Source organism: Schistocerca americana, chromosome 8, assembly GCF_021461395.2.
Source record: "Schistocerca americana isolate TAMUIC-IGC-003095 chromosome 8, iqSchAmer2.1, whole genome shotgun sequence".
Classification (NCBI taxonomy): Eukaryota; Metazoa; Arthropoda; class Insecta; order Orthoptera; family Acrididae; genus Schistocerca; species Schistocerca americana.
Genome location: NC_060126.1, coordinates 301,358,309 through 301,430,397, shown reverse-complemented (window position 1 = coordinate 301,430,397; position 72,089 = coordinate 301,358,309). Strand labels below are relative to the sequence as shown.

The following is a 72,089-nucleotide window of genomic DNA, read 5'->3' as shown; positions in this document are numbered from 1 at the left end:
GAACAGCACTATCAGTTATAAGACATGAAGGAGAACAAGCACCTGATACGGTCATGAAGTGTATTAACGAGTATGGATATGGAGCACCGCCTAGTTTTTTGTATTTGTTTTCGTTTCTCACATTTCTATTCGTAAGTATCTAATTGTAATGTTTAAGAAAAGTAATATGTCTTTCTGGTTTGTTAGACTTCCAGTCATTGGCTGACCCTTCAACAGCGTGACGTGGGACAAAGTAAATGAAAAAATTTCCGTATTGGGTCTTTATTCTGTGGAGAAACGTCAAGATATTCTCCTGTAGCGATAAGACTCTCAACTTCGTACGAAATATCGGATTATATTTGTTAAACTGAATGTCTCTTTCTTTTTGTTCTCCATCAGGTCAGGCAGTCCGTTCGCGGGGAGCTGATAAATGGCGCTTACGCCGTGGGGAGAGCAGTTCTGTTGAAGATATCCACCATGAAGAGCGTGGACAGGCTCATACGAATGAAAGCACGCTACATCCTACAGTACATGAAGTTACCAATCGCCACGTACGCCAATCCCGACTACGAGGTCTCCTCTCAAATCCTGTCGACACCCGCCGTGAACGTTCTACTCCTTCTGAAAGCCATAACGGCCAATGAGTATCCGAAAGAAGTGATCGCGATAAGAGACCGGCTGGAGCACTACATCCTGAAGGGCTACATCGATACTGAGTTCATCATCAAGGGCTTCAATCGCTTCGATCACGTCCGGCCAGTAAACATCCTCCTAGCTGTCCTGACACGAATCGAAGTCCGTATCCCAAATCTGCCGCGAGAAATAATGAACTGCGTGAGGTACCTAAAACAGGTCCTCATCTACAAAAAGTACTTGAGTAATCTTAATCCAATGGTACCCTTGTATTTTGTAGATGTCGAGGCTATTATCAACGGGTTTTCAGGACCTCTCGTGCCACGCCATGTGGCAGAAACAGTCAAGGTAATAATCGAATCGGTTTCATACGAATCACTTCCGTGGGCCACAGTAATCCAGACGATGACTGTACAAGACTGCAGTCTGCCCAGATTGTGTTTATTGAATGTGTTTAGGAAGATTATAACGGTAGGCCACGTGAAAGACAAGAGTCTTGAAACTACCATCATTAAGCTAGTACAAATGTTGGACTACGAAGGAAATCCCCTTCCGGAATGCCTATTAAGCAGTACAATCGTTGGTAAGGAGACCGGGAAAACAAGGGTGTCTAAGAAACAGAAACATATGGCAGGAGAAGAGAAACAAGATGTCTTAGACCTTCAAAAGATATCCGTTAGTTCCTGTAGTGGTCCGGTACACGAAGAAATAATGAAGTATGCCAACCGTTCAAGAGATGAACTTATTTCACATTTCTCCAAGGCGGAACAACCCGAGCTGTTGTATTTCCCTTCGAAGACTGTACCTGTGAAAGCAAAGTACATTTTTCCGGGACCTAATGTGAAAATCATCTTCACTCCGGTCCCAGAAGAGGTTGAGAAGGAAACTGTTGTCGATATTAAGTCAGTTCACACGATTATACCGCAAACGAAGGTTGGGACGATCGAGGACACAGTTCTTCGACCGATCCGTCTTCTCTTGTCCCATCCGAAATTGTACGAATTCCTCGGCCCCGATTTCAACCCGAGGATATACAAGACCAAAGGTATTCTTCTGAGGGCAATTCTGAAGAAGGCCCTCACCATAGAATTTGTGCAGTTCGATAAGGTCCTGTACTCAACAATTACGAAATACCTTCAGTTCTTAGAATGTCAAAGTTCACTAAATGCCATCGTTGACGAAAGAGTTCCGTTCCCGAAAATGTCAGTGAATTTCCTGGAACAAGCTCCAGACTACAACAATTTGTTATCTCTGATACCCCCGGTGCAGGTGGGGACACCAGAGTACAACAAGATAAAGGTCATAGTGGAGCTATTGTCGAATACGCACCTGCTGCAATTGCTGGGCCCGGGATTTGTCTTGACCAACTACCGCACAAAAGGGAAACTTTTGATAGAGATACTACATCGCACAACTTTTTTGAGTCATATACGCGCTGATTCTGTGAGAATGACGGTAATAAAAAGCTTCATAGAACACGTAGAGGACTCACTCCTGCCGAGAAATATCGTTCTGAAGGCCCCCTTTCCGGAGTTGAGCGTCGTCTTTGAGAACGAACCAGCACCTCAACTACACATCGAGGGAGTGCTGCCAGTGACTCTTCCTGGAACGGCAATCCACGTGCGTCTCCGCCCTCTGCGCAAGTTCCTCTCTAGGACGGATATCAAAGCCATCCTTTCAGGCCTCAAGCTGAATGCCTTTCGGAAGAAGGGAGAATTGCTGCGCGCTGTCATCTATCACTGCCTGACCCTGAAGCAGGTCCGAAGCGATGTCCAACTGCAGTCACTCGTCAAAGAATACTGGGCGTTCCTTTCGAGGACGGGCAAAACAAAAGAAACGACCAGCACTAGGGTCAAAATAAACTACAGAACGATGCTCTACGCCCTACCGCCACCCCAGAGCGATACCGAAAGGACAATGATATATATCATAAAGGATTACATGTCCCGTCCGGAATTCCAGTCCAAGGTCGTTGGAATTGTCAACTACAGAGTGCATCGCACTCGCGGCACAGTGCTCAAGCTGATCTTTGAGAAACTGACGGTGTCGCAGACCAAACTGGCCAACGAAACAGTGTTCAAGTGCTTCAAGTATTACAAGACGAAGGTGCATATGCACGGCTACGGGGCTCAGGCGCTTGACCTGATAGTGCACCGCGAGGCGAGCAATAGGTTCCGGTTCGAAGTGTACTCGCTGTTCCGCGCAGTCGACCACGCGAGGCTGTCCCCGACAGCAAAGGAGGCGGTCACCGGGCTGATCAGGTTCTTGACGTCCAACTTCAAGCCGTCCACCCACCTGCCCGACTTCAAATACTCCAGCTACCGCACAAAGGGCACATTCCTGCAGGGCTTGCTGAAGACGCTGCTAGTTCAGAGCACAGTCAGACCACAGGTCAAAGCCGACATCGTCTACGTATTTCCGTACATCACCACCACCGGGCCGGGAGCCGAAAACATATACGTCGAACGGAAGGACGCTGGACCGGACGCGCACTTCATTTACCTCTGAGAGGTGTGGCCTGCAGTAAGAAGTCTTAATTTTCGCTGACAGGACGTTGAGACAATGACCCGTATCACACAAGGCTATTTCGTGTAATATACTGTGACCGTTTTAATGTGTTCCGTTTAATAACGGCTGCATTTTGAAAATATGTTTATACATAACTGCAAGAACCGACAAATGGGGAAAGAGGAGGAAATTTGGGACAACTGAGTGGATTTTATTGTTAATGATAAGATTGTGTTCTTAAAATCATGGAATTTGTTCCAACACATTCATCCATATGTCAACCGTATGCTAAGTTATGATTTTGAATTACTAATTCTTATACGACACAACATCCATTCTGACGTTTGTATTGTGCCATTTTATTTGAACATGGCGTAAAAAGTGACGCATCAAAAGATGTTAAATAACGAAATGTAAAATGTTTAATGTTCTCCTTTACCTTGTCCCTTTTATAATTTTACACTACTGACCATTAAAATTGCTACACCAAGAAGAAATGCAGATCATAAATGGGTATTTCACGCAATTTGGGTGCATAGATCCTGAGAAATCAGTACCCAGAACAACCACCTCTGGCCGTAATAACGGCCTTGATACGCCGGGGCAATGAGTCAAACAGAGCTTGGCTGGCGTGTGCAGGTACAGCTGCCCATGCAAGTTCAACACGATACCACAATTCATCAAGAGTAGTGACTGGCGTATTGTGACCAGCCAGTTGCTCGGCCACCATTGACCAGACGTTTTCAATTGGTGAGAGATCTGGAAAATGTGCTGGCCAGGGCAGCAGTCGAACATTTTGTGTATCTAGAAAGGCCCGTACAGGACCTGCAACATGCGGTCGTCCATTATCCCGCTGAAATGTAGGGTTTCGCAGGGATCGAATGAAGGGTAAAGCCACAGGTCGTAACACAACTGAAATGGAGCGTCCACTGTTCAAAGTGCTGTCAATGCGAACAAGAGGTGACCGAGACGTGTAACCAATGGCTCCCCATGCCATCACGCCGGGTGATACGCCAGTATGGCGATGACGATACATGCTTCCAATTTGCGTTCACCGCGATGTCGCCAAACACGGATACGACCATCATGATGCTGTAAACAGAACCTGAATTCATCCGAAAAATGGTTTTGCCATTCGTGCACCCAGGTTCGTCGTTGAGTACACCATCGCAGGCACTCCTGTTTGTGATGCAGCGTCAAGGTGACCTCAGCCATGGTCTCCGAGCTGAAAGTCCATGCTGCTGCAAACGCCATCGAACTGTTCGTGCAGATGGTTGTTGTCTTGCAAACGTCCACATCTGTTGACTCAGGGATCGAGACGTGGCTACACGATCCGTTACAGCCATGCGGATAAGATGCCTGTCATCTCGACTGTTAGTGATACGAGGCCGTTGGGAACCAACACAGCGTTCTGTATTATCCTCCTGAACCCATCGATTCCATATTATGCTAACGGTCATTGGATCTCGACCAACGCGAGCAGCAATGTCGCGATACGATAAACCGCAATCGCGATAGGCTACAATCCGATCTTTATCAGAGTCGGAAACGTGATTGTACGCATTTCTCCTCCTTACGCGGGGCATCACAACAACATTTCACCAGGCAACGCCGGTCAACTGCTGTTTGTGTATGAGAAACCGGTTGGAAACTTTCCTCATGTCAGCACGTTGTAGGTGTCGACACCGGCGCCAACATTGTGTGAATGCTCTGGAAAGCTAATCTTTTGCATTTCAAAGCATCTTCTTCCTGTTGGTTAAATTTCGCGACTGTAGCACGTCATCTTCGTGGTGTAGCAATTTTAATGGCCAGTAGTGTATTTTGGCGTGCTAAGCGATTGAAATTCGACTTATTCTAAAAATGGAACATACCAGTATACATTTCAGCAGACGCAGGTCTTGGTTTCCATATTGGTGAAGGCTACGACATTTTTCGATCGTAACTACCTAGACCACGGGCTGCCCTATAGATCAATCTGTCGTCACAACCAAGATTTCAGGAGGGGTGAGGGCAATAACTATAGAAATAAGCGAAATGCATTTTGATAATTTAAATTCAGTGACACGTTATTGAGAATTTTTTAACTATGTATTTTGGGGCGGCTCCAGCTTCAGAGCCTTTAATTATGAGCAACGCCTACTCCATACAAATAAAGCTTTAAATCCAGTGTTGTACAAGTTCAATTGAAACCTGAGAAATTCAGTCTTTATTTAGGCATGTACGACATACATGATTATACGGACTGTCCTAACCTCTGCACCCTGAATGGCTCGAATACGAGCGGGATTCGAGACTTATACGTCCTTTTCAAATTCAAACAAACTTGTTTTTTATAATCAGTATCCATATCTACGTCTGACTCTGTATTTGCATCTACATCTACGAGTGATTACCTTTACTGTTCCACTGGCAAGCAGAATGAGGGAAAAAACGACTCCCTATATAACTTCCTTTTTCTCTTACCTTATCTTCGTGGCCATTATGCGAAATGTACGTTGGTGGCAGTAAAGCTGTTCTGCAGTCAGCTTCAAATACTGGTTCTCTAAATATTCTCTATAGCGTTCCGCAGAAAGGTATCATCTGTTCAAGATTTGGTCAAGACTACATCCGATTTAAATTGAGACGATGAAAATTAAAATTTCCTCTCTATTATTTGTACGTTTTGTCTTAAGAGGACCTGCTTTGTTCTTCACAATCTTTTTCTGTTTTCCAGGCTTCAGATTGTCTCGGTATTCGATATACTTCAATAAATTTCAGCACGTATCTGCGTGACGTACCAGTCAAAACCTTTGAGTGTTGATTTTCTCCTTTTGTCTCCTTACTTACGTTACTAAATTAGTAACCCTGTATTAAAATAAAAAATAAAGATTCAATGCTGTGGGGTATATGACGCAGTCAGGGACTGTTCCCCATATTACTCCACCGTACAGTGGTTGCCTAAGTATGTTACAAAACGTAATTATCAAATGTACTGTGTTAAATAATCGATTTCTGGATGTAGTAACGTATGGACATTATTCCTACACCGGGGTGCGTAACTTGAAGTCGAAAGTAGCTTTCGAATGATTCGTCATTACCAAGTAACATAGATCGATGAAACTTGGCCATACACAGAGAGAGCAGCTCAGTGTAGTACAGAAGGTAACCGAAAGAAATATGCAGTGACACCAACAGAAATGGCACTTTTATTCAAAGACAAAATTTACACTGAAGGCACGATCATTCATTATGGCCCCCTGGACATTAGTAACGGCGGGACACGGTTCTGCCGGCCGCTGTGGCCGAGCGGTTCCTGGCGCTTCAATCCGTAACCGCGCGACTGCTACGGTCGCAGGTTCGAATCCTGCCTCGGACGTGGATGTGTGTGATGTCCTTAGGTTAGTTAGGTTTAAGTAGTAGAACTTAGGTTCTAGGGGACTGATGACCACAGCAGTTAAGTCCCATAGTGCTCAGAGTCATGTGAACCATTTTTAAGAAAAAGGCGAGAGGCGTCCGAGAAAAATAAATTAAGTTGCAGTGCGAAAAGGCCGTTGTATTTACTAGAAAAGTATTTCTGTGCTTGCTTCACAGGATGAACACGCAAACAAACTTGTTATAAGCTGGAGAGTATCATGTCAAACGTCTGAGTAAGACCTTCTCTATAAAAGACATCATATTTACGCCAGTGACTGTAACTCTTTCTTTATTTTACGATTGCAGTTTCGGCCTTAGGCCACTGATGTTGTGACTATTACTGTAATCTGCCGCTGCAAATTAGTGCATCTATGACTAGTGATGGCCCAACGAACATGAATGTCTAAAGACTATGTTGCTTTATGACATATGGATATGTGTGCTCGCACTGTGTAACAGCGTCACCAGTGTATTTAATAGTAATGTGTCAGCCCATGTTAGGGGCCCGGAATCTCTCCCTCCTCCTCCACCAACATTTCCCTGGCGCCCCCATCTCTCTCCTTACTCCCAGACGGGATTCTGTTCTTATCTCCTCCCCCAGCCCAACCCTCCATACTGACATCCTCTCCCGCCTCCCCATCACCCGTTTTGGTCCTCACGCCTCCCTCACCCCTGCTCCCTCCCCATCTCCTACCCGCCAACCCCAACCCCCGCGTCGCCCGCCGACCCTCACCGCCGTGATCACTCGGCTTAGCCCGTCGATCACGGAGGAGGAGGTGCTGGCGGAGCTGGAGGCCCATCCCACCCTGGAGGTGCGGGCAGTCCGCCGCATTTTCAACGCGACCGGCCCCACCCGCCTTATGCGGGTCTTCTCTGAGGACACCCCCTCCATTGACCGTCTCCTGAAGGAGGGTGCCCTCCTCTTCAATCAACGGTACAAGGTCGACCCCTCCCGTTCCCCCCCTCAATCCCTGCGCTGCCAGAGATGTCTGCGCTACAATGCACATCCAACAGCAGAGTGCCGCGAGGCCCCCACCTGCCCGCATTGTCGGCAAGTGCACTTCCTCCGGCAGTGCCCCAACCTCCAATCCCCTCCCTCCTGTAATACCTGCAGCCTCCCCCACCCCACCTACTTCCAAAAGTGTAAAGCCCGACCCCCTCCCACCACTCCTGAACTCACCGTACCTGTCCGTCCCCTGGACGCCCCCACCCCTCCTGGCAATTCCTTTCATCCCCCCCCCCCCACTGCTGAGGACATCATCAGGTTCCTCACCATTGTCCTCCAAAACGTCCATCCCTTTCAGCGCCCCCACACCTTACAACAGATCTCCCTCGCCGCCCGTTCCATATTCCACCTTAAAATGTACGCCACCTTTTCCAATAACCAGGCCCATTTCACCTTCTCCCGCCTTGACACCCTCGTATAAGTCCTTATCATGGCGCAACAGCATCGTATCCTTTTCAACAATATCCGCTCCCTTCCCGCCAACAAGAACCTCTTCCTGCACACCCTTGCTACCCACCGCGTGGATGCCTTCCTCCTCAATGAAACCTTCCTCCAACCCCACCACTCCATCCACACCTCCCCCTATCTCCTCCACCGCTCCGATAATCCCCTCCCAGTTGCGCGTGGCGGAGTTGCCATTGGCCACCACCGCCAGATCCCCGTTCGGCTCCAGCCTCTCCTTCCCGACCCCACCGAACACTTGATCCTTAGTCTCTTCTTCCCCGGCCTTACCATTACCTGTGCCACCATCTATGTCCGCCCCAACGCCCCTCTTCCTTTCGACTTCCTCTCCCACATCGACCGTACCTTCTCCTCCTATGTGATCGCCGCCGACCTCAACATCCATAGTCGCTCCGCTGCCCAGTTACGGCGGTGGCATCGGTTCCTCTCCTCCCTTCAAGGCGACCTCATCCCCATCCCCCAGCACGCCCGTCCCGAATCCAACTCCACTCCCGATGTTATCCTCTCCTCCCCCAACCTCCTTGGTCGCATTACGGTGGATGTCCTGGAGCCTCTTGGTAGCGACCATCTCCCTGTCCTCCTCACCGTTTCAGACGGCCGTCGCCCCCGCCCCGACCCTCGTCATGACCCTCCCCCTAAGTACATCCATGACTATTCCCGCGCCAACTGGAATGCCTACCGGGATACCCTCTCCACTCAGGTCGATAGCCACCCTCTCGCCTACCGCCGTCCCGATGATGTCACCCATGCCGCCTCCTTTCTCCAGCAGACCTTGTCTGAGGCCGTGGAGGCCCACGTCCCTACTGTTGCCATCCACCCCCACCGTCCTACCTTACCACCACAGGCCGTCCTCCTCCTCCGTGAATCCCGTCGTCTCTACCGTGCCTTCCTCCGCACGCGTGACCCGGACACCCTACGACGCCACCGGCAACTACAGCGACACATTCGACATTTGCTCGCGGCCAAGAAACGCCGGGACTGGCGACAGACATGCACCCGTTTAAATGCTACCCTCCCTATAAACTCGTCCAAGTTCTGGACCGCCTTCCGTCGCCTTACCGGAACTAAACCGTCCCCCTACTATCCTCTTCTCCACGATGATCACCCCTTCCCTGACGCCCTTAGTAAGGCCAATCACTTTGCCTCCTACCTGTCCGATGTGTTTTCCATCCCTGATGATCCCCAGTTCGATTACTCCCTCTTCCCAGATATCCGCGATCGAACTGACACCTCTGTCCCTCCCCTCGCTCCTGGTTTCCAGTACTTGGACAACATTCCACACATGGACCTTAATGCCCCCATCACCACACAGGATCTCATCAATACACTCCGCACCAAACGCAACACTGTTCCTGGTCACGATCGTGTCACCTACCGTCACCTTCGTGAAGCTCCTGTCTCTTTTCTCTCCACCCTGGCCAGGCTCTACAATGTAGTCCTGTCCACCGGTTACTACCCCGACCTGTGGAAAACCTCCCGTATCCTCATGTTCCTCAAACCTGGCAAACCGCCGTCCGCCGCCTCCTCCTACCGTCCCATCAGCCTTACCTCGGTCTTCAGCAAGGTCCTGGAATCTATCCTCACCCGCCGCATCCACCAGCATCTCCGCCAGCACCGCCTCCTCCCCGTTACCCAGTGTGGCTTTCGGCCGTCCTTCTCTTCCGACGATCTTCTCCTTCACCTCACTCATCTCCTTTCCGAACAGCTCAATTCCCGTCGCTCCGCAATCTTTTTCTCTCTTGACCTCGAACGCGCATATGACCGCGTATGGCATTCCGGTCTCCTCTTCAAGCTCCAAACCTTCGCCCTTCCCATTAACTACGTTCGTCTGATCGGTTCCTTTCTCTCCCGCCGTCCTTCCCATGTCACCATCCATAATACCGATTCCTACACCTTTTTCCCCTCCGCCGGTGTGCCCCAAGGCTCCGTCCTCTCCCCCCTTCTGTACTTGTTGTACACGGCGGATATGCCGCCGCCGTCACCCCCCGTCCACCTTCTCCAGTTTGCCGATGACACCGCCTTCCTTGCCCTTGCCCCCACCCTGCAACGCTCCCAACACCTTCTCCAATCCCATCTTGACCGGTTCACCGCTTGGTGCAACCAGTGGTTGCTCAAGGTCAATCCTTCCAAAACCCAGGCGATCATTGTAGGCAAAACCACTCCCTCCTTCCGCCTCCTTGATTTCTATCTCACCGTTTATGGCCGTCCCATCGCTCTCACCCCCACCCTTAAGTACCTTGGCGTCACCCTCGACCGTCGCCTCTCCTGGACTCCCCATCTCCAGACAATCCAAGCCAAGGCACGTTCCCGACTCCGTCTCCTCAAGCTCCTTTCCGGCCGGACGTGGGGTCTGGACCCCTCCACCATCCTCCACACCTATAAGTCCCTTATCCGCCCTATCCTCTGTTATGCCCATCCAGCCTGGATCTCCGCCCCCCCTTCCTTTTATAAATCCCTCCAAATCCTTGAACGCCATGCTCTCCGCCTTGCCTATCGCATCCGTCTCCCTTCCCCCACGCGGATCCTGTATGACCTTATCCCCTTCCCCCACCTCCTCCTCTTCCTCGAAAGGATACGAATCCTATACACCTCCCGTAAACTCGATCCACCTCACCCGCTCGTCTCCCCGATCCTCTCCCACCCCCGCCCACTGCCGCGCCTGTACTCCCATGTCCCACCCGGTCTCCATCTCTCCACCCTCCTTACCCTCATTCAAGGTGGCTTCCGCCTGCTCCCCCTCCCTGATGATGTCCTCCTCCCCTGCATCTACCCCTCCTATCAACTTTGATCCTCCCCCCCCCTCCTGTGTCCTTTCCTTCAGGCACCCTCCCTCCCCCCCCTTTTCCCTTCCCTTCTCTTTCCTTTCCCCCCTCCCTCCTACCCTCTCCTCTGAGCTTCACTCCCCCTTCCTCCCTCCCCCTCTCTCCTTTGCCCATGGCATCTCTGCTCTCCCCTCTCCCATTTCCCCTTCCTCCTCCTCCACCTCCTCTCTTGGCAGGTCCCCGGACTCGTACACGCTGAGTGGACATTCGCGCGCCGGAGATCATCGCCATCAGTGTCTCGTGAGTGCCGTCGTGTTTCGTGTTCAGTGTTCCCGTCATACTCCATCGTTCACCTGTGCCATCGCCATCTTCAGTGTTAGTGCGTCGTGACAACAGTTTGTAGTGAATTTTCGTCAAGTGTGAACGGCTCCGTGATTGTCTTTATGTGTCTACTGTTTTATTACCCACCGTTATGTCACATTTGTGTATTCTTTCTGTTCTATCTTTATCTCCTCTACGGCTGAAGAGCGGCGTACCATGCTGTTGACAGCCTGCCTGTTTGTACGGGTTTGAAAATAACAATAAAGACAAAAAAAAAAAAAAGCCCATGTTAGGTTGACATGGCCTAACAGCCATAACATCTTCACTAGATAATGACCTAAGGTCGAAATTTGCAATTGTGAAATAAAGAAAGTGTAAGAGTCATAGGCGTAAATTAGATGTCTTTTATAAAGTTCTACATGACAGTGAATCCCAGGTAAAAAGAGTTAAAACCTTCTCGGTTTGCAAGCCGCGTCAGTTCACAGATAATACTCGTGCGACCATGGGTAAACACAAAATAGGACACCGGGTTGGCCTTGTATATCGAGCGAAAGCAAAGACGGATGCTAGACGCGTGTGAGAAGGCGCAAGCAACTGTTTCAGACGTGGCGTAAGCCGATCGCACCACCTGACGTCACTCGGTGCCGCGGCGGTATCCGCAGCTGCTTCTATGAGCTGCCCAAGTAGCCTCCTCCCACATGCGCCACTTCTGTCGTCGCTTGGAGATTGCGGACACTGCTTCGCGTCTGTACAAGCGGATCACCGTGCAATCAATGATTTTTAGTGTTCCGTGTCTCGGCTTGTAACAACGGAACCCTTGCCGGATCACTTTGTAGTCCCTCTATCTGTCTCTGTCTCTCTCTCTCTCTCTCTCTCTCTCTCTCTCTCTCTTTCTCTCTCTCTGTCCGAGGGTTAGGAACCCTTTTCCTGAGGAACGACAGAACGTATTGAGTTCAAAGTTACCTTACTTATCAAAGTATATGGCAACTTCGCGGAGTAAAAATTTTAAGCTCCTAAGATAATTCAGTCAAAATATACGCCCATTTATGTCCAATATTTTCATATTCGAAAACTCACACTTCGAAACGCAGAGTCTATTCCCGTTGACCTAGAATCATGAAATTTGACAGGTGGCAAGATTTCTCGGGAAAAAGGTAGGAAAACATATGAAAATTGTTAATTTGTAATTATATAAGATACTGCTATTCAAACCACATATTTTGATATTCGAAAAGTCACTCATCGAATGGTAGAGTGTACGTCTCGGTGATATAGAGCCATGAAATTTGCCAGGTCGCAAGTTTTCTCAGTAAAACTATGGAAAAAGCCTAAACATTGTTAATTTATAAATATATCGCAGGAAAAAAATATTTCTTTTGTCATTTGTTATCCGACATCATACCTTAAATTAGGTGTTCTCGAAACTCTTGGAACCCATGGCACTGGTATCTTGCCAGTAAAAGTCTCGATAACAGGCAAAATTCATCGATATCCTGGATTCCAGGAATGGATAGACTGTCTGTATACATAAGCAAGCTCGAACTGAACCATCAGTGTGCGAATTCTATTCGCACCTGGCCAATCTTCTACTGGTGATGACAGTGGCGGAGACAGGTCTGAGTAGCTTGCGTGTTGTATTCTAAGTGACGCGGATTGTAGACGGAAAAGATTTTACTCTGGCCTGCAGGCGCGACAGATCCCACCACTGAAGTATTAAGACTTTGTTGAACACAGTCTGTAGAAATGTTAAGGCTCGTAATAGAGGGCCACTGAAGTAACGAAGCTACCTGAGACAAACATTTCTGGAGATGTGGGAGGCGGGCGGTGGGAGAAGGGAGGGGTTGAAGTGGAGGGCTGATGAACTGTAAGGTGGCGTTAATAATTTATGCGGAAGTAGACAGTGCTGAAAATATAATGCTCAATTTTGGTACGTTGGATAGAACAACAATGATTTTTTTGGTTACAAAATAATCCTTGATGTAACAAACTGGCAGGATAATAAGGTTGTATGTCCGGAAATAAACTTCAGAGTAAAACTGTGTATAAAATCGAGACTTTTGTGTTGAATTTGGTGTAGGACGAATAGTGAACTATTACAAAATTTGTTCTTCTCAGAAAAGAAATATGGATAGCTAAGCTATATGATATTTTGGCAGCTATGTATTGTCTTCGATAGTTTTTTCAACAGCAGTTGTGACGTATATCGATTTCCGTGTCCAGTGAATCCAATACCTCATTAGAAAAGCCCTATGTAAGTTACAAGTAACTAACTAATATCTTGAGAAAAAAAGTTGGCACACGATCATGTGGAAGAAGCATAAAATAACGGCTCTCATAGCAGTGGAATCCGATGAGAAGAAGTGTTATATTTATTTAAATAAACTTACAGGGGTGGAGCAGGGTGACGCCGTCAACAACTGCCTATATTTCTGAAGATGATCACCATAACATTTTCGGAGCAAAAGTGCGGGAAGTAAGCGGTGAGCAAGTGAAATTAAAACCTCGGTTTGCAGAGCAATTCATGAAACATAACACACACACACACACACACACACACACACACACACACAAACAGAAGCTGGCGCGTGCGCGCGCATTGTAAACACTATCGTTACCACGCAACAAAAGGGCATCGACGCCGGAAGTTACCGATAGTGGAAATTACCTGACAACGATTGAGATGGGTTTAACACTTGCCCTCTGCTCCCTGTCTTCCATTCCTTTATATGTTGGTCAGGAGGCATATTGACGGTACGTGCGGACGCGCTGTTTACAAGAAGTCTGCTGTATCTAGAAGCTGATGGTTATCACCATCCGGCTCAACGCGAAGAGGTACTTCGAGAGTTTATCAGCTAAGTTAGCACATCACGAGGTTGTCTTCCGTCAGAATGGATGTAGTGAAAGACATATCAGACGTGCATTGCGCTATCGACTAACCGTGCACTTCGTGCGTAATGACTGTATCGAGTTGGCACGAAGGTCTGCGGCCTCTCTGTATTACGTAGGGATCATCTGCAACACGAGTGGTTGTATTTTGTAGAAACATTACGTGAAATGTCTTTTCCGACGCCCATCAAGATTAGGGACTTTCTAGGTTCTGTTAAGGATGATCGTGGTTTCCGTAAGGCGGACGTCTGTTGTATTTCTTTCCATTTGTGGGTTGTCATATATTGATCAGACTATTAGGACCGTGGAGGACTGAAGTACAGAGCATAAGCATCACACACGCTTACAGCGCCCGAGCAAATCGGCTGTTGCATAACATTGTCTTGACGCTGGTCATCCTATGAAATGTAACTCGCAATATCTGCCATGCACTTTCAGCGCTGACAGGTGTGGCCGAGCGATTTTAGGCGCTTCAGTCTGGAACCGCGCGACCGCTACGGTCGCAGGTTCGAATCCTCCTCGGGCATGGATGTGTGTGATGTCCTTAGGTTAGTTAGGTTTAAGTAGTTCTAAGTTCTAGGGCACTGATGACCTCAAATGTTAAGTCCCATAGAGCTCAGAGTCATTTGAACCATTAGCATCTTCAGCTATTGGGATGGTGTTCTTAAGGAAGCAGTTGAGATTAAATTAGCAACTATCACTGTAAGTAGAAATGAGGGTTTTAGCTTACATTCTGTATTGAATGCTGATATTTTCCTTATCAAAAACAGAGGGCCGAAGTTAATGCTACCCTACCCGTTGTTTAGTGATTTTCAGTATCAATAACTCCTGGCGTCGGTCATTTTTGGTAGTGTAGTGGCGCTAATGTTTAACACATGTGTTTTTATGTTTGAGTGTGTGTTTTATCTTTCAGGAACTGTTCTGGAAAGCTTACTTGCTGCTGATTTGCCTTAAAATTGACAGAGTGGTCACCTCTCGAAAAATCCGCGGTTGTCACAGACGTCACCCAGCTGAATTTCCGTAAGTTATTTGAACACTGTACACTTCCGGAGGAACCGAAGTGTCATTTCTAAATGGCAGCGGTCGCTGATCTTAAGACACAAGAACTGCTGGATACATCCGTTGGGAATGGTGAGTGACGAAAAAGTGAAGTACTAAGAGAGCTTTAAGTTCGCCTGAGGGTAAGAGTTCAGCCTTATAGAAATGGCGAGAGAGACCTGGAAGGGCGGGAGGAGTACAAAGTTAGGATGGGTATTTGCTGATATGAGAGAGACACCCTGAAAAGTTTAGAATGCCGTGGTTCTGAAAACAAATGAAATTTGTATGTATTTGGCAGCTACTTTTGAATGTTTCGTGTGCTACTTGGCGTGTGCTCCAATAGTATGTTAATTATCGTCACTTAAAGATTTCGTGTGCACCGGAAACTGAATTTGACTAGGAAACATCCACGGGCTATGGTTTTCTACCATAGTAAATCGTCACTAATACGTAAAAAAAGTAAAGATCGGCTTGTTAATAAATTTTATGAAGAAAACCCTTAGAAGGTAACAATTTATGATAAGTGCAGCGAATTTGAAAGTATCGGTTTTTTCTTAAAGATAAATTTCAAGAGGAGGCGTAAGAACTGCTGTCACTAATGAAAATATTTCCACAGTTCGGGCAATGTTTGAAGAAGATCGACGGATATCTTATGAATTTATTCGGGAGACTATGACATTGGTACGAGTCAAATCCATAACATTTTACACCAACGGTAGACGTGAGAAAACTTTTTTTTTAATGAATGCCACACATACTGGCTACCGTGAAAAAACACAATGCACTGATTGGCACCGAAAAAATTTGGAAAATTCCAGAGGTGGCATTTTAAATCTCTGTTTGGAATCTCATTACTTGGATTTGTTGTCATGTTCGCGGAAAGAAAAGTCCATGGGCTTCATGGTCTACAGAACAGAATCTAAACCTATATCAAATGCCCGACGAATTTGTAGTGCTGAAAATAAGGTAGTTGCTACTTTTTTCTTTTTTTCCTAAAACATCCAGTATTGGTGCTATAGATTCAGAAGATAGATGCACTCTTACTGCAGACTGGTGCACAAATATCTGTTTACCGAAAATTTCCGAAAAAGGTCATGAAGAACGCCCGCAATTTTACTCATGACGATGAATCGTCGAATACAGAGAAACTAACCACTAAATATTTCGATGTCCTGAAGGTCAGCATCACATTACGGCCCTCACCTAGCAGTGTGGTTTCTTTTTGTTTCCAAAAATTGTAGATAAGAATATTTTTGAAAAGAAGGCAGTAAAGTCAATTATTTTTTTAAATTAATACTGGTTTGGTTTCTCTAAAGATGACTATATATGAAGATGGTATCTGTTCTTTCGGACATGTCCGAAAGAACAGATACCATCTTCATATATAGCCTATAGTTAAGGCTCACCCGTCATTTGACCATCTTCTTCTGTGTGGATGCACAAACGGTGGCCGAACTCTTACGGGAATCGGTAGTAAAGCCGCGAGTAATGAGTGTAATGGGCAGGGGCACTATGAATATAGTGCGGGACAATAAGTTGCGAATGTGGGTCTCACGGGAGGCGTGCCAGAGATAAGTCCCTGCAGGCGCTCTTTCCTCTGTGTCCTCGGTGGCTCAGATGGATAGAGCGTCTGCCATGTAACCAGGAGATCACGGGTTCTAGTCCCGGTAGGGGCAGACATTTTCAACTGTCCCCGTTGACTTATATCAACGCCTGTATGCGGCTAAGAGTATTCATTTCATTGTAAATTCTCTGAAGATATTCATTGTCACCCTCGTAATAGTCAAACTTATTAAAAATCAGTGGAAATCAATAGCAACCCACAAAATGGGACACTTCCGCAGGACTAGCACAATGTGAGCCGGAAGTGGGAGGGAATGCTAGGACACTATTCCGGGTCTCCCATGTTAGGACATTCCTACTTGAGCGACGGGATACAATAGCGAGCATTTATGACGTTAGCAGTAGCGGCTTGAGACAGTTAATAGCCACTGAATTCTGAAGCTCTCGTTATCTGGCTGCAAAATAATCATGATTCTCGTAATGCATCGGTGCGAAGAAGCCTCTGATGCACACTGTTAGGGCATGTTAATGTGACCACTTGTCAAAAGCCTTAATAACCAACTTTCGCAGCGTGGACTGTTGCAAGACGTCCAGGAAGAGAGACAATGACGTTATTGAAGGTACCGAACCCATCCGGAGCCACGCCAGCTCCTGCGACGTGGCCAGGTGTTCTAGCCTTCTCGGCTGAGGATACAGGGCACGAACAGCCCGGTCGAGGTGGTCCCATAAATTCTCGATTGGATTTAAATCCGGGCAGTTTGGTGGCCACGAGAGTACGGTGAACTCATCTTGGTGCTCTTCGAACCGCTCACGTATACTGCGAGTTGTGTGACACGTTGCATTGTTCTGCTGGTAGACGACATCGTGCCGTGGAAAAAACAAATCGCATGTTCCCATGGTCCCCTGGGATAGTTGCATATCTGTGTCGATCTACTGTGCCTCCCAGAGTGACATCATCCAGTGGAAGCCACATAAACATTTCACAGACCATAGCGATTCCTCCTCCGGCTGAACGCTTCCCACAATTGTTGCAAGGTGTTTGTTATCAGACGTTTCAGGCCGTGCATGACGACGGCTATCTGTCCGATGGAGAATAAAATGTAAGTCATCTAAAAAGGCTGTACAAAGACTGAAGGGAAATCTGAAGTTGGCGAGAATGTTTCACGTCGGTAGTTTCAGATTTTCGCCTCTATGCAATTCGGTAACAGAAGGTAAACATATTTTCTTATTCCATTTTTGATGATGGCATTCAGTTTTCTTGTGCTGCAGTCTTCTTCTGAAATTCATGTTTTTCCAAATATGAGGACATATTCCAAGATACGACACGGTCATTTGCGTAAGAACCAATATTAGGCTGAAATTTAAAAGTGTTGCAATCTAGAAAATTTTGTCTGTACTGCCTGTTACGTTAGTACTCTATTACACACCAATAATCAGTGAGTAATATCACGTTAAAAAGAAGTGTGTAGAAAATTCACTTTGGAAACGGAAGTTACTGTAAACTTACCCAAAATTCCATTTTGAAGGCATAGAAAATTATTAAGACATTAAGACATTGCAGGTGTCACATTCCACGTGGTAAAAGCCATTCTCCTTTGTCAAGGCTCAAGACTGTGCAAGATCGACGAGGTATGGCCTAATTGAGTACATGTTACGTAAACAGTTCTAAAAACATTCAGCATTTTTCTCTCCGTACAATTCAGTGACTGAAAAACTATGAGTATTATCCAAATACCCTCAGTATATTACATAACATTTATATGTGTAAATCGCGAAATATTTACAAGTGCTGCACAAAACACAACCTCAAGTCTAAAACCATCAAAAACTGTAGAAAAAGGCGCTCATCATTAATTGCTATCTCCAGTGTGGATCCCTTCATGTGATACAAAACCAGCTACTAGACTGAAGTACCAGCCAGCAGATATCACGTGTTCCTAGGTGATCTATCCACTCGGTACAACACTTTCCCTGCATAGGTAAATGAATTAATGTGATGGGTACTGTGAAAGTAGTCTATGAGAGTTGTGTTTAATAAGAAAATAAAATGGAGCTGAACTGACATTATTAACGAACGGAAAACAGCATAAGCAGGAACGACACAATAGAAGTCAGTGGTACGTGATAATGCATGAGAAGTCCTAGTATACATTACGACAGATCAGCGTCATTCTCATTCAGATATATTCAACGCGTCTTTGAAGCAGGTTAAACATATCGGGAGGGATCACAATGAATATTCTCAATAGGTAATGAGGTCATCTTTAACATACAAGTAAAGAATTCACAAAACGTAAGAAGTCTTTGTCAATTAAACGGCCCCTTAATTCAGATAATAGATAATAATGATGGACATGAGGGAATTATTACAGACACGATTAGCATAATGTGAGCAGCGCATCTGGGGCGGATGCTATGGAACAAGGAATATTGAAATAATCAGCGCAAGTATTGAGAGACTAACACACTATGATGCTACAGGTGCTAAAGAATTGCAGTTAAATTCAATAGATTATGAGTAGCGAGAACAAAGACACGTTGCCAGCCATGAAAGGTAGTGACAAAAACGTATTACCCTAAAAGTAGAATGAGAGAGAAATATATACGCATTTTGGTCCTCATTCTACACATAAATTCTCATATTACAACATGGAACACAGAGTTTCTTGGAGGCCACAATTTAACGGACACGTAAAAGGTATTACGCACCATAGAACGATAGACATTTGTTCCCGTTGTATCAACATGTTCTGCATGTGCCTACAAGGGTTATTTCGTAGATTTCCAGCCAGCGGTGAGTCGTTTGGTAAAATACGTAAAAGGCCTTGATATCCGTCTATAGCTGTTGTCTTCTTTGTGTTGGAGAGATGTGTTTAAATGTTGACATTTAGTAGTTTAGTAATCTTTGTGTATGTACTATCACGTTTTAAATAAATAATAAATCCTCCGCTAGCTCGTCGCCACAGGAAAAAGAGTAACATCCATTGTGACTCACTTCTTGCGATAGACGCTCGAAAATACTAAATGATAGCTGCTATGAAACGAGACTGACACCACCATTTCAATTCGTTGATGTGCCGGGGAAAATAGGAAAGAATATTGCTCGGAATTACATTTCGATTATTGCACAAGCATTCTCTTTGTTATGTAGCAATTATTTCAAACATCCATAGTTTGGAACCGTTCTTCGTAAAAGGCAAACGCTCTATTTTGTAAAGTATACAGTGCGATAAAAAAAGATTGAGTCTCTGTAAGTGAAATGCAATTGGAAAACAGATGAACTTCAAAGAAAGTTTAAGTCGAACTACACGTAATTCACATTCGGAAACGTTAAAAATAAGCCAACGGTTCTCTCTGTAATTGTTGTGGACATTGCGTTATGCGCTATCAAGGAGTTGCGAGGTTTAATGCATGCACCGCGTAGTGATCTGGGTTATTATTATGATATCATGACCGACATGTGAGGATGTAAATAGGTAAACAGCGGATAGTCTGAGATTCTGTAACATATGTTAAAAGATTGAAAATCGGACTAATCAGTGTTCCAAAAGCACATTGCGTGTTGGGCAAACTTGTGATACAAGCGATCACAACAAACATGAAGAAACATGAAAAATTGGAGAAAAGCCATGTAGCACACATCAGCATTGGGGTATTATAAATGCACCAATAAGAATTCTGGATTTTAAAAAAATACTAGTATAAGCCCAGCACAAACTGAGAGCTAGCCTCAACGTTCTTTTATCTCAAGAATACACAATCCGTCCCAAAATTTGTAAGACATTCCATTCCTGACTGATAAGCAAAGCCAGCACTGTTACTACAGTGCCCCAGCTTCAACTAATGACTATAAACAACAGATGTACATTCGATAAGGCACTTGTGAGCGGGCAGTGTTACGTAATGGACATGCGGCCATAATGTGTCAGAAATCGAAATGGAGTAACTTCACTAAGTTAGATGTTCATGACAGTCTCCAGAATGTTTTGAAGAAGAGAAAAATGTATGTTAAGTTTGTCCTGCATGCTTTTACCCCCGAGGAAACGACGACGTGTGGTCAACTGCCACGACTTGACAAACTCAATATGTCAGTGGTTCTTTTTCTTGAGAAAAACCTACAACGAATCAAACAACAAACAGCAGAAATTGACGTGTAGGGTCAACACTTTGACCACATAACTGACTCTCAAGACAATGTGACGTGCGAGTTGAATGACTCCCAAGGAAGGAGTGTTTTGATTGTTTTACATAGTTTTCACGCGTGTGGGGAGAGACAGTGAGGTACACATGAAACATTAAAACCACCATGTTATGTTTGCTTTACTTTTTGTTGTTCCAGTCTTGAAACTTTTGGACTGAAGGGGAAAGTGCCAAGAAACCAAAATAACTATACAAAGACGCCATTATAACACTACCGGCTACTATTAAAATGGTAATACACCGATAAGGTTACTCCTATGAAAGGATTTTCAATTTGTGTCCGTGATAGTGTGTAATGGTAAGGTATCAGTCTAAGTTGGTTTCCCTAAACATCTCTACTAAAGGAAGCAGTAGCGAGATAAACTGTAACAGAACAAAGGTTTTATAAATAATGCAATTACGTAAAACGAATCGGTGGTTAGCGTACCTAGGCGAAGTTGTACCCAGTACTATCAAGGTTCGTAAAGGGAGTTAACTATTGAGGTTGACGTTACTTGATACTGCACTTCTGTTTTGCTAGTAGGATACAAGACAGTAGCACTTTTAGTAAGTGATTTACCAATGATTTGACTTGAACTACATTGGAGAAGTATTAATACGTTCAAGCAACAGCCGGCTGTCAATAAGATTTCTCATCTATACATTACAGTAGGAAGATAATGATAATTATTGGTAGATGACGCAAATGATTATTAACGGAGAAACGCTACGGACTTGGACAAGAACTTCCTTTCTCAGTTTATTTATAGATGGTTACTACTATTAAAATAGTTATGAAGTAATTGTATCTTCTGTAGTGGTTACTAGTTACATTCTCAAGGAATGAATAATTGTAGCCAGTTGTTTATTGTTGATGGCTGTTATCGTAATGTGACCTTCAAATCTGGCTCAACTTTTAGCATGGGGAAAGAGGGACTAATTTATGGGGAGATTCAGATCGTGGCTGAACACTTTAGTCACACACACTGTGGAAAACACTTAACTATATAACACATGAAACTGTGAACACTATTATTTCAATTAGCAAATCTTTGAACTGATAACTTTAAATGTACTCTTAGTAACGGTACTCTGGTGAAACTTGAACTATCTATTTACGAAAACTACGTGGAATATTTCAAAACGTATGCTCACTAAATAACTATGTATTTTACAACCCCACAAAGTTTATTAACTTTTGTTAAAGAAGATAATTGCTTTTCAGTTCAGTAAAATAGGATACTCTCATCCATCGTAGCACTTAGTACAAACTTCCTGAATTACGATGAATGAAACCGAAGTTGTGAAAACGATGCCACTGCCATCTAACGAGCAACTGCCGTAGGTCGCGAGTGCAGCAGGGCGTTGTGTTACCAGAAAGAGTGTTAACATTCTCATCTGGCTAGACAATGTAGTCGCAGAACGTTTAATCGAGAACGGAAACGCTGCAATATCCCATTCCACCCAACAAAAGGCAGGTGTCTCTGCCTTTTAACCTAGCATTCATTTCTCAATGAGGTGGAAATTCGCCAGAAACGAAACTTGTCTCGGATTCCACGTTAATCTGCAGCTGCCCTTTTTCCCGACCAAATAACTGGTGAGGGACAAGCTACTCGTCTAACTGACATCTTATTCATTGAGATAGTTACATAGCAACTGCCTAGCGAAAAAAACACGAGAGTCCAAACTTGCGTTTTTCTATTATTTACGGGATGCAGCTATACTTTTTTTATTTTATATGAGGAAAGTTTTACAGCAGCGGAGCAAGTGACTCAACTGTAGGCTTTCTGCTGCCTTCGGAATGCGAACGCAATTTTCTACATGCTGGGGCGGAATGAATTACTGTTTGGACACTTTCAAATTAAACTATAGACTGGTAAACGAATTTCCGCTAGCGAGAAAGAGAGTTAGGCCTTCTAAAGACCATAAAGACATGGGCACTCTCTTCTTGATTGGAATTCATAAATGTCTTGTGTAAGAACACACAAGATTTCAAAATACTTCTACAGATGGTCCTGGGACGCGTTTTGAAACACGACCACAATTGCAGACTGCCACTGTCTGCTTCCCTCGCAATCCGCACTCTTAATTCACTGCAGATTCTTCGAACAACAGATACTGTGTCGAAATAAATATGGGCAATTACGGAAAGGCAACCGACTCACCATCAGGCTGAGACTTACATTGAAATACTGAAATACACTCCTGTATAATGGAAAACGAAGACACTGACGCAATTGAATAAGACTCGCCATTCTTGCACTGGAGACAACGAGAGGGTGGTGCACGCGATGATCAAACGTGCCGCGCTGCCGACACACCGGGAACCGAGTTATCGGACGTGGAATGTTGCTGCTAGATGCACAGCGGTCGGTCACTGCCAGAGCCAGTGGCATCCAGTTTTGCTGTGGCATAGGGAGCTCCGTCTGTGTCTGCAACACTGTTAGCATGCCGCGACACCGTCCCCGTGAACCCTTTGTGCAACTGACGAAGTTTGAGAGAGGATGTGTAGTGGGCCTGAGGGAGGGCGGGAGGACGTACCGCGGAACTGCGCGACACGTGGGGCGTCAGGACTCCACAGTGCATCGATGTTGTCGCGAGTGGGCAGCAGAAGGTGCAAACGCCTGTCGACGTGGACCCGGGCACCGGCGACCCACAGATGCACGCCAAGATCGTCGCATCCTACGAAGTGCCGTACTGGACCGTACTGTCACTTCACAACTTAGGGACGCCGTTGATCCAGGGGTATCAGCGAGAACCGTTGACAACCGTCTCCATATAGTAGGCCTACAGTCCCGCGTACCACTGGGGCATCTTCCGCTCGCGCCGCAGCATCGTTCAGCCCGCCTCCAGTGGTTCCGCAACACACCTTTACGGAGGGACAAATGGAGAAGTGTCGTCTTCAGTGATGAGAGTCGCTTCTGAATCGGTGCCAATGATGGTCACACGTGTGCAGCATCGTGCAGGTGAGCGCCTAAATCAGGTGTGTATACGACAGAGACACAAAGGGCCAATAGCCGGCATAGTGGTGTAAGGAGCAATTTCCTACACTTGCCGTACTCCTCTGATCATGGTCGAGGGAACATTGAACAATGCACGGTTCATTCAGACGGTCATCCAACCCATCATACTACAGGTCATGGATTGGCAAGGTGATGTTCTTACCCAACAGGACAATGCACGTCCACACGTATTCCGTGCCACCGAACGTGATCTTGAAGGTGTACGTCAACTACCCCGGCCAGTACGATCCCCGGATCTGCCCACGTCCACCTCCCCCCCCCCCCCCACCCACTGGGGGTCTGCATGTATGTCAGCCGAGGCACCAGGTGGAAATTACAAGGCAAGCCATTCCGGAAGACTACATTCGGCTTCTGTGCGATCGTCTCCATGGGAAATGGCAGCCTGCACTGCTGCACAGGGAGGGTATACACGGTACTAGCGCTGATATTACGCACGCTCCGTTGACTGTGCTCACGTGCTTATGGCTCTGTCTGTGTGATCGTGTGTTGCCTACGTCCTCAAGAATGTGACAATGAAATTTCCTCCTGCTGGGGTGACGAATTCATGGTATTCGTTTTTCATTTTCCAGGAGTACACATTTAACCAATGGTTTCCCTGCAATCGTATGAGAACAGCTGAATATCGAAAAAAGATGCGAATCCCAAGTATGTTGTGTTTTATTTTTTATGCTTCAAGTAAGACGAGTTTCGAAAAAGTACTTCAGCAACTTTGCTTCGTTTGCATGTTGGTATAATACGTTTATTCAGCAGTGCTGCAGATGATTCATACTTCAACTTTTTGCTTTCCTTGAATAAATCTGTATGTGTGTACCTGATTTTTTATATGACAGGTGAAAAAGTACCCAGCAAAGAGTCGAGGACTAATAATTGTGGCAATGAGTCTTAACAGTACACCATACTACGTACTAATCTTCAGAAGGGGACTGCTGTAAAACGAGCTACAGATGTACATCATGGGTGTCGTTTCTTATTTTTTCTTGTATTTGTGCCACGTCAGCCAGCCTTCGCCACATATAGAATAGCTTACACACACACACACACACACACACATACACACACACACACACACACACACACACACACACGCATGATTCGCATGCAATTCGGTCTTTACACTGGTTTTGGGGAGGCTTACCAAAGACTGCCTTTTATTGGCAGGACACATCGAAAATGTAACAGATCTACTAAGGAGAGTGCCTACACGATGCTTATCCGTCCTCTTTTAGAATACCGCTGCGCGGTGTGGGATGATTACCACATAGGAGAGACGTAGTATATCCAAAAAGTCCAAAGAAGGGCAGCACGTTTTGTACTATCGCGAAATATGGGAGAGAGAGTCAATGAAATGATACAGGATTTGAGGTGGACATCATTAAATGAAAGGCGTTTTTCGTCGCGACTTGAGTGTTCTCACCAAGTTCCAATCATTAACTTTCTCCTCCGAACGCGAAAATATTTTGTTGACACCGCAGGTCGAATCTCTAGTAAAATATAAAATATTGTAAACAAACGTCAAGAACATTTACGCAATTTATCGACTTCGGAGTCGCCACCAGCAACTCTTCTTGCCTACTGTCGTATGGTCTTTGGTGGTGAAGGGCATGTTTCTAATGGTCTGGGGTTCACCGCTGTTACAAAGTGGGTATCGGTGCTTATCCCGGTTGTGTAGAAACTACGAGCGTCTGACTCGAAGTGTTCTAATTCTGTGTAGCATTGACCATGTTTCGCGTGGCGAGTAAAACCCGGTACACATCTTATTGGTTTTAGTTGTACAGTCCATTCTTGAGACCATGCGCCAGTATAGTTGACCTGCCACAGCGACCTTTGCTGTTAATGTTGGTGGTCGTCTAGAGCGGATAGTTTCCTTCATCGACATCTTCATGTGTTCGTAGATTTTTATTGTCGATTGCCTTTTTCACTTGTTCGTGAGAGAATTTATACGTTGTAGTTCAGGGCACGGAATGTGTCTTAGTATTGGCCGCCACGTCGCAGGTGTTGATTTAATAATACCAGCTGTCATTCTCCCATGAAACTGTCCCAATAACGGGTAAAATCTACGTCGGTGTAGATCTCAATAAAAAAACGTATCCTCAATGCGATTATTCTAAGCACCAACCAAACGTGTAATGAAACAGAAGTATACGAGCATGATGAATTCGTTTTCGCGCATCGAACGGACTATGCATTAATAGCACTTATATCGACCGTAAGTCGCACCATAAATACACCTGGGGTACAACAATATTGGGATCGGTGTTCCGACTTGATGCAAAAAACTTTTGTTGTTTATTTATTTATCTCCCAATCTAGTTTCAGTGACAAATGTAGCTATCATCAGTGAGTTCTTTAATTCTAAAATATGAAGAAATAACATAATTTGAAAACATTGCAAACCATTATTACATAATTGCTGTTTGTGTTATAAATATTGTTTTCTGTGAATACTTTCATAATACCTTATTTGTTATACGTTATAACTGCCCACGTCGTGTTGTGCCGACTCCACTGTAGCTTGAATGGATTTTTGAGTTTGTTTTATACGCCAGACTTCTAATTTCACCGCACAAGTCTCCAGGGTTGAGCAGTTATTGCCCGATGACGACAGGCAACACAGTTTGTTAAAGCGGAGTTCGCCGTTATTAATTATGTTTTTACATTTAATTTTATTACTCGTACAGAGACTCAACGTTCCTTTGTTAACAGCGCGTCGTCAAAATAAGTATGAAATGCTAATGTCTTTTCAATACATAATGTCGACTATTGAGTTAAAGTTCGTACCTGTTTTGCCCTTTTAGGGAAGAGAAACCTTATGCGCTTCTGCTTATATAGTCTCAGTATCAAATGTTCATTAATTTCAATTTACTTCCTATCTCAGTTCCGTATTTAACACAAATTATACATCAATGTCATTTCAGAGATATTACGTCGGTTCCACACTAATGGAATAACACGTAATTGCCATTTAACATCACTTTGATTAATAATCCTTTTTCTTATGACGTAAATGTTAATGAATGATCACTATCAAGGAGCAAAGAGGGATTGATCCTAATCATGAGATAATAGCTTTTAATGAGTCCGCAATCGTTAAATAAATAAAAAGTCACGTTCAAGGATGATATGCGAACAACTTTCGTTACGTCCGTTTTCACGTATCTGTAAAACTAATCCTGTCGCCCACAATCCAAATTAACACTGACGTTAACTCCTTTTGTCAGAACATCGAATCGTAACTATTATGTGAAAGTTTATTCCAGTCTCCGAATTAATTCCTTTCAGATACGCGCACGACCGAACAGCAGAACGGAACACAACCGACTTGTTTTAACATGCGAACAACGCAATGACGTTACATTACGACAATGTCCGCCTAATAAACATCTCTTTATCTTCTCTACTCTGCTTAATTAAATTGTTCGTAATTACAATTTATTCAGCTATTTAACGAAAACATCTAACAGAAAATAAAATAAATTTATCCCAACGTAAAATATCCGTTATAACGTCACAACATGGTTTTAAGACTGACGTCATCACTTGCGGCATATTTTCTGTGTTTTTCTGGTGCCATTTTTCTCGTACATCTCGTCACCTGCACTGCGTGAGCGGCTGCTAGTAAACAAATACAAAAACTTGAATTTATGTATGTCAGCGTAACACAATTGGAATTATGTTCGTTGGACGGCTTGAAATTACTTTTATACACAGAAAAACATAACTTTCGCACTTCGTTCGTAATTCAAAACATTACAACATTTTGCTGCTCGCTCGTGACGAGGGGAATTGTACTGCGAGCTGCCCAACGAACGCGAGTACGCGACAAACTGCGTAACAACCTACTTCAAAACAAAACTGTGTCCACAACACTGCCGCAAACCCGATTGTATTATGCTGATATACTTAAGTTCTGGTTTTTGTACTTTTTTCTAACAGCCGCTCACACAGTTGCAGATGACAAGATGTATGCTAAGAAGAACGGCAACAGGAAACATAGAAAATATGCTGCAAATCGTGCTGCGATGTAAACTAAATAAAGTAATATAAAAGTATTCACAGAAAACAATATTTGGAAAACAAACGGTACATACGTAACAATGGCTTACAATGCTTTATAACAATGCTATTTCTGTATGTTTCAGAATTAAAGAACCCAATGATGAAGGCGGTATTTGTCGAAAATAGATAGTGGAATAACTAAATAAATAACAACAGTGATTTGCATCAAGGCGGATCCACAATTCCCATATTGTTATTTTTGTATGCAAGCACGGACCTGTGGAAGAGTTCCAAGATAAAATAATTCTACACCTGGGGTAATAAGAGCGGCCAGGGCTCGGTTATTGACGACATTATTACCAACAGAGCCGCTCATTGAAGTGAAATAGTAGATGGGAGAACGTAGCATCGGCTAATGGTGGTGTATAAATTGAACTTCAGACTTAGACAGAAAGCCATAAAGAATTATGAGCCTGACGGAAGCTAGGATTAAAATGTAAGTAATGAAGATGAGAGTACTAGGAGGCTGTATCAAAATAGATTAAAGGAGAAAATCCTTTGTGACCCATGTCTAGACGAACTAGATCTGGAAACTAGATGGACTACACTTAAATTGAATATACAGGAGGCAATGCGATAAGCTTTAGGTATGAGAAGAGTAAATGTGATAGAAGGTCCAGAACACCATTGCTCAACCATGATGTTACAGAATTAGGTATTTAGAAAAAGAAGGCATTCCTAAGATGTAAAGCCAGTCGATGTCAGTGCAACTGCACGGAATATAAAATCATTCGGAATTGGGTGAACTCGGATGTTCGAAAAATAAAAAAAAGAATATTCGGTGTGATATACAAAAGGTATAGAACGAGATTAGATTAGATTAATACTAGTTCCATGGATCATGAGTACGATATTTCGTAATGATGTGGAACGAGCTAAATTTTCCAATATGACATAATTAAGTTAATTTAAAAACATAATTAATTTAATATAACAACATTTTTATTTTATGTTTTTTTTATAATTTTTTGTTTGGTTTTATTTCTCTTTTTTTTAAATTTGTATCTAAAAATTCCTCTATGGAGTAGAAGGCGTTGTCATTCATAAATTCTTTTAATTTCTTCTTAAATACTTGTTGGTTATCTGTCAGACTTTTGATACTATTTGGTAAGTGACCAAAGACCTTAGTGGCAGTATAATTCACCCCTCTCTGTGCCAAAGTTAGATTCAATCTTGAATAGTGAAGATCATCCTTTCTCTTAGTATTGTAGTTATGAACACTGCTATTACTTTTGAATTGGGTTTGGCTGTTAATAACAAATTTCATAAGAGAGTATATATACTGAGAATCTACTGTGAATATCCCTAGATCCTTAAATAAATGTCTGCAGGATGACCTTGGGTGGACTGCAGAGCTTTATGGAAAACAGTTTTTGATGTTGCTGACCAACAGATGTATAATAATTTTTAAATAAACACACCGCCATTTGACAGAATTGTTGTTTATTTAATTATGACCCAGGTTTCCGCCGTTTATGCCATTTTCAAGTGACTGAGTTTATGTCATTAACACATACTGCAGAACATCATGCTCCTTAATGTCCTACAATATATGTTAATGATAAACTCAGTCACTTGAAAGTGGCATAAAATGCTTCGTCGTAATTAAATAAACAACAATGCATTCAAATGGCGGTGTTTTCATTTAAAATCCTTTATGGGACATAAACGTAGTATAGAGGATGCTACAAAAGCAAAAGAAGGATATTAATGAACATATTCAGATACAGAATGTAAAAAAAATATAGTGCTAAAATTGTTTTAAAGTATAGTATAAGGACGTAGCAGACGTGGAAATTCGAACTAGACATCAGTGCACAGAAAATGACATCCAAATAGTCCCCTCAATTGATGAAATATGCATTACAGTAAAAAGACTTACAAATAGAAAATTTCCCGGGCCACATGCATGTATAATCAATTAATAAAATATGAGGGGCAGGTATTGTATCAACAGTTTAGTATTTTATTTAACTGTGTTATGAAGGAAGGTAGTACCAAGAGAATAAACAAAAGTATTACAATACGAGTGTACGAAAAGGAACATAAACAAAAATTTGGCCTTTGCAGGAGAATTACTCTGCTTGATACTACAGCAAACCTGTTAATAGCGGCAACCAGAAACATACAGAAAACAAAATTACATTGAAATAGCAAAAGAACAGCAAGGATTCATGAAAACAGGAGCACTATAGATGCTATTTTCACTCTGAGACAGACTATGCAGAAATCCATAGAGTTTGATAAACTGGCCTACTTGAGTTTTGTTGATTTGTGAAAAGCCTTTGATAGGATAAGAAAAATGATATAATTTAAAACTGAATCGACGAAAGAGTGCCATAGGTTAAATTAGACTAGGAGACTACTAAGCCCAATTATGTTCAGCTTAATAATGGGCCATATCATTGATGCCATAAGAAAGACACCACAATATAAAATAGAAAATAAAGTGGTAAATATTAGATGTTATGCTTATGGTGCTGTACTGATAGCAAATAATGAGGATAACCTAACTTTTTTACTTCACCAATTCAATAAAACAATTAAGCAATGAAATCTGTAAATGGCATCTCTAAAATCTGAGAGTCTGTTAATATCTAAAACACCAGTAAGATGTAAATCAGAAATAGATGGTGTGTCAAATGAAGAAGTTATGGCCTTTGATAATCTATGTACTACTATCACCAACCACATAGAACCAGGAAACTCAGGAATCACAAAATTTTTCTTATGATTGCTAAAGTGCGACAGTATTTAGTACAAGCAATACAACGTAGGAACGAATGTAAGAATTTTATAGGCTTTATTAACTACTTCATTAAAAATGTCACGTTCACAATCAATGAAAGTCTTAAAATATTAAAAGGAATCCGCAAATCGTTATTAACACGTTATAGAACTTCCGGTTGACGTAAAGTACTTCAGAAATATACTGTAGGCACGGAATTTATCAAGCAAATTTTCCAACTTCTGCATTTTCTAAATCGTTAAAATAATTGATTGATAGATGACAACATACAAAAAATTTGAATATTTGTAGCTTGGTTTACGTCAGCGCATTACTACCTACGTTCAACTGAAAACGCATAGGTCAACTGATTTTTTTCTTATGGGAGCCCTCCAGTGATGAAGTGAATGTTTGTGTGCCGAATTCTTTGTTCTCAGTGTATACCTGTCATCATCTTTGTATAATATCACCAACGCTTTAGGTACGTAAAAATAATAATTTACAATGTATTCTGCTACAGTGATATACTAACGTACAAATCTGCAAGGGTGAGATGTCGGTCATGTTTTGTTACCCACAGACGAATCGCTCATGAACTTTTGTGGCAGTCAGCTATACGAAAACTGTTGATCACTACAAAGTTCAAAAATGCGACCAAGAAGTTGAATGCATGTTGCTGAGCACGCGTCTTCGTGTGTATGTATTAATAATGAGAGAGAGATAAAGAAATGAAAACCAGGGCGGAGAGATAGGAATGGAGCGACCGTTGAGGTACATGGCACAATACGTCCACATTATTGCACATAATTTCTCGAGAGAAATGAGCCCTGCGATGCCATTTCTCGTTTCGCCGCGGCGGAATAAACCGTAATGGTCTCCCGACGGAGCGTTCGTGCACCCAGGGCTGCCAACAAAAGCGCTAGAAGTCACCGAGCGCAGCCAAACGGCTTAAACGAGCTCCGGAATTAAATGACGCGAAAAAAGGTTATATCTCTGATACTGTATGCATGAATGGAGCCCGGAGACTGTTCATTATGCGACAACGGAGCCGAAACTTAATTATTCTCTCCGAGAACGGAAGACAATCTGATTACGCTCTCAAAGGAGGAAGGCGAGCTTTAATCTCGACTATCGGTGCGAAAGGAAAGCTAGTAGGATGTATCATTATACGCGCAGTGACTGGCAGTTTCCTTACTCGCTGTCTCCCGAGTCAGGAAAATATATTTCCGCCGCTCAGCTTGAAACAGCTACAAGCGTATTAGTGACTATGGTACAAAGACTGCATTACAAAAATACATACAAATCACAGAAAACGTTCAGTTTCACAATGTCGACCAGTATGCCTTTTACGGCACACACGCACACACACACACACACACACACACACACACACACACACACAAACACACATGGAGATAAGAATATCAGTAGTGTGTGTTAACAAAACACGGCACTGTAAAATGTATTCTAAAAACTTAGATTCAATGGTACCACAACAAATATGCCTTACTGACATAATATTCAGGTTTGGCATGATGTGATCATATTACCAGGATTATACACCTATGGCTAAATCATCTTGAACAAAAAATTTCAGTAATATGTATTAAATGTAGTCCTGCAGTCATGCAGAGAAATGTTCGTTGAGGAATCAGATGTGTTCACTTGTGCAGACACAGACACTCAAGCGCACGCGCACACACACACACACACACACACACACACACACACACACACACACACCTAGACGGGACGGGAACGTCAGAATTGCTTTTTAAGGTGAAATGAAGAGGAAGACGAAAAATAAGAACCATGACGCAATGGTACTATATGAAAGAAGTGTCACTCGCATATCATACAGGCTTTGCACTGTTATGTGAAAACAATCCCAAGATCACCAATGAACCAGTAGTTTTTGACATTAATTTCAGTAATCATCTATAACCTTGTATAATGTAGTCCGTAGTGAGGGAATTGCCCTGGGTATGTCTGCCCCCTGTAGCTGAGTGGCCAGCGCGACAGAATGTCAATCCTAAGGGCCCGTGTCCGATTCCCAGATAGGTCGGAGATTTTCTCCGCTCAGGGACTTGGTGTTGTGTTTCCCTAATGATCATCGTTTCATCCCCATCGACGCGCAAGTACCCGAAGTAGCGTCAAATCGAAAGACTTGTACACGGTGAACGGCCTACCCGATGGGAGCCCCTGTCACACGACATTTACGTTTATCGACCTAATGGAAGAGAACATCTGCCTGACTACTGAGAGACGGCAAACTAACGAGCTTAATGATGCTATGTGCTGTTTATGACTCTGTGGTCAAACCGCCTCCTATTGATGCCGTTTCATCACTCACGCTAACTGACAATTTGCTTTCACGTTAAGCATTTACGGCACTGATCCCACCAGCTGGGTCTCTCGCTGCACAGCCAGAGATGTGTTACAAAGCGATGAGGATATGAGATGCAGACACGAAGTCGACAATCTCGCTCTTTGTCCGTCTGCTATTGAGGTTGGTGTTACTGACAGTAGGAACACGACTTTGGAGATAATTTGTGTAGTTGCAGTCACTACTTGCTCCTCCTTTCTTGTAGCAACTTAGAAGTGGATGTGATTGAAGTTGGAAGGATTCGACGATTCATCCAGGCTGCAGCAATCTGAAGGTGTTGAAATTAAGTCAACTGCACGATCCGCATAGACGTTTTCTCTGTAACGTTTAGTAATCTAAAGAAAACGCGAAACAAAGGAGCACTTATAAAACCCGTCAACTGCATTTCTCAAACTGACTGTGGCAATTCGATTTTATAGCAGCGGGATTTGGAGCGAGGTTCGGACTTGGAAGTCTGCAGGCTCGGGCTCAATTTTACAAAGAATTTGTTCAATTTAAAATATTCTTCTTCACCACAGAGAAATGATGACAAACTGGAACTTAGCCCAATACAGTTCTTGTAGGCAGTTCAACAGGAGAATAACATCATGAAGAGCGTATAACGCAATGGAAGCCAAATTCAAATAGATTTCTCCCCAGCAGATAAACTCGGACCACACATGGTTACACTTGACGGCCTCTGGCCAAAGTCAGAGAAATATATCTGTTATCTGCTATTAACAGCAGAACCACAAGACAAACAGATTACTTAATTAAAGCTACCTACATTAGCACTCAAATAATTCTAGATCTACGGCCACTCCCATCGCAATATTTCATTATACATTTTTCTGTACAACATAAGACAAATATTAGAGCAGTGCCACGGGATAAAATAACAAGACAATTTTGAATATAATGGTATCAACAAAATCAGTCACCCTCACAGCGTAATAATAACCAGATCACCTTCTCTGGTACGGCACATAAAAATTATATCACACTCACAGCGATCAAATAACAAAATAAATATAGCTATCACTTAGAGAGAACATCTGCATGCCCACAGTGCTGCCCTATACAAACTTTGTATCCCGCCAGGAAGGCGGCGCGTTGGTCTGCTCCTGAAATCTGACAAAGAGGTCGAATGAAGGAAGCGAGTGGGAGCAGGAGAGATAAGGTACGTCGGTACTGCCAGTAGAGTAAAAGTGATTTTACTGTAGTGTAAACATATGAAAACATATTACATAACTTAAGGTGATGAGCACGTAGGTGTGCAGCCAAAGTCCAGACAAGAAAGTCTGAATAGCAAGCTAAACTAAAGCGATGGTTCTCGGCCGTCCGTTCTTCATGAACTGGGCAGAAAGTAGAGCGGCGCCCCTAGAGCTACACAGCGTCGGCTAGAGGGCGCTGTGGTCGGCGAAGATCTTCCGCTCTCGTAGTGCCCACCTACGCTGTGGCCTCGGAACTATCGATACTACACAAACATAACTACCTCTCTGTGCCCACGGACCTTCCAAGTGTCATATTACCGATCACTCAATGTACTCAATGTATAGGAAGTACTCTTCGCTGTGAAATACGTTGCAGTCTCGACAGCAAGAAACCTTTATTTTTGTGGTTACTGACCATCTTCAGACCTCATAGTGAAATATGAACACAGAATGGATTAATATGGATGTGTATAAATAGCAGTAGCATTTAAAATACATCTCACGTAACAAGTAATAAAAGAAGAAATTATGCCCATGTTGGTACGCGGTAACAGTGAAAGGAACAGGCGCTACGAACTCCGCGAACGTCGGCTACTAACGAGAACAATGCTGCTTGTAACCTGTGCCTTCCTATCGGCGAACTGGACTGCGATATAATTGACCGTGACCGGCGTGCCTATTGAAATTTTACAGTGAGTAAGGCTATCTTTACCGAAGGAAAATAATACCAATTGGTAGGAGGAAAATGGACAACAGACCCTTCTGAAGGAAGAATCTATACTAAACCTAATCTAAATACTACAATTTTGAAATGGGTTGAATACAGTGCAATCGCTCAGAAAGCACACAGCGAGGAAAAGGGTACGGAGTGATATTTACTACAAAAATAGTAATTAATTAAAAAGGGGATAATTAAATGGTCGACAGCCCACTAGCGCAATGAATGTCCAGAACCTTAAGGAAGGTAAGGGCTAAAAAATTGAAGCAAATCATCTCTGGTCTGGCAAAAGGAGGTTGTCACGCTTTTCCACAACGCAGCAGTCCACGAGAAAATTAATGAATCAGAAAGCACTGGGTTTGCAGTTACTTATTCTGAAATACTAAATTTTGAAGGTAAAGTTAAATGAAATACATGTTTTGTAAATGAACCGCCTTTTCCTGCTGGCAATTAATTTATTTTCCCCAGACGCGTTTCGCCTTTTTCTTGCTTTAAGGCATCATCAGCGGGATCTATAACGACGCGGTTTTGTTATTTTTAGATTACCAAACTGTTCACGTCGAGATTTTGTATTTAAAAACAATTACTTACAAATTTTTGTGATTTGCGTTTCCTCCCATCTGGTCTGGAGGCCGCACTACCACTTTGTAACCGACATAAAATTACATTTTGAATTCCGATCTTTTTCACACTGTTCACCATGTTTCTCTGTCTCTTTCATGGTGTACTATTTATCTTTTGCCACTCCATACCACTATTTCTTCGGACACTGTGCTTTTAACAACGTAAATATTGCAAGTTCAGTGCGTTTTTGCTCCTGTTGGGTGTGTTTACCTACTCGTTGCCAACCTAACGAAGTATGTGTCTATTCATGAAGTTTATATCACAGATGATTGTGAGAGAGAGAATGAGCTGAAGAAAGTGTACATGTGTTATTTGTGTGTATTGGGGGCTTTGGGTGGTTTGGGTTGTAGGGTGTTGCATATGACTGTCCTAGTTGTTAGCGTGTGGCTGACAGCTTTGGTAACAACTGATTTGACTTCTTAACTGTTCACTTGTCATAGGGATTTTTAGTGCCGATTCAAACATTGAATGGAAATATACGTGTTTGTGTTGGATTGGGTGATACGAACTTTCACGAATACTTATGTCCAATGTAGTTCATAATATTCAAGTTTTAAGATGCAAGCGTCATGTGTGTTACAGGCGATCATGTTCTCTCAAAAGCATTATCATAAAAACAGATATATATATTCCTTCACTACGTGGGTACTGCGATTCTTAACTTGTTTATTAAGGCCCATGTTTGAGAGGCTTATCTGAAGGTCCAGATGATCTTCTACTTAAGAGTGACAGCATCTGTCACCGGAGGTGTTAGCTTCGCCGCAAACCTGATGCCACGACTTACTCCTCCAGGAATTGAGACGATATTACTCATCGCCCAAAGTTCAAATACCACGTAAACAAGCACTTACCATTCAAATTCTAGATACATGACTTTAGGTACAGATCGTAGTGTACTTAGGAATTACACTATCCATCACTTATTGTCGAGGTTTCGTGACGTTTGTCATCTGATTAATGAAACTTACAGAACCTACCACTTAAAGGTTGTTCATTAAACGTTACAAAGCAAGATCTAAATGGCTACGTTCGTTTGGATTACTATTAAACAATAAATAAGGTACGTACTGTCTGATATGTAAACTAATACCCGTAGCATCTAGATAGATACGTTCTGTCGTATGATCACTTGTCTACATATGCTAAACTGAGATCACTCTACAGAGCTTTTGCTGTCAGCTCCTGCTTCTGTCAAATAGTGCGTTAATACTATTTGGTATTCATGTTAAGGTAATTTTAAGGTTGTAAAGCGTTAATGGCTGTTACAGACTATCGGTTCTTACACCTCTTTTGAAGGTTTCTTACACTTCTGTTGCCTTTGTCGATCTGTATGCATAATAAATTCGTCTGTAATTAACAAATAATATAATGGTCTTAAAGTTATGCTCTGTTACAGTCCTTTAAACTGAGTTTTTTCTTAGTGTTCAGTTGAGATAAACACCTTCTTTTTTTTTTTAATCTCCGTGACACTGATGTCGAAATACCACACTATAAGAGGCTATGCATTTATGTTGGTGTTTAGGGAAAGGACGCCGTGTTATTTCTATATTCCTGTTATTGTCATCTTCGACTAGAGCAAAGAACATTTGTAACCTCTTAGGTATTCACACTTTATATGTGTGTCAACTTCTGTCTTTGATGGTCACATAGTGTTTGTACCTGTGATAGTTATAGCATGTCAATTATTAGGTGTGGATTTATCACCAAGTTGACATTGCCGTAACTGTGCCAACGTAAAGAGCGTTTAAGAGTGACTCTTGTGACAATTACGTATGTTCTTGATTTGGTTGTGTTATGTTTGACGAAAATATATTTTTCACCCACTGGTGTACACTGTATAAGTTTATGGTTTTAAGTGACCTTCCTTATTCGCCGATTTTCTATGATGATCGTCTATATTATACATACGTCTTTTGTACCTTACAGTTTTCTCCTGTGATGATGCTTGTAATATCCGAAACCGGTAGAGAATTAACATACAATTGTACAGATGATGACACAAATATGATTTTTCGCAATAGTCAGTAATTTGTAAAATGAGCCCATGAATGCACAGACACCGGCGAGAATCACACTCTACCCAAATCCTACTCTACAACTGGTAGAGGAGTCCAATTGCTCTGTCCGCCTCAGTCTAAGATTCTGGCTTGAATACTGAACAGTCCAGGGCTCCCTGCTCCCATCTTACACTGTCCTCCCATCCGACCTCGGAGCGGCGTCAGCAGCACCACAAACGCCGCCTACAGCGACCCCTTTTTTAACACGACAGCAGGGTTAGCGCGACAGACTGGGTCGGACAGGAAACAATATGTGCCAAGAATTGCAAACTCATGGCACAATTAATTGCTTTTTCTACCTTCCACTATCGTACCCGATCAAATAAGGAAGATGAGATAGATAAAACTCCATTCGAAATTCCTAAAAAAGAGTGTGGTATGGGCAATCAAACGATTATTTTAATCAGTATGTAGGATCTACGAGACTGGAAGCATCCCAGAGGACATGCGAAAGAATATCATGCACACAATCCCTATGAGGGCAAAGGCTGGTAAACTACTGCACAGTCAATTTGTGAGCACGCTAATCCAAGTGTCTGACACGATTAATTTATAGTAGAAAGTAAAATGAAGCTGACAATTTCTTTGATGAACCTCAGTTGCCTTTAGGAAAGATAATGCACCAAGAAGTCTGTGCTGACGTTGTGCTTGACAAGTAATTCAACACTTATGAAAAATGAAGGCACTTTAACAGGTTTTATTGATCTATAAAAAGGGTCGAATAATAGAAGATAGTATAAATACATGAAATCTTCAGAAGCTTAAGGATAACCTATAGGGCCTTACGAATAATATACTATATATTAAGGACAGTACGTCCTCTATTTCGTAGCGTCTGATCTCACGTCGTGCGTCTGTTCGCTGCCACATAATTTTCGTATACAGCATGGTCGTTCACGCCTACCAAACCGTATGTTGCGAGGCTATGGCCGACGTTAAAAGGTTAGCTCATTGAGATCGTACTTAAATATCCAACTGTTGGCTGTGAATGCAGGTTTATCGCATAAGATCTAGAATGGTTAACTTATCGTGTATGATGATTGGGTATGGAAGACCAAAAAGCAGTCTTCTAAAGGTAGAGCAACGCCACAGGTTATACACAGCTGTGCAGTTACTCCTTACTTTTTTGAGGAGCGCTCAGCTAACCTATTTTCGTTACTATTTTTTCTTCTCATGTGGCGTCATATGCATCGGGAAATGAGACAAAGTTCTTGCCAGAAGTCTCACAGGGGCATTACTTGACAATAAGAAAATTAAAGCACAAGGTAGGCCTTTCAGATGAAGCGACCCGGCAACTGTCTTAAGCCTTTTATAGGGAAAAACAAATATGGACCGCCATATGGGGAACCATGTGCAAAGTATCTCGAAGTCGGTGTAGCTGGCTCTGAGCACTATGGGACTTAACAGCTATGGTCATCAGTCCCCTAGAACTTAGAACTACTTAAACATCCATGCCCGAGGCAGGATTCGAAACTGCGACCGTAGCGGTCGCGCGGTTCCTGACTGTAGCGTCTAGAACCGCTCGGCCACTCCGGCCGGCTCCTGATTGCAGCTTAATATGCTAATCTGGTGAGTCGTCCCCTTGCGCTGCCATTCGTAAACATCATTCCAGTCGGTGTTATCTAAAAAGATAATGATCGCCCACATACCACTGTTGTAACTCAATATGCTCTACAGAATGTCGACATGTTGCCTTGGCCTGCTAGATCACCAGACCTGTCTCCAATCGAGCAAATATGGGACATCATTGGGCGAAAACTCCAGCGTCACCTGCAAACAACATTAACTGCTCCTGTATTGACCAACCAAGTGCAACAGCCACAGAGCTCTATCCCACAAACTAACATCCGGCATCTGTGCATCGCAACGCATGCACATTTCCATGCTTGCGTTCAACATTCTGGCGGTTACATCAGTTACTGACGTACGAGCATTTCCATTTGCAATGCTTTATCTCGCAATTACATTAACCTGTGACCTTGCTATGTTAATCACTTTAATACACTGATATCCAAAATTAAAGCAACAAACGGAAATTTTGCAAGATTACTTTTATTTTTCCACGAAACAGTATAAACAATTGATAGTAAAGAAGAAACGATGCAAAGAATTCAGAACGTAAACAACTCCAACATGCATAACGATAGACAAAAATGTTCTTCGTTTTTTCCAACTTAACGGATTTGCACTCACCTTCCAACAACTAGTTAATATTAGAAGGAAGGTCACCGTTGGCCGTAATATTGATAGTTTATTGGCAGCAAAATCGATTTTCAATCACATAGTGATCATTTTCAATGCTGTTGTGTACAAATGAAACTCATAGGCACTGGAATCAAGTTATTATCAGTAACAAAAGCTAAGAAACGATCACAATATCGTTTAATTTGTACACCAGAGGACTGAAGATGATCACTATGTGATTGAAAATCGATTTTGCTATCAATAAACCATCAATATTACGGCCAACGCTTACCTTCCTTCTAATTTCACGTACATGGTCGTTGTGCACACAGCACTCCATGGAGTCGCCAATCAACTAGTTAATATGCTCAGCATGAGGTTTGACCACCTCTGGCGACAATACGGGCCTGACAACGACTGGGCTAGCTGGTGTGTGATGTCATAAGTCTCATGTTGATGCAATGACGCCCAATCTTCCTGCAGAGTTGCATGCAGTCTAGGAGACTAGTTGGTGGATGCTGACGTGATGGAAGCCATCTCCCTAGTGCATCCCAGACATGCTCTATGGGATTCCAATCGGAAGAGTGAGCCGGCCACGTCGTGGGTGCAGTATCTTCCGTATCCAAGGAAACATCAGCCACGTGTGCTCTATAAGGTCGAGCATTCTCGTCCATCAACACGAAGTCTGGGCCCACAGCACATCGCATCAATCACAAGTGAGGTTCCAAGATTACGAAACAATACCTGACAGCAGTTAAATGTTGCTGATTCACCCGTAAAATTTCACGAATATGGGTTCGAGTGGTAAACATAATACCTGCCCACACCATTAGGGATCGTCCTCTGTATCAGTCACTTTCCACAATGTTTGCATCCAGAAATGGTGTTCCACGTTGTATACGTATGCAAATCAATCGACAATCGCTCTCCGGACTAAATCGGAACTCATCTCTGAAAACAGCATTGGCGCACTGCTCGACCACCTACGTAGTATGTTGATTATATGTAAGTAGGCTGTTTAGGTTTTTATGTTGGTAACGCCACGTAGTGCTCTGTATGAAAATCACTGACTGTGCTGTGTGCAGTCTGTGACTGGTTGGACTCACTGTTCCAGACACTAATTCATTATTGTTGCAATTAATGCAACAAATGAAACATCCCCTTAGGAAAATTTATAAACGACAGAGTTGGAAAACGTCTACGTTATTTAATTTTCTAACAGCTGAGCAAAACTGAATGTACTCAGACATTTCTCTCTTTACCTATTCTGATCATCAATAAACTGAAACACAATATTTTTTTTTAGCGCAATGCAATCTGGCTTTCAATAATCCCTACAAAAGAATGGCCCTGAGTAACAATAACATGTACCTTTCACGAATCACTTCCCTCACAAAAATCTTCGTTACTCGAACTACTGTAATACAGCGAGCGCCAATACTGCCAGCTAAATGAATGATTCTAACTACTAAAGGCACTAACTACTGATAGACATAGTTAGCAAATGAAAGATTTTGATAGAGAACAATGTATTTACCTTAATAGTGTTCAAAAGTCATATATATCATTTCATGACATCCAGTCTTAAAAATTTCCTTTTTCTGACGGAAACACGTCCAGATCGTCAGCACTCAAGCCTCTGCCATCTCTCTCCCCACATCCACTACTGCTGGCGGCTCACCTACAAATGCGCAACGCTACTCGCTGTTCACATCCAACTGCCCAACACTACACTAGCGAATAAACCAACAGGGAGTCCAACCAGCCACAGACTGCACACGCACAATCAGTGATTACCATACAAAGGGCTACGTGGTGTTAGCAACATAAAAACCTAAACAGCCTACTTACACTCTACTGTGGACGTTCCCTTCTACAAGACGCGTCAGAGGTGGACATACACCAGGTCTCCGACAGTAAGGGCCACTCTGCCGAAGCCTTCTGCTACCATTGGCATCGATACAACATGTCGAGTGGTTCCTGCAAGCTCGCATGCCAGTTGCCGTGCAGTGCTAACGCTGGTACAGTCCTTCCCATACAGTCAAATGAGGATCCTCTTCTCTCTTCTGAAGTCACACGTAGTCTGCCCTACCCTGGTCTTCGGGATACAGTTTCGGTCTCTATAAACTGTCGCCAAATCGAGAAACAACAGAACGATTCACGCTATGCCGGTGGGGCACATCACTTTGAGACTGTCCCGCTTCCGTTCTTTCTATGGCACTCCACCGCAGGGAGTTTGGTAGGCATCTTCTCTGTGCCATACTGCACCGTCTGTGACTGAGTACACAGCGATTTTGGATGTTGGACCACCCGGCAAACACTGCCTCGTTTCATAGATGCCCTGACGTTATACTTGGCATACTTGTCCGTTGTCCCAAATGCCATCTTCCGTGCAGAACAAGATCGTACGGACATCTGGTTAACAGTACGTGTGATTACATAATGAATTAGGCGCAGGACTGGGAAATAATGGTTTGATGCTTTTATTTTGGGTGTGCATTACGTGGACAAATGTGTTCCCTAAATTTCATTAATCTCCATGAATTACTTCTTGATGTTGACATTTCTCTTCGCCAGTGTATGTACGTAGAGGCGAAGGTTAATATTAGAGAGGAACACCTAGAGGACGGCAGGCACCAGCTGATTGACGCTTTACTTGAAAAGTGCTGCGTTGCTTCCACACGAGAGAATAGCGCCTCGCCGCCGGGCTATTCCGGACGTGCTGACCACACGGCTGCTAGCTGCTGCTCCCGGCTGGTGAGATGTGTACTCCGCGATACGCAAGGGCCAATTACAAGAGGCCTCGGCCGGCCGGCGCTGCTTGTGGAACAATGTTGGGCCGGCCGTGAGATACGGCGCCTTCTTCGCTGCCGCCATTGTCTCCGGCGCGCGCTCCCCACACTCCGCCATCCACCGCCGGCCCCTTTGTCTCGCGGCGCGCTGCAGCGCGCTGCATTATGTTCGGCGCCCCGGCAGGGCCAGCTTGTCCGAACGCGCGATTTATCTGGTGCCATTATTGCGCTAACAAGTCTCGCAGGATGCCTGGCCGGTGCTGTTTTTCTGCTTTTTCTTCTGCGGAGGAGGAGAGACCCATCCTCCAGTTGCGCTACCGAATGGCTACGCCTCGGGCTACGGTCTTCTGGAACCGCTTGCAACGTAGCTGTTCGACGCTTTCCACACTGACCAAAATGGAAATTGTTACACCACGATCGCTTTGACGGAACGCTACCAAGCTGGCACTCCAGTATTTCCATATCTTTGGGATGTGTTGATTAACATTTCAGCTTTCTATGGGCTTATTTTCAGTATTTTCACAACAGAAGAATATCCTACAAATTAAGAAATGTATCAATATTAACTGGAGCCAACGGCCTTGCCGCAGTGGTAACACCGGTTCCCGTCACATCACCGAAGTTAAGCGCTGTCGGGCTTGGCTAGCACTTGGATGGGTGACCTTCCGGTCTGCCGAGCGCTGTTGGCAAGCGGGGTGCACTCAGCCCTTGTGAGGCAAACCGAGGAGCTGCTTGATTGAGAAGTAGCGGCTCCTGTCTCGTAAACTGATACACGGCCGGGAGAGCGGTGTGCTGACCCCATTCCCCTCTATATCCGCTTCCAGTGAAGCCTGTTGTCTGAGGATGACACGGCGTCCAGCTCCTATTGTCATTCCGCGTTCAATGTATGTTAACTCCCGTCACGCAGTCATAATCGAGTTGGGATGCTTTTCTCATGAATCACATGAGTACAAATGACACTTCCGCTTGTTCATTGACCTCTTATGCCTAGTGTACGCGAGACTACCGCCGTCTGTGCATGTGCATATCGCTGTCCCATGGCTTCAGACCTCAGTGTAAGATGACTGTTTGACGTATCGTCCCTTACTAAAACTTACCATGTACCGTAGAATGTGTTGAATAGAAGTAACGTAGTGTGTTATCACGAAACTTACAAAAATGTTCTATGCTGTCGTGTCGGAAGACAAGTGGCAATATCATTAAAAGGTATTTTTCTCTAGGTAGATAATGAACCAAGCCAACAGGGAAATTAGGAATTTCAAAGTAGACGGCACCATCAGTTGATGTTTTGGTCACCATGATGAACATTGGATGCCGAATTTGCTTACTTCGGACTTCATTTGTAACTACCAATCTAAATTGAGTTTTTTTTCTTAATTTACGAGTAAGTACCTCGTCCGCAAATTTTCAGCCTCGTTTCACTAACCAAAAGTTCAGCCAAGTAGATGTTCGAAAGCTCTTCGTTAGTTCTCGGGGTACGACTTGTAGGTTGAAACAGTTTTTTAACTATGATGTTGGTAAGTTTAAGTATTAACAAACAAACCTGAGGAATCTAGGAATCAAACCAGTAACCATTTTAGCCGGGACCCGAAGAATCGAGATAAGGCGCCTTTCTTTCGCAGATGACATTGCAATCTTAACCAACAACTCTAAAGATGCTGTCATTGCTGTCCAAGTCCTGCATGAGATAGCGGTGAAGTAAGGGTTACAAATATCGTATGACAAGACCAAATAATTTGAGAACCGGCTCTCCAGTAACACCCCTTTGACGACTATACATGGGACGATTTGGAAGGTCATCGCTTTCGTTATCTTGGTGATTGGGTCCACCGCAACGAACGGTAGAAACGATAGCTCCATCTTAGAAAGGCGTAACAGACTCAACACAGCATACCATGTGTCCCACAATCTGTACAACAAGAAGTGCATTTCGAAGAATGCTAAGGTCTGTCATTACAGAACTGCTGTCAGACCACAGTTTCTGTAAGCCGCAGAGACCCTCTTGATGAACAGAATAGACACGATGGATGACCGGGAGAAAGCCGAATGACGATTTCACAGAAAAATCCATCGGCCGAGATTTCTCGCAGATGAAACCTACCGATTGAAGTTTTATTGTGAACTGTATCACCAGCTAGAATAAGCGAAGACCTGTATTCGCCTTCGGAGGCTCAAGCTCTATGGGTATCCACGGGTAATGATCAACAATCGGCCATCAAAGAAGATCCTCTCATCGGTTAAAAGGTACAAGACTGTGACTTAATGAAGTACAAAAGGACTTGGATTCGGGGGGTATTCGTGATTTTGAGACAGGAGATCGTTCCAAATTTTGCGCTATGGTAGAGCCTTGGACCCCACCAACTACAGTCCCTCAACGTCGGAAGCCCCTTTCTCAGGAGAGGAAGGAGAAATTATGACCAGGACTGAAGAGATATTGGGAACGGAAGAGAGCATCGAAGAAGAACTAGTGATAAGCGCTCCTCAGTGGGCCTTCAAAGAAGATCCTCTCATCGGTTAAAAGGTACAAGACTGTGATTTAATGAAGTACAAAAGGACTTGGATTCGGGGGGTATCCGTGATTTTGCGACAGGAGATCGTTCCAAATTTTGCGCTATGGTAGAGCCTTGGACCTCACCACCTACAGTCCCTCAACGTCGGAAGCCCCTTTCTCAGGAGAGGAAGGAGAAATTATGACCAGGACTGAAGAGATATTGGGAATGGAAGAGAGCATCGAAGAAGAACTAGTGATAAGCGCTCCTCAGTGGGCCTAAATCAATAAAAAAGATTCATCAGTTTAACGTTACGAGAAAGTAAGGAGAGATATAGCTTTTTTTGGTAAATTGAGGGTGGAGAGCGGAGAGAGGAAAGGGAAGGGGACGAACTACTAATGTCAGCTGCCTTGGGACGTTATGCGAAAGCTGCCACCTTCACTGTGGCTGTACAGTTACGTTTGACCTCTTGCAGAAATGTCAAGGTGGCGAGCGTGGAGGACAGGTGGCGCTGGATCGGAATGTGGGTTCGTCGGGAGGAGTGCCGATATTGTCCACGAAACTGCGATGGACACGTTGGCCAGATGGCACAGTGGTAAACTCAGCTGCCTAGTGACCAAGATATCTCGATTTCGAATCCCGGTCTGGCACGCTTCTTCACTCATCGCCGATGACTCCGCATAAAGTCCCGATGCAATTGACATCAGTAGTTCCTTTCTTCTCCCTTCTTCCTCCCCCAAATCCAATTTACATAATATATATCACAGCTGCAAAATCCACATTGTGGCTGTTGTTTCAAACATTCCAAAAGGATAGACACCGGACATTGGTATAACAATTTTTATATTGGAAAAAATAATAAAAGAAAGTTCACACAGTATTTTTAGTTTTTGTATTTAAAAAAACTCCACTGAGTCAGATGATTTTGGTTTCTTCTTCTCCTAGACTCTAAACAGAATTTGACCGTCTCTATTCACAGCAAAGAGCCAGCGACCTTTCCGCAGTGGTAACACCGGTTCCCGTCAGATCACCAAAGTTAAGCGCTGTAGTGCTGGGCTAGCACTTGGATGGGTGACCATGTGATCTACCGAGCGCCGTTGGCAAGCGGGATGTACTGAACCCTTGTGAGGCAAACTGGGGAACTACTTGATTGGGAAGTAGCAGCTCCGGTCTCGTAAACTGACATACGTCCGGGAGAGCGGTGTGCTGACCACATCCTCCATATCCGCATCCGGGGACGCCTGTGGACTGAGGATGACAAGGCGGCCAGCCGGTACCATTGGGCCTTCCAAGGCCTGTTGGGGCGTAGTTTAGTTTAGTTTAGTTTTATTCCCGGCAAAGACCAATTAAAAAATAGTAAGATAGGGCACCCGTGGTCTAGGGGTATCGTCTTTCATTCACAATCAAAACGTCTTCGGTCCGGGGTTCGATCCCCGCCACTGCCTAAATTTTGATAAATAATCAGCATTGGCGGCTGAAGACTTCCGGCATAAGAAGTCAGCCTCATTCTGCCAACGGCCTTGTCAAAGAGGGCGGAGCCGGCCGCGGTGGTCTAGCGGTTCTAGGTGCGCAGTCCGGAACCGCGCGACTGCTACGGTCGCAGGTTCGAATCCTGCCTCGGGCATGGATATGTGTGATGTCATTAGGTTAGTTAGGTTTAAGTAGTTCTACGTTCTAGGGGACTGATGACCACAGATGTTAAGTCTCGTAGTGCTCAGAGCCATTTGAATCAATTTTGAAAGAGGGCGGAGGAGCGGATAGAGGTTCAGGGCACTCTCTTGTCCTACGGGTGGGAAATTGCCCCTAAAGGTGGAAGAATCAGCAATGATCAACGACATGAGGATGCAGAAGGCAATGGAAACCACGGCATTAAAGACACGTGACGTGTATCCACAGGACATGTGGCCTGTAATTGAAGAAGTGTCATGATGATCTCTCCATTGGCAAAAGATTCCGGAATAGTCCCCCATTCGGATCTCCGGGAGGGGAATGCCAAGGGGGAGGTTACCATGAGAAAAAGATTGAATAATCTAAGAAAGGATAACGTTCTACGAGTCGGGGCGTGGAAAGTCAGAAACTTGAACGTGGTAGGGAAACTAGAAAATCTGAAAAGGTAAATGCAAAGGCTCAATCTGGACGTTGTAGGGGTCAGTGAAGTGAAGTGGAAGGAAGACTAGGACTTCTGGTCAGATGAGTATCGGGTAATATCAACAGCAGCAGAAAATGGTATAACAGGTGTAGGATTAGTTATGAATAGGAAGGTAGGGCAGAGGGTGTGTTGCTGTGAACAGTTCAGTGACCGGGTTGTTCTAATCAGAATCGACAGCAGACCAACACCGACAACGATAGTTCAGGTATATATGCCGACGTCGCAAGCTGAAGATGAACAGATAGAGAAAGTGTATGAGGATATTGAAAGGGTAATGCAGTATGTAAAGGGGGACGAAACTCTAATAGTCATGGGCGACTGGAATGCAGTTGTAGGGGAAGGAGTAGAAGAAAAGGTTATAGGAGAATATGGGCTTGGGACAAGGAATGAAAGAGGAGAAAGACTAATTGAGTTCTGTAACAAGTTTTAGCTCGTAATAGCGAATACCCTGTTCAAGAATCACAAGAGGAGGAGGTATACTTGGAAAAGGCCGGGAGATACGGGAAGATTTCAATTAGATTACATCATGGTCAGACAGAGATTCCGAAATCAGATACTGGATTGTAAGGCGTACCCAGGAGCAGATATAGACTCAGATCACAATATAGTAGTGATGAAGAGAAGGCTGAAGTTCAAGACATTAGTCAGGAAGAATCAATACGCAAAGAAGTGGAGATACGGAAGTACCAAGGAATGACGAGATACGTTTGAAGTTCTCTAACGCTATAGATACAGCAATAAGGAATAGCGCAGTAGGCAGTACAGTTGAAGAGACATGGACATCTCTAAAAAGGGCCATCACAGAAGTTGGGAAGGAAAACATAGGTACAAAGGAGGTAGCTGCGAACAAACCATGGGTAACATTAGAAATACTTCAGTTGACTGATGAAAGGAGAAAGTACAAACATGTTCCGGGGAAATCAGGAATACAGAAATACAAGTCGCTGAGGAATCAAATAAATATGAAGTGCAGGGAAGCTAAGACGAAATGGCTGCAGGAAAAATGTGAAGACATCGAAAAAGATATGATTGTGGGAAGGACAGACTCAGCATACAGGAAAGTCAAAACAACATTTGGTGACATTAAAAGCAACGGTGGTAACATTAAGAGTGCAACGGGAATTCCACTGTTAAATGCTGAGGAGAGAGCAGATAGGTGGAAAGAATACATTGAAAGCCTCAGTGAGGGTGAATATTTGTCTGATGTGATAGAAGAAGAAACAGGAGTCGATTTAGAAGAGATACGGGATCCAGTATTAGAATCGGAATTTAAAAGAGCTTTGGAGGACTTATGGTCAAATAAGGCAGAAGGGATAGATAACATTCCATCAGAATCATTGGGGGAAGTGGCAACAAAACGACTATTCACGTTGGTGTGTAGAATATATGAGTCTGGCGATATACCATCTGACTTTCGGAAAAGCATCATCCACACAATTCCGAAGACGGCAAGAGCTGACAAGTACGAGAATTATCACACAATCAGCTTAACAGCTCATGCATCGAAGCTGCTTACAAGAATAATACACAGAAGAATGGAAAAGAAAATTGAGAATGCGCTAGGTGACGATCAGTTTGGCTTTAGGAAAAGTAAAGGGACGAGAGAGGCAATTATGACGTTACGGCTAATAATGGAAGCAAGGCTAAAGAAAAATCAAGACACTTTCATAGGATTTGTCGACCTGGAAAAAGCGTTCGACTATATAAAACGGTGCAAGCTGTTCGAGATTCTGAAAAAAGTAGGGGTAAGCTATAGGGGGAGACGGGTCATATACAATATGTACAACAACCAAGAGGGAATAATAAGAGTGGACGATCAAGAACGAAGTGCTCGTGTTAAGAAGGGTGTAAGACAAGGCTGTAGCCTTTCGCCCCTACTCTTCAATCTGTACATCGAGGAAGCAATGATGGAAATAAAAGAAAGGTTCAAGAGTGGAATTAAAATGCAAGGTGAAAGGATATCTATGATACGATTCGCTGATGACATTGCTATCCTGAGTGAAAGTGAAGAAGAATTAAATGATCTGCTGAACGGAATGAACAGTCTAATGAGTACACAGTATGGTTTGAGAGTAAATCGGAGAAAGACGATGGTAATGAGAAGTAGTAGAAATGAGAACAGCGAGAAACTTAACATCAGGATTGATGGTCACGAAGTCAATGAAGTTAAGGAATTCTGCTAGCTAGGCAGTAAAATAACCAATGACGGACGGAGCAAGAAGGACATCAAAAGCAGACTCGCTATGGCAAAAAAGGCATTTCTGGCCAAGAGAAGTCTACTAATATCAAATACCGGCCTTAATTTGAGGAAGAAATTTCTGAGGATGTACGTCTGGAGCACAGAAACATGGACTGTGAGAAAACCGGAACAGAAGAGAATCGAAGCATTTGAGATGTGGTGCTATAGACGAATGTTGAAAATTAGGTGGACTGATAAGGTAAGGGATGAGGAGGTTCTACGCAGAATCGGAGAGGAAAGGAATATGTGGAAAACACTGATAAGGAGAAGGGACAGGATGATAGGACATCTGCTAAGACATGAGGGAATGACTTCCATGGTACTATGGTACTAGAGGGAGCTGTAGAAGGCAAAAACTGTAGAGGAAGACAGAGATTGGAATACGTCAAGCAAATAATTGAGGTCGTAGGTTGCAAGTGCTACTCTGAGATGAAGAGGTTAGCACAGGAAAGGAATTCATGGCGGGCCGCATCAAACCTGTCAGAAGAGATAACACTGCAGATTCTGCTCACTCCTTACTGAAGCGTGAATGGAAGCAAAAATTTTTATTTCTTCGTGCTATCAATGGACTGTCTACCTCTCAGATCTAATTACAGTTTCAATCTAGGCACAAGCCCAAGATCCCACATAATTTTGATTTTTATATTGCGCTATGAAATTCTCAGTTGTATATTTTGATGTTGAAAACTGCTTCTATTCATCCCATTTTATGGTAGACATCGCAGCACACTGGATCGGATTCGTCGTGGCACAATCGCTACCGGAAGGTGTGGGAAGTCTTCTCCCAATATTGGGATGGCGTAGCTGCTGTCCAACTGGAGTGTTTTGAGTTCGAGGACGGATATGGAGGTTCGTGAGCCAGTTAAGACTGGTGAGAAATACGGTTTATTCAACACCGAATTCTCAAATACGTTTTTGAAGGCACGAGTGCGACCCCATCTGGCCGGTGCAATCAGGCGACGCGCTCCGGTTTACGCGAACCACCATGTCACGTGGTATGCGTGGCAGCGTACGCCCTTGTCATAGCTGACGCAGCCTGGTGGATAGTCCGTGAACCCAGAATGGTGTGCTGACGATGGACGACGCGGTCAGTGACTTACCATGGATTCCAGCGGCTACGTGATTATGGCCGCCAGCTCAAACCTGCCTGATGGATGGGCGCGTATAACTTGCCCCTCGGCGATTGTAGCGTCACATAGCGAAGTCGACACAACACTACCTCGACACCTGCCTGCCTATAACACTGCTGCGAAGCCACCGAGTTGTAAAGGGCCAACTGCTCAGGCGATACTGTCGCTTACGAGAAACGGGATGCGGAAGAATTGAGGCCTGTTAGCAGGAACGATAGAGGAGAAACACTAATCTAGTTATGTAATGAATTTCAGATGGTTACAGCGAATACCCGTTCAAGAATCAAAAAAGGAGGAGGTATACGTGCGGTTCTAGGCGCTTTAGTCTGGAACCGCGTGACCGCTACGGTCGCAGGTTCGAATCCTGCCTCGGGCATGGATGTGTGTGATGTTCTTAGGTTAGTTACGTTTAAGTAGTTCTAAGTTCTAGGGGACTGATGACCATAGATGTTAAGTCCCGTAGTGCTCAGAGCCATCTCAACCATTTGAGGAGGAATACTTGTAGAACACCTGCAGACACAGGAAGATTTCAGCTGCATTGCATCATGGTTAGACAGAAATTCTGAAGTCAGATAGTGGGTTGTAAGGCGTACACAGAAACACATATAAACTCAAATCAGAATTCGGCATTGACGAAGAGTAGACTTAAATTTAAGCGAGTCGTCCATGACAATGAGTGGGACGGAAGCAGGACGGAGAAGTACTGAAGAACGTTTGAAGGTAGCTAAGGGTGTCGATACTGCGATAAGGAAACCACAGTAGACAATTCAGTTGAGGGGGAGTGGACATCTGTAGTAAGGGCAATCACAGATGTGGAACAGTCAAAATTAGACGTAGGGAAGATAACTTCGAAGAAACCTTAAGCAACAGATGAAATACTTCATTAAATGAGAAAATAAAGAAGTGCAAAGATATTCTGGGGAAGACGGGAATACAGCAGTATGAATCCCTTAGGAGTGAAATAAATAGGAAGCGCAATGTGAAGAGGCTGCAGGGAAAATGTGAAAAATCGAAAAATAAACTATCTTGGGCAGTACAGAAAGTCTGAATAACGTTTGATGAAATTAACAGCAAGGGTGGTAACAGGTGGTACCATTAAGAGTTCGATTGGAAATCCTCTGATAAATGCAGAGGAGAGAGTGGACAGGTGGAAAGAGTACACTAAATGCATGTACGAGGGGCAGAACATATTCGATGGCATAATAGAAGAAAAAACTGGAGACGATATGGAAAACATAAGAGATCCAGTATCAGAGTAATAATTTAAAAGATCTCAGGAAGTCTTGGGATCGAATAGGACAGAAGGGCTGGCCAACATGCTATCGGAACTTTTAAAATCACTGGGGAAATGTCACCCAAAGGACGATTCAGGTTGAGATGTATAATCTATGGGACTGGCAACACACCATCGAACTTTCTCAAAAGTATCTTCCGCACAGTTCCGAAGACAGCAGGGGCAGGTAAGTCCGAGAACTATCTCACATGCAACCTAACAGCTCAAGCATTCGCGGTGCTGACAAGAATAATGTACATAAGAATGCAAAAGAAGATCTAGGATCTTTTAGCTGGTGACCTGTTTGTCTTTAAGAAAGGTAATGGGACAGAAGAGGAAGATATGGCGTTTTGTTTAATAATGGAAGCTAGACTGAAGAAGAAATCGAGACACGTTCATAGGATTTGTCAACCTGGAGCAAGGGTTCGAGGATATGACGTAGTGCAAGATGTTTGGAATTTTAAAAAAATTGAAATAAGCAGCAGGGATAGATGATCAATACACAATATGTACAGGAACCAACAAATACCAATAAGACTGGAAGGAGAAGAACAAAGTACTCGGATTGAAAAGGTGTAAGACAGTGATGCGGTCTTGCCCTCCTACTGTTCAGTCTATACGTAGAAGATTGGATGACGGAAAGAAAAGAGAATTTCGGGTAGTGGGATTCAAATTCAAGGTGAAAGGATATCAATGGTAAGATTCGCTGGTGACATTGCTATTCTGAGTGAAAGTGAAGACGAATTACGGAATCTGTAGAATGAAATGGTACAGAATATAGATAGAAAAGAGACAAAAAGGAGACAAAAGTTATGAGTTGTGGCAGAATGTAGACTAATGAGATTCTTAACATCAAACAGGAAGTAGACGAAGTTAAGGAATTCATCTACCTTGGAAGCAAAATAACCCGTGACGGACTAAGCAAGGAAGACATAAAAAGCAGCTTTCACAGGAAAAAAGGACATTCCTGACCAAGACAAGTCTGCTGATATCAAACATTAGCCTTGACCTGAGGAAGAAATTTCGGAGAATGTATGTTTGGAGAACAGTCTTATATTGTAGTGAATCATGGGCAGTGCGAAAACCGGAATAGAAGAGAACCAAAGTGTTTGGGATGTGGTGTTGAGAAGATTGTTGAAAATTAGGTGGGCTGATGAGATACAGAATAAGGAAATTCTCTGCTGAACCGTTAACATAAAATGTGTATAACTCACTGACAAGAAGATGGGACCGGGTTATAGAACACGTGTTACAGCATCAGAGAACACCATCCATGGTACTAGAGGGAACTATAGAGAACTAAACCTGTAGTGGTAGAAAGATAATTGATAACATCTAACAAATAATTCAGGACCTACGACATAAGTGTTATTCTGAGAAGAAGAGATTAGCACCGGAGAGGAAACCATAGTACCCTGGATGTCTTCATTGCATAAAAACACAACAGGACAAGAGGACGCGCAGATGCTTCTTATTGCCATCTATTAGGGAGACATGGAGGCATAATATCGGATACCGCGCGGTTAGTTGTGCAGCAATGACTGAGGCACGAGTGAAAACGGGATGACGTTACGCTAAACGTATTGTAATAAGTGATCCGACTAACTCTGACGAATTGACGGATCACAGCTCCTGACACCACAAACTATCGCGAACAGACTACTGGGAACTGGGTGGAGACCTATAGTTTTATGGGATATTTACCTCTGGTACTGTGACACAGACAACAGAATCTAACAAGATACACAGCCTGCTTGACTGAGTGACACTGATGGCAACGTGCCTGTTGATTACCTGACAAAAGGTCACAAGAGGTAGCTGTTTTAGAGACCCGCACCTCTACACTACTGAAATATTGGTGTGTGGTGCTACTGGCTATGACTGATTCGATAATAGTGAAGTCAGTATGTAACTAGAAAGGGGGACGTTGTTGTCATATCCTTCATGACGAGGGTAACCAATGAAAAAATCCAGCATAGTTATCCTGGGAACCACATGGCAATTCACACGACAAACGCCTTGAGTAATGCACTGTACCTTGACTGACGTGCCCAGTCCCCTAATCTCTCCGTCCTAGAGTACGTCTTCGATGAAACTGAAAGAAGTATTTTTCGTGGCAGCCTCCAGGAATCACTCCTCAACAACCGAAAAACCGGTAGTTTCAGGCAGAGCATGAAATTACTGAAGATATTTGGCGGTTGTTTGTTTCTGAGTCACAGCGAATACGCCAGTGTATTCTTGCCTTCGGTGGTTGGACATAATACTGACGTTAATGATCAACATTAATTCTGAATGAAACGAAGATGTAATCAGTTAAAACCAAGAGATTTTCTTCCAGCATGTGTATAACATATGAAGGCATGCTGATGGAAGAGGTTGAGAGTGTCAAATTTCTGGGATTACAACACCTCCTTGAAGCATAGACCTTGCCGTTGGTGGGGAGGCTTGCGTGACTCAGCGACACAGATAGCCGTACCGTAGGTGCAACTACAACGGAGGGGTATCTGTTGAGAGGCCAGACTAACGTATGGTTCCTGAAGAGGGGCAGCTGCCTTTTCAGTAGTTGCAGGGGCAACAGTCTGGATGATTGACTGATTTGGCCTTGTAACATTAACCAAAACGGACTTGCTGTGCTGGTACTGCGAACGGCTGAAAGCAAGGGGAAACTACGGCCGTAATTTTTCCCGAGGGCATGCAGCTTTACTGTATGGATAAATGATGATGGCGTCCTCTTGGGTAATATATTCCGGAGGTAAAATAGTCCAACATTCGGATCTCCGTGCGGGGACTACTCAGGAGGACGTCGTTATCAGGAGAAAGAAAACTGGCGTTCTACGGATCGGAGTGTGGAATGTCAGATCACTTAATCGGGCAGGTAGATTAGAAAATTTAAAATGGGAAATGGATAGGTTAAAGTTAGATGTATTGGGAACTAGCGAAGTTCGGTGGCAGGAGGAACAAGACTTTTGGTCAGGAGAATACAGGGTTATAAATACAAAATCAAATAGGGGTAATGCAGGAGTAGGTTTAATAATGAATAAAAAAAATAGGAGTGCGGGTAAGCTACTACAAACAGCATAGTGAACGCATTATTGTGACCAAGATACACACGAAGCCCACGCCTACTACAGTAGTAGAAATTTATATGCCAACTAGCTCTGCAGATGATGAAGAAATTGATGAAATGTATGATGAGATAAAAGAAATTATTCAGGTAGTGAAGGGAGACGAAAATTTAATAGTCATGGGTGACTGGAATTCGACAGTAGGAAAAGGAAGAGAAGGAAACGTAGTAGGTGAATATGGATTGGGGGTCAGAAATGAAAGAGGAAGCCGCCTGGTAGAATTTTGCACAGAGCACAACTTAATGATAGCTAACACTTGGTTCAAGAATAATAAATGGAGGTTGTATACATGGAAGAAGCATGGAGATACTGACAGGTTTCAGATAGATTATATAATGATAAGACGGAGGTTTAGGAACCAGGTTTTAAATTGTAAGACATTTCCAGGGGCAGATGTGGACTCTGACCACAATCTATTGGTTATGAACTGTAGATTAAAACTGAAGAAACTGCAAAAAGGTGGGAATTTGAGGAGATGGGACCTGGATCAACTGAAAGAAACAGAGGTTGTAGAGAGTGTCAGGAAGAGCATAAAGGAACAATTGACAAGAATGGGGGAAAGAAATACAGTAGAGGGAGAATGGGTAGCTTTCAGGGATGAAGTAGTGAAGGCAGCAGACGATCAAGTAGGTAAAAAGACGAGGGCTAGTAGGAATCCTTGGGTGACAGAAGAAATACTGAATTTAATTGATGAAAGGAGAAAATATAAAAATGCAGTAAATGAAGCAGGCAAAAAGGAATACAAACGTCTCAAAGATGAGATCGACAGGAAGTGCAAAATGGCTAAGCAGGCATAGCTAGAGGACAGATGTAAGGATGTAGAAGCTTATCTCACTTGGGGTAAGATAGATACTGTCTACAGGAAAATTAAAGAGACCTTTGGAGAAAAGAGACTGCGTGAAGAATTTGATAGAGCACTGAAAGACCTAAGTCCAAACAAGGCCCCGGGAGTAGACAACATTCCATTAGAACTGCTGACAGCCTTGGGAGAAACAGTCATGACAAAACTCAACCGTCTGGTGAACAAAATGTCACGGCTGCAAAATACTAACGCGAGTTCTGTACAGACGAATAGAAAAACTGGTAGAAGCCGACCTCGGGGAAGATCAGTTTGGATTCCGTAGATCTATGGGAACACGTGAGGCAATACTGACCCTACGACTTATCTTAGAAGCTAGATTATGAGATGGCAAACCTACGTTTCTAGCGTTTGTAGACTTGGAGAAAGTTTTGACAATGTTGACGGGAATAATACCTTTCAAATTCTGAAGGTGGCACGGGTAAAATACAGGGAGCGAAAGGCTATTTACAGTGTGTACAGAAACCAAATGGCAGTTATAAGAGTCGAGGGACATGAAAAGGAAGCAGTGTTTGGGAAGGGAGTGAGACAGGGTTGTAGCCTCTCCCCGATGTTATTCAATCTGTATATTGAGCAAGCAGTAAAGGAAACAAAAGAAAATTTCGGAGTAGGTATTAAAATCTATGGAGAAGAAATAAAAACTTTGAGGTTCGCCGATTACATTGTAATTATGTCAGAGACAGCAAAGGACCAGGTAGAACAGTTGAACCGAATGGACAATGTCTTGAAAGGAGGATATAACATGAACATCAACAAAAGCAAAACGAGGATAATGGAATGCAGTCGAATTAAGTCGGGCGATGCTGAGGGAATTAGATTAGGAAATGAGACACTTAAAGTAGTAAAGGAGTTTTGCTATTTGGGGAGCAAAGTAACTGATGATGGACAAAGTAGGGAGGATATAAAATGTAGACTGGAAATGGTAAGGAAACCGTTGCTGAAGAAGAGAAATTTGTTAACATCGAGTATAGATTTAAATGTCAGGAAGTCGTTTCTGAAAGTATTTGTATGGAGTGTAGCCATGTATGGAAGTGAAACATGGACGATAAATAGTTTGGACAAGAAGGGAAGAGAAGCCTTTGAAATGTGGTGCTACAGAAGAATGCTGAAGATTAGATGGGTAGTTCACGTAACTAATGAGGAAGTATTGAATAGGATTGGGGAGAAAAGGAGTTTGTGGCACAACTTGACAAAAAGAAGGGACCGGTTGGTAGGACATGTTCTGAGGCATCAAGGGATCACCAATTTAGTATTGGAGGGCAGCGTGGCGGGTAAAAACCGTAGAGGGAGACCAAGAAATGAATACACTAAACAGATTCAAAAGGATGTAGTCTGCAGTACGTATTGGGAGATGAAGAAGCTTGCACAGGATAGAGTAGCATGGAGAGCTGCATCAAACCAGTCTCAGGACTGAAGACCACAACAACAACATTAAATTCAGTTGGCAAGGGCATACCACAGAATTGCTTAAGCGTCTAAGCCAGTCTATATTTGCAGTGAGAATGATGTCAGATGTAGGAGATATAAAAATAAAAAAAACTTGCAGACCGTGCTTACTTTCATTCTGCTGTGTCATACGGGGTTATATTCTGGGGTAATTCATCAATCCGAGCAAAGGATTCTGGGGTGCAAAAGCTTGTGAAAAGAATAATTTGTTGTGTAAATTCAAGAACATAATGTAGAAAAATGTTCAGGGTACTTTGTATTCTAATCATTGATTCTCAGTATATCTGTTCCTTAATTAAATTTGTTGCAAGTAATATACTTCAATTTCCAAGCATTAGCGCGATACATAGTATCAATACTAGGAACAAGAACAATCTACATGAAGACCTAAAATCACTTATCTTGGTCCAAAATGGGGTCCAATACTCAGGAACCCACATTTTCACTAAACTACCAGCAACAATTAAAAATTTGGTCTCAGATAAAGCAGGGTTTAAACACAGTGTGAAAGACTTTTTGGTAGGTAACTCCGTCTACTCTATAGATGAATATCTTAACAGATACTGTTAAGCCAGCTTAAGTAAAAATGTCTTTTTGATTTCAGTTTTGACAGCACTTGGTCACAACAGTCAAGATTAGGTGTTTTGTGTATGATACATTTATTAATAGTGCATAACAATGTTTTATTCTGACAGCGTGTTACCACTGTAAATATTAGTTGTTCCAGTTTACCGCCTTGTATTTCCATATCTCGACAATATCCTGACAAATGATCAGCTTAGTAAGCATCAAATGTCTTTTTTTATGTTATTCTTTCTGACATGTTCCTCACCCACGAGAATCATCTCATTTTTTGGGTCTATGGAATGAGGAACTGTATCTAATCAAATCAATATGGTGATGAATACCTCCACAAAGCTGATATCTGCAGCTACATTTACATCCATAACCTGCAGACGTCTGTGAAGAGCGTGACACTGAACTACTTCTTGTGGATTCTTCCCGTTACATTCACGTATGGAGCGCTGGAAGAATGTCTCTTTAAATACCTCTGCTGTGATCAACCTGACGTTAACTTCACGACCCCCAAGTGAGCCACATTTAGGATATTATAGGGTATTCATAGAGTCTTCATTTAAAGCTGGAGCTTGAAAATATTTAAGCTAGCTTTCTTTCGATAGTTAGCGTCTAACCTCAACTATCTGACAGTTCAGTTCTTTCAGCATCTCTGTGACCCTGTCCCGTGGGTCAAAGAAGCCTGTGACCATTTGTGCAGCACTTCTCAGTACGCGTTCATTATCCTCTGTTAGTCGTATTTGGTACGGAACCTAGAAACTCGAGCCATATTCTGGGATAGATCGCGAGACTGATTTGTAAGCTATCGCCGCTGTAGATGGATTGTATTTCTCTAGTACTCCAGTGAGTATGTGGTCATTCCATTTCATATCCCTAGAAAGTTTTAGGCCTAGGCATTTGTATGAATTCATCTATTCCATCTGTGACCCCTTGATACTGTAGTCAAAGGATACTTCGATTTTTGTTTTGTAAAGTGTACAGTTATATAGTGTTGAATATTTAAAGCATGTTGCCAATTCCTACACCACTTTTAATTCTTATAAAAATCTGAAAGAACATTTGTGCAGTTTTCTCAGACTGTACTTCATTATAGACAACAGCATAACCTATGAAAAGTCTGAAGTTAATATTAATATTTTCTGCAAGGGCATAAACACACAACATGGACAATATGTCATGTGAAACTATCCATTTCCGCGTGTGTATTTTAACTTTTGCCTTAACATGGAGCAATTTAGTAATGATAAAATATATTTAGCCATAGGCAGCCTGTCTCGCATAGACTACATAATAATTTTACAATATTTAAGACAGTCAGTCTTCTCTTATTCATAGTCAAGATACAAAATATGAAGGTAACATGAAACTATCAGACCTTAAATCACTCTCCAAAACTTTAACTTCTTACGCTAGTGCTGTGTATCTCCGCAAGACATGACCAGCAATCCTTGAAAAGGTTGACACACTTTTTTTTACCGTATATAGTAACACATAGATGAACATAATAGTGAGTACCTAGATGCACAACTACAGGATTTTAAGGAAAAGGCGTCAGATTTCATTTCGGAGATGCCAGGAGTTTTCATTCTTCCATAGCCGTTTTGGTATTTACGCATCTAGTTCACAGCAACACTATCCAGGACAACACATTACAGTGGACGTAAGTACCGGAGAATTGTCTTAATACACCTCGTTAGAGCTACATCTGCTCACAAAAATACCAGTTAAGTCCTTCCTGTTAAGCTGCAGGACCCCATTATCACACTTTTCCGAACTGCAATCTGTTCAGGTGAACTTCACATAACGGAAATCCAAAACTTTTCTCCCTTTACAAATGTGACAAGTAACATCCGTGCCTCAGTTTGATACGGGTTATTATAGATACATGACGCTTAAGTTTTCATGTCTTAGAAACTAATTGTTTTCTTAGAAATACGAGATATAACTTTTAGAAAGTGTTTTATCGTTCTTTTTTTGGAGAATCACTACATATATTTCCATTCATGAAAGATAATATTAAGTATTCCCCCATGAACCATGGACCTTGCCGTTGGTGGGGATGCTTGCGTGCCTCAGTGATACAGATAGCCGTACCGTAGGTGCCACTACAATGGAGGGTATCTCTTGAGCGGCCAGACAAACTTGTGGTTTCTGAAGAGGGCAGCAGCCTTTTTATAAGTTGAAGGGGCAACAGTCTGGATGATCGACTGATCTGGCCTTGTAATATTAACCAAACGGCCTTGCTCTGCTGGTACTGTGATGGCTGAAATCACGGGGAAACTACAGCTGTAATATTTTCCGAGGGCATACAGCTTTACTGTATGGTTAAATGATGATAGCTTCCTCTTGTGGAATATATTCCGGAGCTAAACTAGCCCCCCATTTGGATCTCCGGGAGGGGACTACTGAGGAGAACGTCATTACCAGAAAAAACAAAACTGGCGTTCTACGGATCGGAGCGTGGAATGTCAGGTCCCTTAATAGGGCAAGTAGGTTAGAAAATGGAAATGGATAGGTTAAAGTTAGATATGGTGGGAATTGGTGAAGTTCGGTAATAGGAGGTACAAGGCTTCTGGTCAGCTGAATACAGGGTTATAAATACAACATCAAATATAGGTATGCTGGAGTAGGTTTAATAATGAATAAAAAATGGGAGCACGGGTAAGCTACTACGAACGGCATAGTGAACGCATTATCGTAGCCAAGATAGATACGAAGCCCACGCCTACCACAGCAGTACATGATTATGTGCCAACTAACTAGCTCCGCAGACGACGAAGAGATTGAAGAAATGTATGATGAGGTAAAAAAATGTCAAATGTGTCTGAAATCTTATGGGACTTAACTGCTAAGGGCATCAGTCCCTAAGCTTACACACTACGTAACCTAAATTATCCTAAGGACAAACACATGCACCCATGCCCGACGGAGGACTCGAACCTCCGCCGGGACCAGCCGCACAGTCCACGACTGCAGCGCCTTAGACGATGAGGTAAAACTAATTACTCAGACAGTAAAGGGAGACGAAAATTTAATAATCATGACGGACAGGAATACGATAGTACGAAAAGAGAGAGGAGAAAAGTAGCAGGTGAATAAGGAATGGAGGTAAGGAATGAAATAGAAAGCCGCCTGGTAGGATCTTGCACAAACCATAACTGAACCATAGCTAACTCTTGGTTTAAGAATAGTGAAAGAAGGATGATACGTCGAAGAGGTCTGTAGACACTGGAAGGTTTCAGGTAGATTATATACTGGTAAGACAGAGATTTAGGAACCAGGTTTTAAATTGTACTACATTTCCAAGGGCAAACGTGGATTCTGACCACAATCTATTGGTTATAAATTTCAGATTAACACTGAAGAAACTGGAAGTAGGTGGGAATTTAAGAGATGGGACCTGGATGAACTGAAAGAACCAGAGCTTGTAGAGAGTTTCAAAAAGAGCACTATAGAACGACTGACAAGAATGGGGGAAAGAACTACAGTAGAAGAAGAATGGGTTGCTTTGAAAGATGAAATAGTGAAGGCAGCAGACGATCAAGTAGATAAAAGATCCAGGGCTAGTAGAAATACTTTGGTGACAGAAGAGATATTCAATTTAGTTGATGAAAGAAGAAAATATAAAAGTGCAGTAAATGAATCAGGCGAGAAGGGATACAAACGTGCAAAAATGAGGTTGACAGGAAGTGCAAAAAGGGTAAGCAGGGATGGCTAGAGAACAAATGTAAGAATGAAGAGGCGTATGTAACTAGGGGTAAGTTAGATACTGCTTAGAAGAAAATTAAAGAGACCTTTGGAGAAAAGAGAACCACTGTTACGAATATCAAGTGCTCAGAGGGAAAGCCGGTTCTAAGCTAAGAAGGGAAAGCAGAGAGATGGAAGAAGTATATAGAGGGTCTATGCAAGGGCCATGTACTTGAGGGCAATATTATGGAAATGGAAGAGGACGTAGGTGAAGATGAAATGGGAGATAAAGTACTGCGTCAAGAATTTGACAGAGAATTGGAAGACCTGAGTAGAAACAAGGCCCCTGAAGTAGACAACATTGCATTAGAACTACTGGTAGCCTTGGGAGAGCCAGCCCTATGAAAATACCATCTGGTGAGCAAGATATATGAGACAGGCGAAATACCCTCAGACTTCAAGAATATCATAATTCCAATCCTAAAGAAAGCAGGTGTTGACTGGAGTGAAAATTACTGTACTATCAGTTTAATAATTCACAGCTGCAGAATACTGACACTGTATCTTTATAGACGAGTGGAGAATCTGGTAGAAGCCGATCTTGGGGAAGTTCAGTTTGGAATCCGTATAAATGTTGGAACACGTGAGGCAATACTGACGGAACGACTTATCTGAGAGGCTAGATTAAGGAAAGGCAAATCTACTTTTCGAACACTTGTAGACTTAGATAAAGCTTTTGGCACGTTGAGTCGAATACTCTCTTTCAAATTCTGAAGGTGGCAGGGGTATTATACAGGGAGCAAAAGGATATTTACAATTTGTATAGTAACCAGATGGCAGTTGCAAGAGTCGAGGGGCATGAAAGGGAAGCAGTGATTGGGAAGGGAGTGAGACAGGGTTGTAGCCGCTCCCCGATGTTAATCAATCTGTATATTGAGCACGCAGTAAAGGAAACAAATGAAAAATTCGGAGTAAGTATTAAAATCCATGGAGAATAAAGAAAAACTTTGGGGTTCGCCTATGACATTGTAATTCTGTCAAAGACAGCAAACAACTTGGAAGAGCAGTTGAACGCAATGGACAGTGTCTTGAAAGGAGGATATAAGATGAACATCAACAAAAGCGAAACGAGGATAACGGAATGTAGTCGATTTAAGTCGGGTGATGCTGAGGGAATTATATTAGGAAATGAGACACTTAAAGTATTAAAGGAGTCTTGCTATTTGGGGAGCAAAGTAACTGATGATAGTCGAAGTAGTGAGGATATAAAATGTAGACTGGCAATGGCAAGAAATGCGTTTCAGAGGAAAAGAAGTTTGTTAACATCGAGTATAGATTTAAGTGTCAGGAAATCTTTTCTGAGAGTATTTGTATGGAGTGTAGCCATGTATGTATGTGAAACGTGGACGATAAATAGTTTAGACAAGAAGAGAATAAAAGCTTTCTAAATGCAGTGCTACAGAAGAATGGTGAAGATTATATGGGTAGATCGCGTAACTAATGAGGAGATACTGAACAGAACTTGGGAGGAGAGGAATTTGTACAACAACTTGTCTAGAAGAATGGATCGGTTGGTAGGACATGTTCAGAGGCATCAAGGGATCATCAATTTAGTATTTGAGGGCAGCGTGGAGGGTAAAATTCTTAGAGGCAGACCAAGAGATGAATACACTAAGCAGATTCAGAAGGATGTAGGGTGCAGGAGTTACTTGGAAATGAAGAAGCTTGCACAGGATACAGTAGCATGGAGAGCTGCATCAAGCCAGTCTCTGGACAGAAGACCACATCAACAACAACAACAACAACAACAACAGTAGTAAGTACACGGTGTAGTCACATAAATGTGACAAACGCCTATATTCAACGTCACCGTGCAGTAAACACGGCAGGTGACAGAACAAATAGTGGAGGATATATAAAGCGCGTTGGCGTAGGATAGGGGATGGCACGAGGGCGGGGGCGGGGGCGGGGGCGGGGGGGTAGGCGGTGAACAGCGCGTTCGTTGTCATAATCCGAAGACAGAGGGATTTATCTGAACCCATATGGGCATAATCATTGACTTTCGGGTCAAAGGTGAAGCATTTCCGAAGCAGCTAAGTTTATGAAGTGTTCGCGAGCCACCGTGATAAAAGTGTATCGTTCAAGGCAAAACGACGCTACCCAAAAACGGCTCAGAGGCAGCTGTGGAGCACCACGGGGCTAACGACGACTACGGAGATACGCAGCTGTTGAGACACTGACCGTCGAAATGAACCAAAGGGCTATCAACAGTGTCTTTTCAACTACCATTGTACCGAGCGAGGTAGCGCAGTGGTAGCACACTGGACTCGCATTCGGGAGGACCTCGGTTCAATACCGCGTCCTGCCATCCTGATTTAGGTTTTCAGTGATTTCCTTAAATCGCTCCAGGCAAATGCTGGGATGGTTCCTTTGAAAGGGCACGGCCGACTTCCTTCCCTAGTCCGATGAGACCGATGACCTCGTTGTTAGGTCTCTTTCCCCAAAACAACCAACCATCAACTACCATTCAGCGAACGTTGCTGTTTAAGGGCCTCCGCAGCAGGCTCCTGATTCATGCGCATATACTGACCGCTGTTCATCGGCGACGAAGGCCGGAATCTGAGCGTCAGTACAAGAACTGGACGACCATTGACTGGCGACAGGTGACCTTTCCAGGTGAATCACTCCATCAGACAAGTGGACGTTGACGGGTTCAGCGTGAAACGTCTGAAAGTAAATACCCGGTAACAGTACTGTTCGGAGGGTCGAGGCAAGAGGAGGGAACGTCGTGGTCTGCAGAATATTTCTGTTGCATTCCCTGGTGATCTAATGGATCAACACAAGTATGCACCTATCACCGGAGACTGTGCCCTCCCCTGTATCCAGTCACAGTGCGCAATCTACGTGCGTTCTTCGAAGAGCGCCAGGATTAGTTTACCGTACATTCCTGGCACAAAAGTCTCCTCGTATTTAAATCTAATCGAGAATCTGTGGGACCACGTTAACTGAGATACTCAGAGCATGGATCAACTGGCCACGGCACTTGAGTCGACACTGCTCCACATCTTTGTCGGTACCTTCCGGAGCCTTACTGCCTCTTCCTGAGCGTCTCGCAGCGCTCGCGCTGCAGAAGGTGGTTATTCCCGCTTCTGACAGGGGCTGCAAGGGCTGACTTGGCTGTGTATTATGTTTCTTGTACGTAAATATCGTGTGAGCTTTGACGGATTAAAAAACAAAAACAAAAAAAACACAAGGAACTATACTGTGCGGTAGATAGATCAAGATATTACACATCATTTGACAGATTCACGAGAGAAATTTAGGAATTTGTATTTGTTTCTTTATATTTGCTAATTTTCAAGCAAAGTAGCGAAATGTAATACGTACAAACATATATGTATGGTAACTTATCTCCTATTTGTATGGCTGCTACAATGGTTGTTAACAACCCATATCATTTCCCTTGAGGTTTTCTTATATTGTGGCGGAGTGGTTCTAGCCTCTTCAGTCCGGAACCAAGCGAATGCTACGATCGCAGGTTCGAATCCTGCCTCGGGCATGGATGTGTGTGATGTGCATAGGTTAGTTAGGTTTAAGTAGTTTTCTATGGAACGGATGAATTCAGATGTTAAGTCCCATAGTGCTCAGAGTCATTTGAACCATTTTTTCGTATATTGCTGCGGTTTGTATTTGTACAAGAAAAGGAACTTCCAAACTGCAGTGTCAATAAGTATTTATTTTGCAAACCCATATTATACCATTAGAGCCAAATTTTAATGGAAAAAATTAATATCTGATTGTGTAGAGGCCGTGAACATTCCTAGTCAGAAAAGGGACGCTTTCTGCAATCATGAAAAGAACACGAAAGCTGCAAAACTGGTAGATCGTGAGTCCATATAAAACTATGAAACTAAACAAATGGATATTCAAAAACAAACAAATAATATCATCATGCATAGGCATCACGGTCGCCTACAAAAGATAGGTACGAAACACTTAGCAAATATTTAAAAATGGCGCAAATGGCTCTGAGCACTATGGGACTTAACATCTGAGGTCATAAGTCCCCTAGAACATAGAACTACTTAAACCTAAGTAACCTAAGGACGCCACACACATCCATTCCCGAGGCAGGATTCCAGCCTGCGAACGTAGCAGTCGCGCGGTTCCGGACTGATGCGCCTAGAACCGCTCGGCCAAAGAGGTCGGCCTAGCAAATATAAATTAATCTTGTTTGGTTGGTTGATTTGGGGAAGATTACCACGGTCATCGGTCCCATCGAATTAGGAAAGAGTAGCGAAGGCCTGTCTGCCATCCCCTTTCAAAGAAACCATCCCGACAATTGTCTGACATGATTTAGGGAAATCACGGAAAAGCAAAATCAAAATGTCCGGACACGTGTGTGAACCGTCGTCCTCCGAATGCGAATCCAGTAGGCTAATCGCGGTGCCACCTCGATCGGTTAATTTATCTTGTACATAAGCACAATGATACCGTTGCCAGTATTCTGAAATGTTGGGCTTTAGGCGGACCGTGACACGTCGCTCGAAAGCGGAGAGTTGGCGTGATCGCTTTAATTACAAGAAGCGGCCGTTACTGCGAGACACTCGGCGAGGGCTCTGTTCTGCGCCCCGCTGCAGTCGAGGCGCCACAGGGAGCCCGTGTTTGAACAGTCTCGCGGCAAGGATGGAGTGAGCGGCGGGGGCGGCGGGGGCGGGGGGGACCGGCGTGGGGGGCGGGGAGGCAGGAGGTGGTGCAGACCAAGTTGCGCGGCTTGCCCCGTCCCTCTCTCGGTCCCTCGTAGGCCGACCACCCGCGCCGGAACTAGGCTCTGCACTTGGCCGCCACAGACAGAGGCTGGCCTACGGAAGCATTTCTTCCGCTCCCTGGGGTGGACCAGCCAGCCTCCACAGCTCTGTCTACCCAATAATCTGACCCGTTCCCAGTGAAAGGAAATCCGCTTAATGGATCGCGAAGCTCAGATGCGACACTTGTTTCAAAAATAAGCTTTACTTGCAACGTCGCCATGGTAACTGCATAAAAGGAAAAAAAATTCTTTGTCCTCGTGGAAAACGTCTGAAAATTGTATCTCAAGGAAGGATGCCTTTGGGTGAAACGAGGTCGGCTGGCAACTAACGCCTGCGTAATTTTTATTATCTTTTCATTACATATCATGCATACAAATCGGCCGACCTTCACGCTTTACTAACTAAAAATGCAAACTTCTGTTGCTAGGGGGCTCCAAATTGTAGACTGAAACGTGACAGTGTCTAACGTAAATATGTCAGCGTGTGGGAGGCCCTCATTGCGACATGACAATGCCAGAAGACACACGACCGCTGCGACACCTGCAAAAATCCGACCACTTTGGCTCAGTGTCATCTGTCATTCCCCAAACGGTTCAGACACTGATCTCTCGCCGGCCAAGGTGGCCGAGCGGTTCTAGGCGCTCAGTCCGGAACTGCGCGACTGCTACGGTCGCAGGTTCGCATCCTGCCTCGGTCATGGATGTGTGTGATGTCCTTAGGTTAGTTAGGTTTAAGTAGTTTTAAGTTCTAGGGGAATGATGACCACAGATGTTAAGTCCCATATTACTCAGAACCATTTCAACCATTTGAAATGATCTCTCTTTGGGAAAAATGTGTTCTTCCCCAGGATGACTAGAGAGATAAATATGTAGACATGCGAAATAAAGATGTAGAGTGTCAATCATGTTAGTTTTATTTAAGAAGCTCAAGAGTTCTCACATAAAAATTTGGAGGCTTTACTTTTCAGCACGCCCTCGTATTTACATCCAGCTAACGTCGTGTAACGCCACCTCCAGGTCTGACTGTAGCCATAATCTGGCAGGGATGAAAGACACCCAGATTCATCAGGTACGCGATATGATATCATGGTTGACTGGATCCAGTACAGCTTCCAAACTGTGATATAGTTGAGTGTCAAGTTTCAACCACAGCTGCGTAATATTCTAAGGGATTAAGATCAGGTGATTTAGCGGGACACTCGAGGTGCGATGACGTGCCCAAATGTTTATCACATGAGGAACGTATACGCCCAGCCATATCAATAAGGCTGTTCCGCAGGAAAAAGACGGGACAGTTCACAACATACTCATCATCAAACTGTAGAAGAAAAGGCAGCAACTGATCATCGAGAACACTGACATAAACATCCTGATCCCGGCGAATTGCTTTTTGGCTTCTGTCTCGAGTTCTTCGGCTGAAGTTTCTTTAACGTTTCTTCTGACGTTTTACCATCACGAGTGGCTCGCACTGTATAAGATCAAACATACATTGGGGGTGGAAGAAGCAAACAGGAATTTTGTCAGCAAGTGGCCACGAAAGCTTAAACTATTTGGTATCCTGCTGCTTGTTGACATTGCCCTGAGTGAGTGGCTCCAAGTCATTGTACGAAAGACATCCACAAAACACTACACAACAATTTGCAGTTTCAACTGCACTTTCACACAGTGTACGTTAAACGTTTCACTAGTCCGCCGGTGCACGTGATGCCTTGCAGCATTTGAAAACAGCCAAAATTACGACTCGTTGAACTAATATAGACCTCCAGACCGCTAGTGCTTAGTTTGTGGGTTGTTAGGCAGCGTTATGTGCCACTAATCAAAGGTGTTTTGAGACGTACTCGACTACAAATGTGCACTTAGCATTGTTCACCAGAAAGTGGTTGTGAGCGCCCTGAATTAATTAACAGCAGCGTTTTTTGTGTGGTTTGAAGTCAATTGTCGTAGACTATAGGTGACACTTCTCTCCGCTCCCTGTCGATCATCATCATTAGCCTGAAGAACGGTTGCTGGCAGGCCTCAGTGTGAGTTCGATCTTTTCACGAGATGTACGTGGAGGTAAGAAATATACTGACCGATGCAGAGGAAAAAAAACTGAAATAAAGCTGGAATTTAGCACATGTCTCTGTTGTAAAGTCATGAAAAAGTCTGAAATTAACTGAAAAACTTCACACGCACTTACAAGGCTAAATACGAGAAAATAATAATTAAAACCTATGTGAATTTTAATACACGGCGTTTTTAAAGCGGAATAAAAACTAAAAAAAATATTTTTACTAGAACCTTACAGATACCTAGCCCCATTGAGATAGTTCTGAAAATTTGTGGCTCCCAATCTGTAGTGGCTGTGAAAACGCTTATGAGATTTAAAAAAAAAAAAAAAAAATCGACGAGTACATGCAATACGTTATTGATGAATAAATAGAATATATCATTTCCTTGAATGTGTCCACAGTTTTTCGATTTAAATATTACACGTAATTTCATAGCCATTAAAAATTCGTAATCAAAAATTTTCAGAACAATGAGATTAGGATTCTGTATAGCACAGGGAGAAATTATTTCACACTTTAACACACACAGAAAATATCATCAGTCCGTGGTAAAAAAGCGGTGTATTAAAAAATTCATTGTTGTGTAAATAATTTTATCGCTACAACTTGGGTGCATAAATGAACTATGAAAATACACAGTTTTAGCAGTGTTCTTGTTTATAAAATATTTTGCATGGGCTGCCAAAAATCGAGATCGTTTCTTGCTACCGCCACAGATTTAGTAGCTCTGTAATCGATCCACGGTTATACAATTGCTGTGCAACTCTGCAAGTCGAATAGACCCGATGCTGTTTCAGTCAGAGCATTTCTATTTCGTGTAGTGTGCACCATTACCCTTTCAGAGTTGTCTTTTATTTGCCATCAATGTGCTAACTCTTTTGATGCGGCCTGCCACGATTTCCTCTACTGTGCTAACCTTTTCATCTCAGACTAGCAGTAGCACCCTAAGTCCTCAATTATTTGCTGTATGTATTCCGATTTACTTCCTCTATTGTTTTTACCGTCTATTGCTCCCTCTAGTACCATAGAACATGTCACCTGATGTCTTAACAATGTCCTGCAATTCAGCCCATTCTTCTTGCTAATGTTTTCCATATATTCTTTTCCTCTCAGATTCTGCGCAAAAACTCCTCATTCCTTACCTTATCATCTACCTAATATTCAACATTCTTCTCTATCACCACGTATTGAAGTCTTCTATTCTCTTTTGTTCTGGTTTTCTCGCAGTCCAGGTCTCACTACCATACAATGCTGTGCTCCAAACGAGCATTTTCAGATATTCCTTCCTCAATTTAAGACCTATGTTTTTTACTAGCCACTCCCCTTGGCCAGCAATGTTATTTTCTTCAGCTTTTTAAATCCTCTCTGTTCCGTCCGCTATCCGGTACTCCTCTGCCTAGGTAGCAGAAGTCTTGAACTTCGTCTACTTCCCGATCCCGAGTTCTGACGTTAAGTTTCTCTCTCTTCTCATTTTTGCTGCTTCTCCTTACTTTGCTCTTTCTTCGATTTACTCTCAATCAATATTCTGTACTCATTAAACTGTTCATTCCATTCAACAGTTCTTGCAGTTCCTCTTTACTTTCACTGATAATGGCAATGTCATCAGCGAATCTTATGATTGATATTCTTTCACCTTGAATTTTAATCCCACTCTTGGATCTTTCTTTTACTTCCCTCACTGCTTCCTCGACGTATAGATTGAATAGTAGGAGCGGAAGACTAAAGCCCTTCTTGCACCATTTTTTATCCGATCAGTTCATTCTTCGTCTTCTAGTGTGAGTATTCCCTTTTGGTTCTTGTACATATTGTCTGTTATCCGTCTTTTCCCATAGCTTACCCCTATTTTTTCTAAGAATTTCGAACATCCTGCCCTTTTACATTTTAGGACGCTTTCTTTAGTTTTTCTTCCGTTATCTAACGCAACTTCAGAAATCCGCTTTGGTGGCTTTACATTTCCTAAAGCTAAACCGATCGTCATCTAACAGGTCCTCAATTAGCTTTTAAATTCTTGTGTATTCTTGTCAGCAATTTTGATGCATGAACTGTTAAGCTGCTTGTACGGTAACAGTCGGCTCTTGCGATTCGGAATTGTGTGGATGATGTTTTTCCAAAAGGCTGATTGTATATCGCCAGTCTCATAGATTATACTCACCAACGAGAATAGCCGTTTCGTTGTCACTTCCCCCAATGATTTTAGAAATTCCAGTTGAACGTTTTTTATCCCTTCTGCTTTATTTGATCTTGAATCTTCTAAAGATCCTTTAAATACTGGACCTAATACTGGATCCACTACTTCTTCCTGTCGACTCCTGTTTCCTTTTCTATCACGTCGACAGACAAGTCTCCTCTATGTTTGAGGCCTTCAGTGTACTATTCACCTATCCACTCTTTCCTCTGCATTTGACAGTGGTATTCCCTTTGAAACCTTAGTGTCATCGCGCTTGCTTTTAACTTCTCTTTTCTGTATGCTGAATCCGTTCTTCCCACGATCATTTATTTTGCCAACGAGCAGTCATTTCACCTTAGCTTCAATGCACTTTCTATTTATTTCGTTCCTAACTGACTTTTATTTCTGTAATCCAGAATTTCCTTGAATATTATTGTACTTCCTTTTTTCGTCGATCAGCTGAAGTGTTTCTTCTGTTACCCATGGTTTCTTCGAAGTTACTTTCTTATTATCTGGGCTTTTCTTTCCACCTACCGTGGTTCGGCATTTTAGATGTAACCTACTCATTATCGTATTGTCTATAGCCTCAAACAACTTCAAGCGTACGTACTTCCTTAGTACTTCCTTATCCCACTTCTTTCCACATAGATTCTTTCTGACTAGTCTCTTAAAATTCACACTATTGGTCACCTTTACTATGATGTGATCTGGGTATATATGTGCTTCTGAGTATGCCTTTCAACCCGATATTGATTTATAGTGTGTGCCTGACCATAATGTAATCTAACTGAAATGTTCCCGTATCTCTCGGCCGTTTCAAAGTATACCTCCTCCTCTTGTAATTCTTCAGCAAAGTATTCGCTATTACTACTGATATTTAACGCAGATCTCAATTAGTCTTTCTCCTCTCTCATTTCGACTATCAAGCCCATACTCTCCCGTAACCATTTCTTCTACTCCTTCCCCTACAACCGCGTTCTAATCCCCCATGACTATTAGATTTTCATCTCCATTTACGTACTGAATTACATGTTCAGTATCCTCATGTACTTTATCTCTTCGTCTTCCGCTTGCGACGTCGGCATGGATACCCGAACTATCGTTATCGGTGTTGTTCTGCTGTAGATTCTATTAGCGAACTGTCCACAGCAATTCAATCTCTGCCTCTCCTTTCTATTCATAACGAATCCTATTCCCGTTATACTATTTTCTGCTGCTGTTGATTTTACCCTACACTCGTCTGACCTTAAATCTTTGACGTCTTTAAATTTCACTTCGGGTGACCCCTCCCCATCCGTATGTCTAGACTCAGCCTTACTATTCCCCTTTTCAGATTGTCTAGCTTCCTACCACATTGAGACTTGTAATATTTCAGGCTCCGACTCTTAGAACGGTATCCATTCGCTGGTTGTTAAATGTTTTTCTCAAGGTGACCTTCTCCCTTGGCAGTCCCCTCTTGGTGATCTGAATGGAGACCCAGTCCAGAAGCTTTTACCGATGGGGAGACGATCATCACACTTTTACAATTACATCGTCAGAGGCGCTCCTCCTCTGACGATGTCCAGCGCAGTCCTGGACGAAACGTCAATAACAGAAGAGT

The 72,089-nt window shown here is 43.2% G+C and overlaps 2 pseudogenes; both read left to right on the top strand.

Moving 5' to 3' along the window:
- Positions 1 to 43,062: 43,062 nt before the first annotated feature.
- On the top strand, positions 43,063 to 43,180 carry LOC124546126 (annotated as a pseudogene).
- Positions 43,181 to 45,965: 2,785 nt separating this feature from the next.
- LOC124546293 lies at positions 45,966 to 46,083 on the top strand (annotated as a pseudogene).
- The last annotated feature ends 26,006 nt before the right edge of the window (positions 46,084 to 72,089 follow it).